Source organism: Pinus tabuliformis, chromosome 4_2 (assembly GCF_031772625.1).
Source record: "Pinus tabuliformis cultivar Carrire ecotype Pingquan chromosome 4_2, CPIR1, whole genome shotgun sequence".
NCBI classification, from domain to species: domain Eukaryota; kingdom Viridiplantae; phylum Streptophyta; class Pinopsida; order Pinales; family Pinaceae; genus Pinus; species Pinus tabuliformis.
In genome coordinates this window covers 161,725,417-161,797,505 of record NC_142304.1, presented here as the reverse complement: position 1 = coordinate 161,797,505, position 72,089 = coordinate 161,725,417, and the positions used below count along the sequence as shown (strand labels likewise).

The 72,089-nt window shown below is 39.6% G+C and overlaps 1 pseudogene; it reads left to right on the top strand.

The window, feature by feature from the left end:
* Positions 1 to 30,935: 30,935 nt before the first annotated feature.
* LOC149168686 (proteasome subunit alpha type-1-A-like) lies at positions 30,936 to 39,305 on the top strand (annotated as a pseudogene).
* Positions 39,306 to 72,089: the final 32,784 nt, after the last annotated feature.

Here is a 72,089-nt window from a genome sequence, read left to right as displayed (position 1 = left end):
TCCCAAAGCTATGAAAAACGAAAAATAACCCTGGATCTACAAACTCTACCCAATTTTACACACAACAAGCCAAAAACAGAAACAAAAATACAGTTTCTCAGGTCAAAGTAAAAACAAGGAAAACAATCAAGTCCCCAGTGGAGTCGCCATTTTGTCACACGGAATAAGTCGATCTTGCGGACAAGATAGACCTTCCTAGAATCTAAAGAAGACCTAATGACAAGCAAACCAACCAGACACTATCTTTCTCTAAATATGCTTTGATTAACAATAGCAAACAAGTGTTTTTAGGGCCTACCTTAGGTCCAACACAAGCTTGTGGATGCCCTCGCTCCTTTGATCCAAATGAGCTCCTTTTCGCGAATCTGCAAACACAAACAAGGCAAACAAATTAAATAGCACCTGAAAAGCCAATTGCATAAAACATATTTAACATGAAAGTCAAGGAGTCCATGAAACAAATAACATGAGATACTTGTTGAGAAAAATGAGTTTGATTGTATTAATTCAAAAGAAGAAGAACTTTACAACCTTTGCCTTGACGCTGTACAAGCTCCTCCCAGGGTCCAACAAGAAGTCTCCTCTACTTTGACAAGTTTCACTCAATCCCCAAAGAAGCCAAAAAGATGTGTGATCTCTCCTCTTAAGCTGAACTAGGAAGTCTTGATTTCACCAGCATTTACCCTAAAAAATGTTCAGCTTCTAACCTCCTCAGCAACCAGCACAATGCCTGTATTTATAGTGCAATGGAGGGAGGTTACTAGGTCCTCCTTCAAAGGGATAAAGCCCTCCTTCAAAGGGATAACTCCTCTCATCAAGGGATTAGCTCCTTCTCTTTTGGGATGCATGAACCACCTCAGAGCAAACAATCCACGTCAAAATTCCTTCTAGAAACCTCTAGAATTAACCCAAAGTGAGTTTTTTAAGATAAAACTTGCGCCTTTTGACTTTCACAGGGGTCCGCACCTACATCGTTAGGGACAGAGCAGGCAGGTCCGCAGTTTTTGTACACAGAAGGTACGGGACCGCAGGTGACCATGAGAGAAAGTGCGGAACCAGAGTTACATTGATTTTTAATGTCTTTCTCTCATTTCCAAAGCTTGATTTGAAGAGCTGAGGTCTGAGACTTGCTTAGGAGGACAGTACAAGTGATGATAGACCCATACTGACTGCAAATAATCATGGTGACGATATTTTTGTGTAAAAATTTCACCCCCACATACTTACTACTAATTTCTCCATTATCCCATCATTTCTTATAAAATACCCTTTTACCTCTTATTCTGACCCTTACCCCTTGGTTTCACACATTCCCCTAGGAATTACCCTGCAAAAATCACCCCCTACCCAAAACCCCTTTTCCCTAGTGTGAAACCCATTCCCCATTGCAAATATTACCTCCCCCCCTTATTAATTTCCCTATTTCACTTCAAAACCCATAAAAACCCCCTTATCGTAAGTTTTTATTCCCTCGCATTATTTAATTAGCTCCCCAATCATATTTCCCCGACAAACCCTTTTAACCCACCAATCCTCGGTGCAGTTGAAAAACCCCGCCACAATAACCCTTGGTCCCACTTTAATAAACCCGCGACTTATATTAAACCCTGACTTTATGTATTAATTAATTACAATTATTTGTAATTAAAGCCCGGGCCCCGTAAATCCTAGTCTTGATTCCCTCTATGCATCTTAACCAGGCGACAACTGTTTGATTTCCCGCCTCAGAGCCGGTGGTGCACATCCATATCGTGCAGGTTCATCGCCCGAACGATTGCAGCCTGAGAGCACGCGAGATTCGCTGTTTTTCCTGGGCATTGTTCTGCTACATGGCAACCCTACGCTAGATCGCGTGCTTGCGAAAAATACCACATGCCCTACAAAAGCGGTGCGATGGCCCAAAAAACTGCCTCCCCACCCAAACCAAAAACCACCCACTATTCATTTATAGTTTTCGCGCTAAAATTTAACCGTTACCTGTTAAAAGGTCGGAAAAGCCCCATTCACTCTTTTCACTCGTCTTCACTGTAACTACTACTTAAGCCATTCCGCAACACCTTGAACCTCTGTGACCAAAATTGACCACCATCTGCCACCTAAAAAAGCTCCGAACACCCAATTCGAGCAGCCAGTTCATAGCTGAAGCCATTGTACCCTCTGCATTCACCATTGAACTCAGTTTGCAGGCCATACCACCAAATTCCAGGTATTCTTGGGAAAACCAGAATGATCCTTTAAATTGAAAGCATACAGTCCAATTGAAAGATTAATTAGTTGAAATTAATTAATATATTTGCCTAAATTGAAGAGTAATTTACTTGTATACCCCAAAGCCTTCTTTTACATACTGTAACTACCAACCCACCATTCCAGGGCTTCCAAACCTTACTTCTACAGCCACTACAAGCCTAATTGATCCAGATTTGAACAGGAATGCAACAAATTACAGAGATAACCACAAACACAGAGATGCAGTGGAAATAATACTTCATTTCATTAATGTAGAATACTAAAATATGCTTACAAACAGAAATGGAAATAAACCAGCTAGGGTGATGGTAGCTTATCTCTGAGAAGAGATGTGGTGGCTACATGCCTCTGAATTGTGTTACAATGAGGCTCGAAGACCTATTTATTATTGAGAAACAATGGAAAACCATTAACATCCCAAAACCTAACCCTAGAAGATGAAATGCCAAATTGTGGGCCTTATTTTGGGTAAGTTGGTACATCAACTTCCCGGGGTCATAACTTTGGCACCCAATCTTCGTTTGACGTGTACAATAGCTCGTTAGAAAGATCTATTCGAGCACTACAACTATGTGAAGAGAAACATTGGTCTATGGCCCCATGTTGCTCCCAGATTTCCCAAAAAACATCATTTAGGGCCTCAAAACGGCTCTGGAAGTTCAGGACCCGAAAAACTACTAAAAATAGTAAATTGTGCTACAATTACGGAAACTGAAAAATTGAAAAAGAGAGTTGTGGGGGTCCAAATGGGATAGGTGGGTGGCCACCAACATCCACCTGGATCACTAATTCATACCTCTACTCCTAAATATGGCTTCCCAGACCTCTCTAGACATGAGACCTCTGTCAACCCGTCACTTAGACATCGACCACCTAGCATTAGTAGACAAGGATTTTCAAATAAAAGATACTTCTTCACCAGCTTACCTTCCAAAGCTCCATTGCTAGAGTAAGGACAAATTACTAAACCAGAATGATGACATCCACCTTTGGGAATCTAATTTACCGAAGTGCACCCTTTCCCAGATATCATCCATTTCTATCATGCTTGCTATATTCCTAGCCAAAGAGCTATTGTTGCCCCTAACCAATAGCTGTTATTTACCATCACTGCAGAGTTTATTAACCAAATGTTGCAGGTCCAACCAAGCCCTAATGAAACCCCATTATCTATTGGTGACTTGCTAGACCTATATGTCAAACTAGACCTGGCTAAAATAGCACAAATTTTCTAGACTTTCATCATAGAAGACTGCCATACTCCCATAGATAGTCCACCTTATGTTGCCACCATTTTTTCACAAAGAGGTAGACATATAATTACCATGCTCTCTTTCATCCTAGGATATACGTCAGATGAGCATGTGGATGAGGTTATCTCGGCCTTCCTTCCATCTTCAGCCCATGCAAGCCTCCTGCTATCATGTACAACTATGCTCAGTTCATTGCAAACAGGATGCACGAATAGTTCACCAGACTGCGAACTGAGAGAGTCTTCAAATACTCCTCTGTGTTATTTCATATGTTTTTATATTATCAATCAGATAAATTCCCTGTCAGCATCCAAAATTTGGATACCAAGGGAAACCAAAGATCAATTGTTTATTGGACACCCTTGATCCAGAAATACTCCACTTCATTCACCTATAAGGACTTCATTGATTCATTTTTCCATCCAGTCATGAACATGCTGACTAGTAGCCCTCAACCCAGAATCAACCAAGAAATCAAAAGAGTGTTACAGTTGGCAAGAAAAAAAAGGTGGGAGACTGGTATCTGTACCAGAACCACACATAAATTAGAGTTTATGGATGCCAACTTGCCCCTTATAAATTGCCCAAATACCTCCCTATGAGGATATTTTCACTGGAATATTTTAGGCAGATCATCAATTCAAATGAAGTCAACTTCCTAGCAGCTAGGAAGAAAACCCAATTTAAAATGAAAAACCAATTGGGCCCCTTCATTTGCAATAACAGAGAGGTTGGACCAGAGGCTGACAAGATGTTGCAACAAATGAAATTCAGGAACAACTTTATGTGGCAGTATGACCCTCATGGGGTCATAAATAAGTTGAGAATCAAGGTCAAATTGGGACCTTTCATCCACCATAATAAACCTGATATTGAGAGGTTTTCCAACCAATCAGAATGGTTGGAAAATACATTAATTGACATGGATATCACAGTAGTGGATGTAGAAAATACACTAATTGATGTTGAGAAACAAATTGATCAAAGTTCTTTTCTGCAAGTTCCATAACTAGGGGAACCCATGAATATTCCTCCTATCTTACAGACCCCAAAAATGAGGAGAGAAATCCAAAGAGAAACAGGGAGAAGGGTTCCATTTCTGCTATGGAGACCACAGATGAGCATTTTGAGCTCAAAAAAAGGCCCAAGCTGAATCCTGTGACTGAACAGGAGGAAACCATTGAATTAGTGGAAATCACTGACACTGAAACAATGGTGGAAAGAAGCAAAGGCACAACTGCTTCAGGAGAAACACAAAAACCATCAACCTCTAACACTCAACTGATTGAGAGATAGCTCAGTGTTGAGGTTTCTTCTTTCACCAGGTCAGAAGATAAGGAAAAGATATTAACGACAAGTACAAGGAGATCAAGATGAGAAATGAGAAGTTGAAGGCTAAAACATATGCCCAATACTTCAAGCACACACCAGCCAATCAAAGCAAATTGATGTCAGCTTTTGACATTAAAGTAGGAAAAATGCAGTTTTCCTTTATGCAGCCTACTATTCAGCAGCCAAAAGCATCTGTTGACTACAAAAAAACTGATTTTGAAGTGTTGGCCAGGGATGTTCATCCCATTGACCAGATAGAATTTCACAAACATGCTGGAAAGATGATCTACTCCACCCTGACAGGAAAGGCCATGGCTATACATAAGTTGCAGGGTTCACTAGACAACATTACAACCCAATATAAATTGGAAAAGGCCTCCTCACAGGCCAAATACAACAGGATCAAGTTATTGGAGGACTTGGAAATTGAGCTGGGCCATGATCCAAATGACATCAAAGCTACTGAAAAGTTGATCAAGAAGAAGAATGAGAATATAACAGCTCTCAAAAAACAACTAAAGCTGCCTCATTGAGACCACCCACAGACAAAAGAGGTCCTGGAGAGCCAAACAAATCACGAGGAGATGATGGACTTGGTTCTACAATTGAATGATCAGTTGAAGGAAATGGAAAAGGAGTTGGATAGCTTGATACAGTTAAAACAAGCTAGTCTTGAGACTACCCCTGCCACTGTTATCCCAACAGTTACTACTGCAGTACCTTCCACTTTGGCAACAACCTTGGCTCCTACAGCTCCAATGGCTACAACACTGCCAACTTCTACACCGTCTACATCAACAACAGAGTCAACAACAATAGCGTCAACAGGTGATGAGGCAAAGAAGTTGGTTAAAGAAATGGAAGACATGTCCATTTAAACCACGGAAATGAACAAGCTTAAGGAAAAGGTGACCAACCTGGAAACTGACTACAAGCTTGCCTAGATTATGCACAAGGAAGAAGTGCAGAAATCAACTAGGATAAAAGAAAGAATAAAATGCTTGGAGAAGGAATGGAAATTGAAGGAGCCTCTAGGTCAGGCTAAGGAACAATTGTGGGCCAATATCATTGACTCTGTCAATTATATTTGGCAATCCATCCAAGTAATTTTTGAGCAGATTGACTCAATAAAAGAGGCTACAGAAGCCATACAGAGAGTAAAAGTAGAATTACGAGACATGCCGAGGAAGCTGCAAGGATCATTCACTTCCTCAACTCTAAAAACAAGTATGAATTGTAGGAATTAGAGATACTTGACAGAACAGGTACAATATTGGAAGTAAAAAGGGTCCTCACCAAGAGGAATTTAATGTTAATCTTGAAGATAACTGCCAAACCATGCAATTGGCCATAGAGAGGTTCATGGTTAAGTTTGAAATTTTGAGGCAAAAGGGTTTACCAAATCCCTTAGCAATAAACGATAAGTTAATGTCACGGGAGGACTACAATAGAAAAATTAGAGAAGTGGCCAGAGATCAAGTAAATACTTCATCCATGAATGGGATGCCTATTGGCAAGGTCTTATACCAAACTTTTGAGAATTTGTTTTACCTCCAGCATGAGGTAAAACACATTTTTGTGAATAAGCATACTTTTACCAAGTATACATAGGTAGATGAGATTTACAGGAAGATGATAAATATCCAATTACTAGATGTTGAAACATGGGAGAAATTAAATGACTTACTGTAGAAATACACAGCCAAAAGTTAAAAATATACAATAAGATTGAAAAATCACAGTAAAAGATTAATGACAGGTCAGCAGGGTAAACGTCTATAAGGTGAAAGTGCATCAGTTGAAAGGTAAGATTGAATAGAACATCCAATGTCAATACCAAACAACAAAGTAGAGATTAAAAGGCAAAAGATCAAATATTAAAGACATGACAACCTAATAAACAAGGACATGAAACAAATAGTTCAATATATGTCTCTATCTTCTTGCATGAAGATATTTCTTTCTCCTAGATTAATTCCCAAGATAGTTTGGGATATTTTGTAAATTATTTTTGTATAAATACTTCATAATTAGAAGTATTGGGGTGGATTGCTATATATTTGTAAAGTTATTATGATTATAAACCTAAGGGTTATTGTACCACTTTTCAAGTCAGCAGACTGGAGCAAGTAATAAAGAGATTACGTTACAGGATTCATGTGTTGAGCTATTGCAGTGAAGTATTTTCTTTGTTAGATTTTGTTATTTTCTCATGTATTTCACAAACTTAAATGTTATCTAAAGTTGAATGAATTAATTGGAAATTTATCTCAGAATTTGTTTAAGTACACTTTGTTTTGAACAGTTGATCATTTCTATGTTTTCCTCTGATATCCGGATTTGAGAATTCTTAATTGCTCTCCCATCCCGGTTGACCTCTTTCACTTTCTTCATAATCCGGCCTAAGGAACCCTTAATTTCTCCCTGGATCCGATTGGAAACCACTTCACCATCCAACCTTTGAGATCTGTAGTAACTCAATTATCTTGCCCTATAGACACTGTTTTTAGAACTTGATCCAGTCCTGTTTGTTTGACATTTGACCCCATAGCCCAATGGTAAAATACACCACACTATTCATATAAGTAAGTGATCCCACCACCAAATCCAAATAAAAACCCAATTACAATCATAACTAGCCTAAAACCAATTAACTAAAACAATGTTAAATCATAAAGAGAGAGACCTCTCTGAGTATTAGGAAGGCTAGATCCTAATCTCCAAAGTAGGTTTGTGGTTACCTCTAATAATTTCTTTCTATAACAACTTCTAAAGAAAATTTTGGAGTGATAACACTTCCCTCAACAACAAAAGAAGTTTCATTTCATTTCCTATGCTTATGATGATGCAATTCTAGCTTCTTAATGACACTACTAATGCAATATTTTTGCTTAAGTATACTAGAATGATGTTCTTCTTTCCATAAAATGCAAAATGAATCTTTCACATAAAGCACTTTAAATGAAAATTTCCACAATTCCGAACAAACAAGCATCAATCAAATCCAAAGCATTATAAATGAAACTAGAGACAACTTCTTCCCTGAATCAAACAAACCAAACCCATAGATGCTTCATTCGAGAAACCAAGAAATATAATCTATGCTTTGAAAGAGAAAATAGGCACTCGAAATAATAGAACAAATGAGACTCTTTCACTCATTCAATTGAAAACAAAGCATCCTAGTCACTTATGGGAGGAAGAAGAGAGTCTGAGGGTCAAGACACATTGGCACTAAAATGGGAGAAATTCTGATTTTTTCTTACCCCTGAGACTGGAGCAACTTTTGGGCCAAAAGTAGCGCCAATCGGCATGGTTGACACGACTGACCAGTAATACAACTAGCACCGATTTAGGGATTCAAAGAAAAAATAAAAAATAACTTCACACAGGGTCAGACTTAACACATTAGAGGGTGGGCTTAACCAAGCAAGCACACAAACCAAGCTAAATGAAGCTCTCTAGTCATGGAGAAGATGGTCTAAAAGGCTTACAAGGTCGAAATCATGAGAGAAAAACACATTGGCCAAGATTTGGGGAAAACCATAATCTTCACTTACAGGCATCGGTGCGACTGCCTAACTCGCAATAGGCGCCATTGTTTCTTAGAAAATTGCACTGATCAGCACGACTGTCAGTGGATTAAGCGCATTGGTCGAGGAAGCTAAGAAAAAAATAAAAAAAAATTAAAACAGAGACCAGATCTGCTACTATGAATTTCAAACTCAGGCCAGTAAGCAGGAGAAAAGAAACAGAACCAAAGGGAAAAAGTGGAACTAGAAAAGTTCTCATGAAATCATGAAATCCAAGACAAACAAAAGGATTGGATCCCCAGTGGAGTCGCCAATTTGTGGTGAAGTAAAATTATAAGTGTGGACACAAATGAATTCCTCTAGCCCAATAATGGGTCTAGCCACAACTGATACATTCTATGGAAGATTTCCTTAGGTTAGAATCAATCAAGAGGGCCTACCTCTTGGTTGATTATCCTGCTTGATGATGTCCTCACTTGCTCACTCCAGCTATCTCTCGTTTCCTTCTTCAAGCTCTTGAAACAAGTAAACCACAACAACACACAAACATAATAATAGAAAAATTGCAATTCAACCTACATAACAAGTCAAGAAACATTAAAACATGAATATGTAATATTACAAAACATGTAGGAAATCAATCGATAGTTTCATATATTAATATCAAAGAGAGATTACAACCATTCGTCTTGACGTTGCAGTCTTCCTCTGACAAGACTAAGTTCCCACACACTTTTGCTATAATTCCACGATGGCTTCAAACAACAATAGTTTTAAATCTATTCCCTTTAGGCTTCACTCCAAACCAAACACACTTCTCCCTCACACAACTAGATAGCTACAACTAGTAATAGCTTGCTTGTCTACTCCAAACCAAAATGGCATCAACACTCAACCAAAACTCTGCAACTATAACACTCACACTAGCTTGTGCTTGGGAAGAAGGGAAGTTTAAATAGGAAATATGGATGGGAGATGGATCCTCTTCTCATGGGAGAAGGACTTATCCCTTGAGGTAGTTCCATCATTATAAGGGGAAAGGAGCCCAAACTGTCATCCTCGACCCCACCCGGCCAAACCATTTACCAAACTTCCGTTACGGAGCTTCTAGAGCTGGAAGCTTCAGCTCTAATTTAAAAAACTTTCAATAATAGGACTAGCACGACTGAAACACAACTTAGTTGCTCCGGTCGGCATGAGGAGTAGTGCTAATCTCTACACATCGGCACAGGGGAGACAAAGGGCATTAGCACCGGTCTTGTAAACTAGGCAAAACAAAAGTTTCAGTGGAAATGGTGCAAAATGGAAATGATCCGCTCATGAAGAGGGACACAATGGGAGTTTCTTCATGAAGGAAAAGCATGCGGGGTTCACTGTAGACTTCCTCTAGGATCAAGGAACGAGGAGTACAGGGATAGTGAAAAATGTTGTGTAACAACTATGTGAATTTCGCTCTAACTTGCCCAGCGTAGGTCAAAGAGGGCCTAAGTGCTCTATAGAGCACCCTCGCATGGACTTAATTGCTCTGCAACGCACCCCTGCATGGGCCTATCAGCGTTGGTCCCTCTAGAGGTCATTTCAGGATGTCTCCAGTCCATGAAATTGTCTAGGAAGGAGGCATTCAAAAGGTTGACTTGTTTAGGGCATGTAGCAACCGAAATTAGGGTTTGATGAGCCCTAAAACACTAATCTAGATGATGGGAGTGATGTGCCCAAATGGATCTGTAACAACTACCCCCTAAAGCATGAAGTCAAAAAATGTTAATGTCAAGTGAAATGCTTTATGATGTGATGAGGAGGTTCCGAAGTGGTTGGTGACCTGCATCGATTACAATACATAATATCATGATATTTTGATTTTTTCTCATGAATTGCTAAGGGAAGGCATACCCATTCTTAGCATATAAACTTTCATTACAAGTACATAGATAGTTGTCTACAGATATAGACCCATGATCAGAATGACCAACAATGTAAAGCCATTGTACAGATGATTTGGTACATTTCTTGAAATAGCAGCCTGGATGGATGAAACTAGATCTAGGGTATTCTATCTCATTCAATCGTTCGCTCAAGTATGAGTCTAACCATGTGAATATGTGATCTGAAGTCGAACATGGGAAGACACTGTCTGATTACTAGCCAATGATGTAAGCCATTAACAGACGCGAGAGAAATCACCGATAATGATAAAGATCCTCAAGGTACTGCAGTACATTTTTCATGGTGTGAATAGATGTTTTGATATCGAACACCATACAAAGTCTTTCGATCGAAGGCCAGTGATGTCAACCTATCCCTGAAAGCGAGAAACTTGCCATTGATGTATGAAAGCCTCAAGGTACTAGAAGGGTGTTTCTAAGTCAACTTCTTGGGTAATGAGATGATGTCGACAAGAAGTGACTTGTCGCAGGAGGGCCTTGTTGTATCCCACATCAACAACGTGAAACCAGTGTAATGACTTTTGGAGACGGAATTTGACTGATGACACAAGTTTCAGGAATGGTGGTCATGAAAATGAAGGTTTATGGTATTGCAAAGGATGAATTTTGACTGAATGATTTCTCTTGAACATGTCGATGACACTGAAATGAATTGGTGGCATTGACCCAAAACAAAGTGATGGATGGTATGATAGACCAAAGGTATGATAACCATCAAGCTAATAACCCAACCCAAATAGTCACGGTGATGAAGTGAAAGTTTCATGTTCAAGAGCGACCTACTACCAAAAGTGGTTTACCCCTTTTTCCATTTTCCCCAGTCATTGCTGACAAGTACCTCTTTATTTTTTTATCAATATTGAGGAGGATAGAATATGCTTGTTGTATAATTCCACCCTTTGGGTGAATCCATCACTATGTGATGTATTAACGAGCCTAGCGAAGGTGAAACTTGATCTTGTCATGATTGACAAGTTTGTCGCTATTTGATGTTTTAACGAGTTTAATGACAATTATAACTCGGTCCTTTTCATGTTTAGAGAGTTTTAAAATGGATGAAAAAAAAACTTCACAAGTTCTTTTTCATAGATTTGTCTCTTAAGCCCAAAAAATGTAAAACAATACGAGAGAGAACCTATTGACCATTTTCGATCAACGTATTCCTTTTTCATAAATAATCTATCTCAACCCGAAAAGGGTTAAACTTATACTAAGTAGATGTCATTTCCAATCCGTTAATGATTTGAAAAGGACAAGCGCTTGGCAATCTTTTCATATTTCGAGAGTTTGAAAAGAGCTTAAAGAGGACTCCACTTAGAGGAACGAGTGGTGTCTAGGATAACAGCTGGTTCCGGTGATGTTGGAACTTCTCAAAACATGTAATGGTCAAGAGGACGGATAATAAGACCACTCATTGCAACTGTTCCTCAAAAAGGGTAAAACAACCAAGTGAAAGCGTATGATCGGCCAAGTAGATAGTGGCGATGGAAGGAGAAAAACCAAGGCTCATCTGATGGGAGAGGTTGATAGAATGGAAATCACGAGGGTCAAAATGGATATGGGTTCATTTTTACACAAGCTTGAACCATTCGGAGCTATGATTGGATTCAATTTCATGTTTACACAAGCTTGAAATGAAAAACTATGCTTGGATTTAGTTTCATATTTACGCAAGCTTGAAACGAAAAACTATGCTTGGATTCAATTTCATTTTTACACAAGCTTGAAATGAAAAACTATGCTTGAGATTGGTTTACATGCCCCTAGCATGATGACTCGATTCTAGGTGCATTCCCCCAAGCTTCATTACATTCACCTAAGTAGACTACTCGTGGCTATCAGGTGGATGGAATGAAGGTTCATTTACAAGAGAACTTTGCTCCAGGGGACCTTGTTTCATTTTTTAATGAGCTTGACACAAGACAAGGAACTCTGCTCAGGGACCTGTTTCATTTTTTAATGAGGTTGACACAGTAAAAGAACTATCCTCATACCCTTGTTTCATTTCTTAACGAGCTTGACACAAGACAAGGAACTATGCTCATACTCTTTGTTTCATTTTTTAATGAGGTTGACACAAAACCAGGAACTATCCTCATATTCCTTGTTTCATTTTTTAACGAGGTTGGCACAAGACAAGGAACTATCCTCATGGGAGCTATTTCATTTTTTAATGAGGTTGACATAGTAAAAGAACTATCCTCATATCCTTGGTTTCATTTTTTAACGAGGTTGACACAAGACAAGGAACTATCCTTATGTGACCTATTTAATTTTTTAATGAGGTTGACACAGTGAAAGAACTATCCTCATATTCCTTTGTTCACGACCCATAAGAGGTCATGACTTTCGAGAGGTCCTCATTAGATGGGAGAACAATGCTCTGGAAGGGATAATTATCGTACAACATCATGGAATTGATCGTCTGTTGATGTAGGCACGGAACAGGTTGCCACATAATTGACCCGTGGCAGGGAAGATACCATTGGGACAAAAGGACCACTTAGGGAAGATGGTTGAATGGAAGTGATATTTGAACCAGGAAATGAAAGCTAGTCAACAGTGACAATTCTGCCTTCATGAGAGAAACACATCACTCGAAAGAGCGTTGAAACAATAGCTCCCATGTCATAAACATAGTTGCGCCCAAGAAGTAAATTGTAATCTAAATGGCCTGGGACTACCATCACATTGAGATAAACAATTTTTCCTCCCAAAGTAATGGGCAATTGAGGAAGGATTCCTAATGGTTGACTGGTTCCTCTGTTAAAAGCCAACAGATTCTGGGTAACAGGCACAAGTGGCGGTGAACCGAGCGCTTTCCAAGTAGTGGAGGAAAGGATAATCACAGATGCACCTTCAAATTCTATAATAGTGCTAGGTACAATCATATTACAAACTTGTACTATGATATGGAAAGGCACATAAGAAGGAAGACAATATCCTACCAGTCGATTCCAATCAAAGGAAGTGACCAGATTACTTGGAGGAGGTACCATAGGACCAAGAGAATTACCCCCTTGAGTTACAAGAATAGGAGGACTTTCCTCCTATTTTGATGGAACAAGAGGGTTGCCCCCAAGCTCATTGGAATCTGAAGAAACGAAAAGAACCTGAGTGGTATCATATTCACTCTCTTCGAGAAAGGTACAAATAACTGAAGGTGAAATCAGGTCAACTTTTTCCTCAACTTGTGATTGGTCAGGTATAGACTCATGGGATTCACATTGAGAGAGAGTGGGTTTGACCGATGGTTGATTTGGGTCAGTCACTTTATCAACTAGTGAAGGATTAAGGGATAGTCTCCTGTAACTAGATGGAAGTCGTTGTGGTGAATTAGGATGATTATCCAACACCTTTTTGGCTTCATCCAAATAGGGACAAAGGTGAATGAGGTGATTCCCTTCACATAACCTACAGGGAAACTTAACTTCACCCTTCTTTCCATGAACTTTACTACCACTAGTTGATGGTGTGTCACCAACATGATCTCCAAAAGTTGATGGCACAGGACGATGTGAACGAGAAGACCATTCTTCTAAGATATCAGGAATATCAGGACAATTTCAAAGAAGATGGTCTCCTGTACAAAGTTTGCATAGATATCAAACTTTGTGAGGCTTATTGGATGATTTCTCATCAGAAGTTGCATTCAAAGAAATGGTTGCTTGGTTGCCCCCTGCTGAATTTTCTTCTTCTTCTTCTTCTTAGCCACCTGGTTAATAGTGTCAATACTTTAACTAGGAGAAGAGGAAGAAGGGGAGGAAGGAAAAACCTAGGAAGAAGGCAAAGGGTCAACTTTAGGATCAACTGGAGGTTGATTTTGTCCAGTTGGAGGACTCGATTGTGGAGAAATCATTACATTTTGAACCAAGGAGGTTGAAAACAACCACACTGGCAAGCCAATGGAAAATCCCAGAAAGGACAATGTAGCCATATAAGGAGCACCGATATTTCCGAAAGGAGGAAAAGGATTAGGATTCCCATCAAAAGGAATTCCTTGATCGGTGGAATCCAGAGTTGTTGCCATATTTCTCAACCTAAGATAAACGAAGGAGTGAGCATGGAGGATGTTATCCGTGGTCAATTAATTTTATTTTAATCAAATTAACATAACAAAACAAAAGAAGGATAATCTAGGCAAAAGGATTACCAAGAAATTGTGAACTGCAGAATACCTGCCGGCGAACCGAGAAGTACAGGCGAGCAATCTACCAGAATGTTGTGTTTGATGTATCACAGTGTACAAGGTGGGTGACTCGGTTACCTAAGGATGGATAGAAACCTAATGTATTCCTCCAATATATACCCGAAAGTACGTGGAGGCCCAATCCGTGTTAGCGTTGTCTAATGCGAAACCGCACAGTGACAACATTCCTTTATACTTTAGATACTGTAGCACTGCCCTATATACCCAAAGGTACGTGGATGAGTTATGATATACTTACGTACGTGGAATGAGGTATCACACTCAGAATGTATCGCAGACAAGTTAGTGAAAGCTACTATGTTTTACGGCGTCGGAACACGTCTCTAGCATAGAACCTCTTAATGTTTTGTGTTAAGTTACAATGCTCCATTAGGTTAATTCAGATAAATTTTAAGTTGATCTTCTTAAGAATTTGCCTTTCAAGGTTCACCACGTGATGTATCTTTGCAATCCTAGAATGCAACTAACATGAGAAACATTCTTTCATTCAATTAACAATGAAAACCATAGCTAGTAAGGGATAGAGAAATTAGATCTTTGACAAAGAGCAAAGAGCACACCTAATGAAATTTCCCAAGCTATTCCTATCAAGCATTCACAAACTTTTTCAATGCACGATGCAAGTTTTTCTTTTCAATTCCCTTAATGTTGTGGTGAACATAAAAGGAAACTAATTCACATAAATAATCAATCTTTTTATAAGAATTAAGACTTTACGACAGTTCAGTTTTGAAGGAAAAGAAGACTTTTACGACACTTTCTTTCAAACAAAGATTAATTGACTATAATCTAACTTTGACGATGAATCGATAATGACAAAGAAATCATTTATGAAACATCAATCAATCAAGTCAAAGTAGGGCTAGCTAAGGAGATACAATCTTGATTTCAGAGACAACACTCATTGATCGTTTAGCAAGCAATCAAACATAAGAAATTTGGTGAAAAACCATATACAAAGGTGGAAAACTGACCCAAGGAGGATTAGCGTAGCCCTGAATGGGAGACAATGTGCTTTAGAGCACTATCCCTAAGACAAGGGTACTCTGCAACACACTGTGTCCCTTACAAGCCTGCATTGGTGACAGTAGGCCATTTCAAGAGGAAAATAAACACAGTTTTTGACCAAAATTCACTTCAACAAGGCTGAAATACAATCAATGAAAGGTGGTAAGGGCTGCTACAGTGTCCTAGGATGTGCTAAGCTACTTGGAATGAGGATCATTCCCCAGTGGAGTCAACAATTTGTTATGAAGAATTTGGTATCTACTGATAGATACTAATTCCCTAGATAAGTAGCCATATCTAGAACAATAGTTTAAAGCACTTTAACCTTTTTCTATAAACAATAGATAAGACAAAGAGAATGAGAGGACCTACTTGTACTTTCTCTTTCCTCTTGTCTCCTTTGTATCGGTCCCATCGCTCCTTCCTGTACTTAACACGCTTGAGAAGTACCTGTAAACATCAACATAAGACAAAGAACCAATCAAAGCAAAAGATCTATTGATTACAAGTAAGTGGAATCAGATACATTCACACATATAAGCATTCATATATTAAGATAAGCATATGGAAAAAGGTGTAAATACTTTATTGAATAGCGGGAAGAATTACAACCATGAAGCCTGATTCGAAGTCACTCTTCCAGCTTTGTTTCCATCCACATCACGTAATAAGCATGACATTCCAGAAGCATAACGACAATTACAATAGTCTCAAATCTCAAACTAAAATTATCTCCTTACAATTCATCAAAGTCCAACCCTTGATCACTTAGCTGAGTGCTCAATTTATAGGAAGATGGAGGAGGTTTTGTCATCAATGAGAGTATTGAATGGCCTTCCAAACTTAGAATTAGTTCCATGGAGGAAGGGATGAGAGGATAGGATGTATCTTAACTCATTCTCATCCATTTTTGAGCTCATAGGAGATGATAAGTGTGGGAATCTTCTAGAAGGCTCTAGAAGATAAGAATATTCCCCAAAACCTATGTGAATTTCGCTCAATATCGCCCAACATAGGTCAAAGAGGGTCTAAGTGCTCTATAGAGCACCCTAGCATGGACTTAACTACTCTGTAGTGCACCCTTGCATGGGCCTACCTGCGATGGTCCCTCTAGAGGTCATTTTAAGATGTCTTCAGGCCATGAAACTATCTGGGAAGGAGGCATTCAAAAGGTTGAATTGTTTAGGGCATGTAGCAACTAAAATTAGGGTTTGATGAGCCCTAAAACATTGATCTAGATGATGGGAGTGATGTGCCCAAATGGATCTATAACACCGAGGTGTCCATCTTGTTTTTGCATTTGAAATTGTAGCTTCTGGAAATCTTGTTTGTAACTGGGAAAGTCTTGTAAAACTGTCGCCATGCTCACTGAAATTTTCTCCATGGCCTTTCCCAGGAGACTTTTCATCATCCAATACAAGTACAGGGTCTGCTTGAACTATGTCACTCACCCTCGGGTATGCCTAGGGTTCGGCATGAGAATGCAGCAATCCTCCATCTCTATCTCTGTCATGCTAGCTTGGTGATTGAGGTCGGGTTCCCATTCCTCAATCAACCTTTTGATCTCTTCACTGGTCCCCTCCTTGTATGCTATAGCTGCTTCATTAATGAGGCTGATGACTGGTTTTCTACCTCCTCTCCTGCTTGAGGAGCTAGGCTCTCTGCTTGCTTAAGAACCTAAGGTCTCTTGCCTCAACCCTTAGCCTTACCCCTCGGGCCCATTTTCATAAGAACCAGAAACAAATATCTCAAGCACCTTATGACCAGCTCCCACACCATTATGAAAATTCCCTTTCCCCAGATGACACACCACCACTACAACGACCTCACGGATGCTTCGACACAGACCATGGTTGCGGAGCCCCAAAATATAACAAGCCACATGCCCCTTTGCATAGAAACCCAAAACAAAAGTTCCCAACCCCTCATAACCAATTCCAGCGCCATTATAACAATTCCCATGCCTTGGGTAACACAACACCTCCTCAATGACCTTGCAGATGCTAGGGTGAGACAACACTTTGACCGTAACCTCACAGACACTTCGACACAAGCTTTGGGTGCAAGGCCTCGAAAGCGGGCCAACCACAAGTCCATTTGCATAATCCCCAGAAACTAGTATTTTGAGCCTTGCATTGCCAACTCTAGTATCATCATGAAAATTCCCAGACCTTGGTTGACACTACCCTGCAAAAACAACCTCGCAGCTACTTCAACACAGGCCATGGGTGTGCAGCCCCATAAGCCAGCCAACCAAGTCACCCCCATAATCCACAGTAAAGTAGGATCTGAAAGTAAAACTAGAATTGATAACACCCCAACCCCTGACCCCTTGGTCTTCATACCAAGCTAAATAAAAGCACTCCCCATGGTTAACACCCCTGTCACAAAGCCCAATTAACCCCATGCTGGAGAGGAGGATCTCATAGCAAATCGACACCAAAGTGGTTCCGGTAAGGATAAAATCCTTTTGCCAAACAACCGATGCCATACATTTCCCCATCCCAATTGACCCCCTCTCGTCGACCAATTTCCCCCATGTAGAACACAAATACAAAACCAAACACTTAGATGCATGATGGAGGGGGGAAACAAGTTACATACCCGATTTCCCTCGCTTGGAGTTGAAGGATCCACTGACGCTTCTAGAGACGATGCACTTCACTGTTCACATAGTCCCTTCACCGGAATTGCTGTACTACCCTCGTTTGGGTGCGAAAATAGCCTACAAACCTCCCACTACACTTGTTGCTGGACTGAAAACTTAACCAAATACCTCTACCACCTTCCACTGCATTGATAACCATATACATGCATAGAGCCACCACACCCATCGCCTTGAGTGTGTGGGGGGCGGTAGTGGTGTACCTCGATGTACTTATCATTTAAAATGCCTTGATGGGGTCGCCCTCTGGCTCGCACCTTGATCGGGGGTTTGGTTTGATGTTTGGAGGCATTGGGAGTTTTGTTTGCTATTGTGCTCTAGGATCTCCTCCGAGGGCTGGAAGGTCTCGTCCCTAGGTTGAATTGGCCAAATTTTCTCAAGAAGGTCATTTGGATGGGCACACCCCTAGTTGGATAGGAAGTCTGCTGCTCTATTTCCTTCCCTCCTTACATGACTGGTAATTATATAGTCAAAGTTACGAAGAAGGTTTCCTATCTCTTGGACTAATCTGGTAGTTCTCCAGTTGTGGCTGAGCTTATCCCATTTGGTTCCCCGACTCATTTTTTTCACTGCGTTGACTACTAACCTCAAGTCGCCTTCAACTACAATATTTCTATAGCCTATTTGATAGATTTTTGGAGGCCTTATCTAACAACAACAAATTCGGCTTCATTGTTACTAGCATAACCACAATGATCTACATAAATAAGGCCATTTAGGTCTCGAGGTCTCAAAGAGGCCCCCCAGTCCTGCTAGACCTGGGTTACCCTTCGATGCTCCATCAAAACTCAGCTTGATAAATCCCTCAGAGGGGTCAATGAAGTAATTGGGTGAGTCCATTCCCCGTGAGATGACCTTCCAAGAGGATGGGGTGAACATCGCCGGTGATAGGTTCAATTGATGCATAATTATAACCTCGTTGTTGGGCACTTGTCACTCCTCAGGGTGCCATTTTTTCGCCAATATTATTTCCCAGATGTTTTGGATGGTCCCTTACCAAACAACCTCCTAGGGAAGAAGGTGGTTCTTGAATATTCTGTGATTGTGCTCTTTCCAAATGGCCCATAAAGTTAACCCAAAATCAAGCCCCCAGGCTCTGTTGAGGAGGTTGGAAACAATACTAAGAGGGGGGGGGGGTGAGTCAGTATTATCAAATCAATATAATTTTTTCATTTCCATATTCAAATTCATATACACTACTTCAGTTAAGGCAAACCGCATGTACACGCAACTGTGTTTAAAGCAACAAGCGTATATCCAGTAAACTTATGATTCAGTTAGTTGATCCTTAATGAGTGCATCAGAACATTATTAACCATATGAATAGTAAACAGGAGTAGTAAAACAGAACAAATCATCACACACTAGAAGTAGACATGAACACCATGATATAAGGTGGAAACCTAATGTGGGTGAAAACCACCTGCTGCAAGTTGTCTCTACCTTCTTTTAATAAGAAACTTCTTTTTACAATATTTCTATATTGGTGCAGCCTTATACCAGTACACAGGCTTCTACTTGCAGAAGGCTACAACCTTCTCTCGTTCTCCAGTTTCTCCTGGAAGGGAGCTACAACCCCCTTAGCTCTTGTACTAGTTGATGTACTAGTACGTAGGTGCCAGCCTACTGAATGCTCCAACCTTCACTCATTTTCTAGCTGCTACTGGAAGGGAGTTACCACCCCCTTAGCTCTTGTACTAGCTAATGTACTAGTACGTAGGTGCCAACCTACAGAAGGCTACAACCTTCTCTTTCATCCTCCAGGTACCACGTTTCATCAATTTTCAACTGGATACTCCTGAAGCACAACACCATAATCTGAAAGGCCACATTTCATCCAATTTTCATACTGGACCCATCAATATCATTGAAGCACAAAATCAATCAACACTAGCATCATCAATCTTTGAATCACTGAATCAATGAAACCCTGTCAACAAACTGCAATCACCAGAACACAGAGCAGAACACAGAACTCTGCAACAATGTTCAGATCTAACTGTATCATCATGTATCAGAGTGCATACGCTACTTGGAAGAGCCGAACCAACGTGTATACGCAACTTCACCAAAGCTAACCAACATATATTTCATTAATTACTTATTTATGTCTTCACTGCACTTCCTGACTTCACACATAACCAGATCATTACATATACAAGGATAACACGCATGTTAGCAACCAGATCTAGTCCATCAGATCACATAAAGATAAATCATTATGATCCTAATCCATTATAGATCTCATCCATCAATCACTGAAGCTAAACATAGTCAACCAATCTAAATACTGACACCAGTAAACAATCACCAGAACTCAGACTTTGCATCAACTACCAGAACCACCTGTAACTTAAAATATCATAATGTATATGGTATATGCTACTTAGATGTATATAACCTGTGTATGTACGTGCTTTTATCAAAGTCAGCCAGTGTATACATCTGTAAATATTCATTCATGAGTTGTAGCTATTTCAAACTTAAGTTATACTTAGATCAGAACATTACATGCGTCAGTATACAGATCTAGAATAAGCATAATCAAACCATAGATATGATTCATTTCAAACCATTTGATCCCGATCTATCCTTAGATCTTGTTCTCCATCAACCGGCGAGATTCCTCCTTAGCTCAGATCAAGCAAAGCATCATGAACCCATAACCTGCATACTGGATCTCATTCTTCATCAGATATTCAAGACTTTTTCAGTACCTTTGCCTAATGATCTTCTCCTCCTTTTATAGTCTCAGGCCTTACTCAATACCATGGTCCAAATCCATAAATAATCAATACCTTGGACCAAATACCTTGGATCAACACTTCAGACGTGTAAATATTCATTCATGAGTTGTAGCTATTTCAAACTTAAGTTATACTTAGATCAGAACATTACATGCGTCAGTATACAGATCTAGAATAAGCATAATCAAACCATAGATATGATTCATTTCAAACCATTTGATCCCGATCTATCCTTAGATCTTGTTCTCCATCAACCGGCGAGATTCCTCCTTAGCTCAGATCAAGCAAAGCATCATGAACCCATAACCTGCATACTGGATCTCATTCTTCATCAGATATTCAAGACTTTTTCAGTACCTTTGCCTAATGATCTTCTCCTCCTTTTATAGTCTCAGGCCTTACTCAATACCATGGTCCAAATCCATAAATAATCAATACCTTGGACCAAATACATCAACACTTCAGACGAGATACCATGGTCCAAAACCATAGGTCCAAATACCAAGGACTAAATACCATGGACCAAAAACCAATGTACGCACCTTCCCTTGCATGAAAGTGCGTGTATACGTATACACACCTTTTGGTCGGCTAACCCGCGTGTATACGCGGCTTTATCAAGTGTAACCTGCGTATATCTCCTTTTCTTCATTCTGTGATCTGTCATCTTAGTATGTTTCCATCAAGGACAACACCTGTATCATAATGCCAACAATCTCCCCCTTTGGACTTGATGGCAAAGCTAACTTGTCATACTGAGAACTATCATCTTAATGAGTTGTCATTGTTCATTATATCTGAACTGATTCCTTTGAGCTATCCTGCATCCCATGTATTCTGTCACATCTGATATCTCTTCTGTAGATTCATCTAGTTATATATAAATGATTTTTTCTTCTACGAGTGAGTTGCCATCAAGTACAACATATGCATCATAATGCCAACAGAGGACATAACTAGAAAAGATGTCTATCTGCTAGAGGAGGGTGGTTTCTCAAATTCTTTGGTTATCTTGATCCATTCTTCTGAGGAGATCCTCCATCTGTTTCCACTTTTGTTCAACAAAGGGGCAAGAGTTGAGCATGTGTTCCAGGTCTTCATTATGTTGTTTACATAGCATGAAAAATGATGGACCATAGATACCCCGTCATTGAAGTTGATCCCAGGTTAGAATGCGACCATTGCACACTAGCCATAGGAAGTAGGCCACCTTCGGCCACCAACCTCCTTCCCAAATCTTCTTTCATATGGGATTTTGATAGCCCGATTCACGACCTCTCCTTAGATCATAGGCCTCCTTGATAGTAAAAGTTCCTTTTGTGGTATAACCCCATTTGAGGATGTTTGGTCCATTTTTGATAGAAAGATTTCTAGATTCTAATTCCCTATCTAGCTGACTCCATTGTTCTGACTCAGGGTCCTGCGTTCAATCTGAGTGCTCCTTCCATTTCCTCCATCCTTCACTAGACTATTCTTCTTTCCAATATTGATCTAGTGTGTGAAAGTTCCTACCATTTGTGTATAGAAAGAGGGCACTTAAGTCCTATCTTCCATGAAGTTTCTCTCGCTGCTTCTAAGAGTCTTGCCAAAACAAGGCCATTTTCCATTTTTGATTTCCTAGTAGACATATTGTTGTATGAGGTCTCTATTTTATATTGCCATGTTCCAAATGGACGATCCTTTAGGGGGTCACGATATCTAAGAATATATTCTATTTGAGCTAGCATGTTGTATTTTCGAGTCCATATTTTTTTTCAAAGAGCAGGGCCACCTCCTATTCAACACCACCATAGTTTATCTCCCATTACTTGATTTAGGATATAGGGATCCTGAAGGCCCAAACATCTGTCCATATTAAGCTTGGTTAAGTTAGGCCATGATACCAAAGCTCATTTCTTTACTTGCAGAGCTCCTCCCCATAAAAAATTCTTAAAAGTTTTCACCATATTTGAGCATGAGGTTTTTGGCACTACCATCCCTGAGAGCTAATATATCCGAATAGATTGGAGGACTGATTTGAGAAGAACCATACAAACTGCCAAGTTAAAAATTTTGAAGGCCCAACTACTGAGTTTCCCACTGAGTTTTTGGAGCAGAGATTATCAGCAAGAGGTTTTCAGGGAGTTCACCGATAGGGGTATTCCCATATATTTGGATGGTAGAGAGAATTTTTCGAACCCAAGAACCCATTCAAGGTATGACTAGATGGTCCCCGGGGTGTTGAAGAAGAAAATACAATATTTTTCATTGTTTATCATGGTCCCATAAGCCTCCATAAAGGCTAGGAGAACCTCTTTTATGCGGTGAAATTATCTCAATGATACATGACAAAAGAGCATGATATCATCCACAAACTGCTGATGGGTGATAGGAAGGTCATTTCCCCATAGCTTCAGGCCCTTGAGCTACGAGTTTCTGGCTTCAACTTTCAGATATTGGTCCAGACCTTCCTCAACAATGATAAAAAGGAACATGGATATGGGGTCACCTTGGCGGAGGCCACGCGAGGGGTTAAAGGTATGGGAAGGAGATCCATTAAGGAGAATGGAGAACATAGGGGAAGAAACCATAACATAGATCCAATTGGTCCATCTCTGATCAAACCCAAACACTGTTGAGGTAATCCCAACTTAATCGGTCATAAGCTTTAGAGATGTCCAACTTTATCATCATGTGTGGGAGTTTGCGATGCTTTAGGGAGTGCACAATCTCCTGAGAGGTGACAAATCCATCTAGGATTTTCTGCTCTTCCACAAATCCAGTTTGTTCTGGAGATATAAGGTTAGGGAGAAATGTCATGAGACATTTGATAATCAACATGGCTATGATATTGTAGATGAGATTACAAAGAGAAATGGGTCTAAAACCCTGAGAATCTTCAGATTTAGAATATTTAGGAATTAAATAAATAAACATAGAATTTAGGCTAGGACATACCTTTTGGTTACAACGTGATTCTTCCACCACCTCTAGGATACCATGCCCTGTAAAGTTCCAAGCAGCCTGGAAAAATTCCACCATAAATCCTTCTATTCCTGGGGCCTTATTTTTCGCCATTCCTTTGACTACCTCATCAACTTCTTCCAACGTTAATGCTCTCAAGAGGGCTAGGTTCTGGTCCCTTGAAATAAGTTGAGGAATGTTACTCGTAATCCTTTGTATAGCCTCTAAGTTGTCTTGGGACGGTTCTGATAGGAGGGATTTCAAATGATCCACAAGTAGATCCTCCATTTCCTCATGCTAGGTTAGTCAATTCCCTATTGAATCCTTTAAAGAGTAGATCCGGTTATGTTGTTGATGCTGAATCATATCTTTATGGAAGTACCAGGTATTCCTTTCTCCTTCATGTAGCCATCTAACCCTTGATTTCTTTTTCCATAATATCTCTTGTTACTTTTCATCCTTCTAGATGATTGATTAATCTCCCTTCCTCTTCCACAATAATTTCAGATCTACCGTATTGGATGATCTGATGTTGGAGATCTTTGATTTTATTAGATAGATGGTGTTGGTATTTCATGATATGACCAAACTCTTCCTGGTTCCATTTCTTTATCTTGTGTTTGATCTACTTTAACTTCAGTTGAAAGGTGTGCATGTGGTTTCTTCCTTTGTCTTCCACCATGTTTTTCCACCATCCTTCTATTTTTTTCATTAATTTGGGGTTCCTTAACCAGAAGGCTTCGAATCTAAATGGACGATTCTTGGGTCCTATTTTTAAATCTATCTCTAGGCGTATTGGATAGTGATCAGATCTTATGCAAGGGAGGATCTTGGTCTCAAAGAAGATATCCATGCGAATGACTTGCTTCGAGATCAAAAACTGATACAACCAGGAAGCGATTTGATGGGCTCCTCCCCATCTGTTGTTCCAGGTATAGACTCTGTTATTCGTCTATAGATCCACAAGGTGTAGTTCCACTATTAGATCCCCAAATGGTTCCATGTTTTCCTCTGTTCGACGGATCCCTACCTTGTTTTCTTCTAGTGATGTTATCATGCTAAAATATCCACCTACTATCCCGAGATATTCTGGATACATGTGTCGTAATTTTGTGAGGTTCTGGAGGAAAACCCCCTTTTTTCTTGGAATGTGAGGCCCATAAATCCTTATCAAGAGGACCTAGTCTCTGGATCGAATATGGAAATTTTTTCCTAAGAGTATCCTCGGGAGACTAACCCAGTCCTCAAATATTATTTCCGTCGGGTTCCAAATGATAGCTAGGCATCTAGCACTACCTCTAGCATCCTGATCCACTACTTCATAATGGGGTTTGTAAATCTTCAGGATTTCCTTAAGTTTTAATTGAATAATATTGGTTTCTTGGATCACCATGATGCTCGACTTATCTCTTCTAAGTCTATCCTTCAAATACCTTTGTTTTCCCCTGTTGTTGAGGCCTCGTACATTCCAAGATGTAATTATCATTTCAAGGGTTTATTAAGTTGGTGGAAAACCACTGACAGCGGCACCACCCTTCCAGAGTTTACCAGCTTTTCTCTTACCATATGGATGGTTTCACTCAAGTTTTTCCTTCCTCGATTCTTCCCTCCTTTCCCTTGAGGCCCTTGTTCCAAAACTCGGCTTGCTTGGGAGCCCAGATGCTCTGGTTGGTTAGTAGCTGTCATTGCTTGCTTGGCTTTTTATTATTGAAAACTGTCTTTTTATAGATACTTCTGATCCTCCAGGACAAATCACTCATTTATATGTTGCCATTCATTCAATAGTCTTTTCATCACTTGTTCTTCTGTGCTGAGATCCTCCTTCTGGCTATCGATCTCCATGTTAGCTTGGTCCACCATTTGCATGGTGACTTATTTTTCCCGGGGTTCGTCTTCCACTTTTCTTTTAGTAGTATTCCCTCCCTTCTGAGGGTTAGGTGATTTTCCAAGCCCTTGTTTATATTTAGGATTTCCACTCCCTCCTCTTCCTCTCGAAGAATGTTGTAGCGATTATGGTTTCATAGGATTTTTCCACTTGGAGGTTGGTTGGAATTTGGCTGGTTCCTTTGGTTTCTTTTATTTATTTGAACTTCCTGGAACCCCTTTGCATATTATTTTTCTTTGGTCTAGCCATTTGCATTGGTTTCTTCTTGCGATTTGACTTGGTTCATAGGGCATTCACGAAACAGGTGCCCATACTCCTGGCATCTATGACATTTGAAAGGTATGTGCTCCTAGTCCAAGGGTTGTTGCTAAACCTCATCATGGCATTCCAACTCTATGAAGTTAGTATTGGCTCCGTTATATTCTTGTAGACACAGATATGGGCGTAAGAGGTGTACCTTCCCTTCCGCGTGGAATCTGTGACCTTGACGAAGTTTTCGATGGAGTTACCAATCCCTTCTAAAATCTATGGATCCCAAAGTTGATCAGTAGGGAAAATAATCGGACCCATATTGGTGCTGCTAAGAGTTTCTCCTGATCAGGGTTATAAAATTCTTCCCAGTGTCTGTTATGAAACCAACTCAAGAAAAGATAGAAAAGATAGATCAACGCCTTAGAATTCAGCCTCTTCGAGGGGGCAACCTCCTTTACATTACATAAATGAACAATTCTTGGATGATACAAATGAAAAGACCTCCTTTCTATATATAGGAGTCTAAGGGGTCATAACATAATCAGAGCCGACATAGCAATAATAATGTAAGGGCACAATAATAATTATAGTGGGCTTCTATGGGGCACAATAGTAACAATATGGGCACTACATGGGTACATCAATATAATAAGTGGGTTATACTAATAACAATAAGGGGTTACACTAGTAGTATAGGGGCCTAACATGCCCCTCTCCTTCAAAGAGCGTTGTCCTCAATGCTTGAGTAGTTCTTGATGCTTCTGTATAAAATTCCTGTCCTCCCATGTGGAATATTCATCGGGTAAGTTCTTCCACTTGATGAGATACTCTGAAATTGATCGATTTTGTAGCTGTCGGGTTCTTATTTCTGTGATTGCTCTAGGTTCCAATATGATTTTTCCTTCCACTTCAATTTTTGGCAATATTGTTTGAATTGGGATCATTTGCAACATTTGAATAAGTGGCCATATTTCTTCGTCCTTCTTCCATTCATCCCTTGCTTCGTTTATCCAATCTATTTGGATAATATAAATAGCACAAAAAAATGCTTCCACATCCTCATCCTTGAAGAGCTTTCCCATTCGGTAAGGTCGCCATTTTTTAAGTGCATGTAGTATTGCCAACATTTCCTTCCCATAAATAGCTTGCTTGAGATGTAGCAGTAAAAATACCCAATCACCTACATCAAAACATTTTTCACTACGATGTTGATCTCCCTATTGTTTCGTTTGATTTTTCACTGAAGTGGCGTTATCCTTTAAAAGTTGGAGAACTTGTTGTTGATGCTCGATGTGATCTTTCACTACTTGAACCTTTTTCTTCTTGATATGTCCTTCTATCTCTAGAGTTTGAGGAGTGGTAATTTCTTCCAATCCTTTACAAGATATGGTTGGATTCATTTCTTGATGCTTGATGTGATCTTTCACTTCTTGAACATTTTTCTTCTTGATATGTCCTTCTATCTTGATAGTTTGAGGAGTGGTAATTTCGAACAATGAATTACAAGATATGGTTGGATTCATTTCTTCTTTCTCGATGTGATCTTTCACTTCTTGCACCTTTTTCTTCTTGATATGTCCTTCTATCTTGAGAGTTTGAGGAGTGGTAATTCTTGCCAATGCTTTACAAGATATGGTCCGATTCATTTCTTCTTTCTCTGGGGTGGGGTCCTGGCGTATATCTTCTTCTTTTGATGTTTCTTGATCCTTTTCTTCCTCCTCTTCATATTCTATGTAAAATAACTTCTTCTCAGCACACTTATGACCTTTAGTGCATTAGCTATCAAAATTGTAACAAAGCCCTTTTTCTCTTTTTTCTTCCAATTGTTGTGGTGTAACCCTTGTAGGTTGTGGAAGGCTAGGAGAAACAACACTTCCATCTTTATAGTTGTGAGGGGTACGCTTCCTGGTTTCCATAATTTTGCTTTCCACTATGTCACAAAGCCCTTTTACTCTTTCCAATTGTTGTGATGTTGCTCTAAAGAAGGTGTTGCTCTTTGTATCCTCATAATGTGCTATCATTTCCTCCATGAAAATTGACCACGTAACAAGTTGTTTACGAGAACAAAGCCCTTTGTACCATAAAAATTGATCTGGTTCTAAATATGAAGATGCAATACATACCTTTTGTAACAATTGTACACCATGTAGAACAAAATATTGCTCCATCTGAAGTATCCAATTTACTGGATCATTGCCATCAAACTTCCTCATCTTGCTTTTTCTTGATTTTAGGAGCTCGACCTTGAAACGACTGTAACTCTATACTTTCAGATCTTTAACTTCTAAAATTACGACCTATAGTAGCCCTATGTGTCCTCTTTCCAATGCCACAAGTCTGATCCAAATTGGATTCTCTAAGGAAGAGTTAGGCACAATCTCCCAAGATGACCTGATTATAGACCTTTCCAGAAGATTGAACTTGTATGAAGTGCCACGTGTCACTGTTTCGACCTTTGGATCTGAAAAATGCATACAAGAAACTACAGTCCGTCCTCTTTCTATACCTTCTTGCGAAATTTCAATCCGATCCCCAGAGAGAAAGTTATGACAATTTTCCCAAGCTCACCTGTTTTTAATGTAATTTAGTTGTCTGCAAAAAGACCAACTTCCTCAGATCATATCTCCGCAAATATCGTGCGAAAAGCTCTGAAATTTGGACCCAAGGTTCAATGCGATTTCTTCTCAAATGGGTTTTTTTTTGCGACTTTTTAAACGTCACAGAAACCCCACGATGGCCTGTTTGGAGAATCCAAAGCTCTGATACCAAATGTTATGAAACCAGCTCAAGAAAAGATAGAAAAGATAGATCAACGCCTTAGAATTTAGCCCCTTCGAGGGGGCAACCTCCTTTACATTACATAAATGAACAATTCTTGGATGATACAAATGAAAAGACCTCCTTTCTATATATAGGAGTCTAAGGGGTCATAACATAATCAGAGCCGACATAACAATAATAATGTAAGGGCACAATAATAATAATAGTGGGCTTCTATGGGGCACAATAGTAACAATATGGGAACTACATGGGTACATCAATATAATAAGTGGGTTATACTAATAACAATAAGGGGTTACACTAGTAGTATAGGGGCCTAACAGTGTCTCATAAAGAGACTCGCATTGTTAAAAAAGTATGGACCATCTTCAAAAACACTTTCCTTATTTTCCAAATTAGTGAAAATCACTGTAAAAAAGCCTTTAGCTCATAGCTTTAGTTGAATATGGCCTTTTGGCTACATTTTTTTCCGATCCATTTGACCAAGTTCCTTTTTGTCGACTAGACCCCAATAAATTTACATATTAGGGCATGGTCCTTCAGGTACTTCCTGTATGTCTCTAGTTTGTTGTTCGGTATGGCAAATCTCGGTTTTTTAGCAACACTTGGAAGACACTGATCTCGCAAGCATGCTTTCCATTGGGCTCCTAGAACCAGAGGTCCTTTTTTGGTGTTACTGTGATTGAGTACCGTCGCTTCTCCTTGACTACTTGTTTCTCCAGCTGCTACATTTTGGTAGGAGGGGATCTCTCCCCCAGTTGATGTACTCATGTCGTTGTTAGAAGGCCTAAGTGAGGTAGGTATAGATTATGGATTCACTGCCACCGAGGGTTTTTGTAGAGGCGTCAGGGTTTTCATACTGAAACCATAGCTGATCACATGATTAGCTTTCTCTCTCTAACATAAAAAGGAAACAGATATACGCATTAAGTTGTATTAAACTCCAGAATGAGATGTGTTTTTTGAAGAGCTATCATTATGGACATAAAGTTATTGATTTCAAATGACATATAAATATAAATAGAAATGCATATATGAATAATAGCATAAGGAGACACAAACCATTTCCTTCGTTTCTTGGTCACACAAGATGTTATTTATGTGAAAAACTTGGCCACCTAGCCAAATATTGTACATTGCCTTATACCTTAAAGAAATATAGACAAAAGAAAGTGGTTAACCAAAACAGATCGAACAATAAGATGGAAGGAAATGTAGACACCATAATGAAGCTCACTAAAGTGTGGAAAAGGAAGAAATAAGAACATGTGACTTTAATGAAAATATGAAGTCAACATGGTCTTAGGGGGAGTTGCTCAACAAAGCAATGAAGAACCTAGAAAATGTTAGAGAAAAAATCATGAAATGTGAAGTATCTTAGAGGGAGAACAAACCTAATAGTTGGAAGTATTATAGGAATGAAAGAAGAGAATCCCTATGTGAAATGAAAAAATTTGATTTAATGAGAACAATGTCAGCAACAATGAGAAATTCTATTGGTAGAATTAACTACCGTCCTCCAATAGTCAAAGAATGTTTAGTATGTAGTAATAATCGTTCCAGTAATGGTGTTACACTGACTGAAAAGTGAGAACCTGATAATTATGAATATGGTGCAATTCATTTTATCTTGAATTATATTGAAAACCTATTATTAAAGCAATAATGTCTAGGCTAGAAGCAAAGCATGAATGACAAATAAACTTTCTAGACCTTAATTATGAAATATTCCTCATGAATCTATATTATGATATGGTATAAAATCAACATTGAATGTTGAATGGTTAATGGTTAATGGTTATTTAATACCGGTGTCCAATATTTTGTATGGAAAATGCAGTATACAAATTTGTCAGAAATTTTCTTAATACTTGACCTTTCTTCCGAAGGCTCGGAGTGATGGCGATAACTAATATTCTATGATTCGTTTTGAGGCTTTGAATATGTGAACAAAGCAAATGAAGTGGTGAGAAATTAAATTAATTGTTTAATATCAACCTCTGAAAATGGTAGGGAATGTTTATTTTCAGAGGGTAAAAGAGAAAGAAACTAATAGAGAAACTTAGAGAAGTATCTACAACATTTGATATTCCAGTTAGTTTGTAGGATAGTTCAAGATACATATAAGAGAAGATGTTTAGGAACTAGTATGATAACGATTTGACCACATGGAGCCTTTGCAAGGAGGTTTCTCTAGGTGGAATATGCTATCGAGGCAATGAAGCAGGGAAATACTGCAGTTGGGATGAGATCCAAAACTCGTGTTGGTGGGCGTGGACAAGGCTAATTTTGAGTCCTTGTCCTACCGAAAAAATATTTTTAAGGTGGATGATCACATATGGGTGGCCACTGTAGGAATCATTGCAGATGGGTACGTACTATCACTTAACATGAGGCCCAAGTGCATCCATTACAAATTCTTGCATGATTCACCCCTTCCCGTTGGTCAACTGGTGGTGCAACTTGTAGACAAGGTATTGGTATGTACACATCGGTCTTGGACCTGACCATATAGTGTGGGTCTAGTTGTGGTTGGATTAGAAGAAATAGGAACCCATCTTTATTAGAATTTTCCTTTTGGAAATTATTTCAAGTATCAAGCATATGCCATTGGTGCTCGCTGCAAAGTAAGAAAAAATTACTTGAAAAGGAAGTTTGAGACATTTCTAGATTGCTCACGTGATGTACTTATTAGCAAAAGTAAAATTAAATGGTTCTAATTGCAATGTAGCTATTCTTGGAATTTGAACACTATTGACTCCAAAACAATACATCAAATTAATGACTCACTGGAAGATAGGAAATAAGAACCTCCAACAGATGTGGCTCCAGTTGAAGGTGAACAAGGTGTTCTGCAAGATGATAGAAGACTAGAATAAACTTGGGAGTCCTGAAGGAGACAAATTGTATTTGTGATAAAAATTCATGCAAAGGTATTTCATCAATAGATCTGGAGCTATTTTCATTGAAACTCGATGGTGGTAAACTTGGAATTGGGAGGTCATTGGAACACTTTCTTTGCTGATAGGTGGTGGCAACTGAATGAATCTCTGGGAATAGTTTCATAATGGTGATGCATTACATAAACACCATAATGGTTGCAAAAATGTCAAAGAAGATATATGTATGCTATATCAAAGGGTGATAGAGGTATGCAAGTATATTGAAGGAAACAAACCTATAGTTAGATAGACATAGAATCTAATGTGTAACACCTACGTGGCCAAGTCAGAGAGAAACAAAATTGGGCACATAGGTTTGATGAGTATCGACAGAGAGGAGTTACAAATTAGATTGGGTATGTGTTACACCTATAGAAAATCAGACCCGTGATGCATTAGACCCAAAGAGGGCCTCGATCGCATGCTAATGGACCCGAGTTGAACAAGGAAAGATTCATTGGCATAAAATAAGACAAGTATCAACATACGTTATATATGGATATGAAAAGCCAATGTTCCTAAAGTGATCAACATGACAACAAGATTTCCTTATATTTTTTAGGACAAAGGACAACAAAGCATTAGAGGATAGAAAGGATTGGTATGTGCTCAGGTATTGAGACTGCCATAATGTATATATTAAGGGTGCCAAAAGAGGTTGACACACAAAAATTACCAAGGATGTGCACTGAGTGTGCCAAAAGTATGCAAATGTATGAACGAACAATGTATGTGTCATATGCCAAAGAGGATGTGTTTACATGATGCCAGAAATATGTTACAGGATGTGTTATATCAATGATGATTGTATTTGAAATTGAGGCCAAATTACTCTTGTTTTATTCTCACAAGTGTTCAAAAATTTGTTATTGGTGGACTCTGTTCATAGCTTTTGGAAATCATTTTGACTTTACCAAAGTTTTTGTTTTTTACTCTTAGAGAGATTAGAATGCAAGTTTGTTGGGTGTTATTGAGGCCTTGAATTGTATTAACAAAACCTGATTGTATATTCTACTCTCTAGATGTGGCTATGGATTTTTCCCCTCAAAGCGCAAAAAGTATTGGCACAAATATTATTATTGGAGAGAATTTTTCAAAAGAAACAAATGGTGAAGAATAAAAAATTTTAGGCGTTGCCATATGTCTTGGCACTACATGCAATTTGTACAATGGAGCTCACATTATCTGCTCCTACATCTCACTCATCACAATTTGTGATCACTCTTCAGCCATATCTAAAGACCCAAATTGATAGTTGTGATGTTGCACATAAATCAATGATATTCCCATGTTTTAATGCTACCCATTTAGTTTTGGAATTTTTCATTACATAAAAGAGGATTTGTATATGTTACATTTTCAATTGTTACAACCATAGTTAGTCCAAGAATTGAACAAAATTCAACACTATTCATCTTAGGTTTGAATTTATTATGACAAAGATTAGATGATAAATATATAATTAATACATGTATAAATTTTTAAGCCCAACAATGGTGATTGGCGCTTTTACAACCTACTTAAGAATACAATATGTGTTGTAATTCTACAATTAATGAATGGGTCTTCAACATATAATAATATGACATTTGGATAGATCAATGTGAAGGATGTAATTAAGGCACTTATTCCAGCATTTGAAGCTCCAGTGGCAAGTGGAAGCGTTAAAATCCTTAACTAAATGGAGAGCTAGAGGGAGAACGTGACTGATATTTAGTATAGAGAATTGGATACTATTGATGTGTCCTATTCTTACAAGGTCCGGAGACTGGGAATTCATGTGGAAGTGTTTGTTTTGCAACAAAATTTAATGTTTCTTCCACAGGAACACTTATGAGATATAGAGGAGTACTTCCCAACACTACCATGAATAATTCCTACATGAACAAAGGTCTAAATGAATGTAAAAAGCCTTAAAAAAATGCTAAAAATACTAGAAGAGCAATGTACAAAGGAAATTTGTATGGAGATGGTCATTTAGACTATATAATGCTTATTCTACATGGAGGAGATTGCTTTGATATCTTTGGGGCTAAACATGAAATGTTGTTTCAACCATGGGTCCTCTAAGTTTGTCTTTAGCCAATTATTGGATATCCTTTTTGAACTCTATTGCATTGAGATCATAATTGAACTCCCTCAGTGGAAGATTTGGTCTTCATTCAATCCAACATTGAAAGTTGATGATGAACTTGGTATATTGAATGTGGCCATTGACAAAAATTAGGATAGAGACCATACATTGACAACAATAAGGATAAAGACAATGAAATCTGAAGCATAAATTTAACAGTGTCCTATGGTGTGATGGATTTGATGGTGGGTTTGTTCTTTGACAATGCATGAGAACCTCAATGAATTCGGTATATTTTTTTAATTTCTTTACTACTAAAGGACCGCTCATATGCTTAAAGGAACGACTTTGTTAGCAAGATTTTTTTCTCACGTGAAATTTTTAGAAGTGATCCTAGTACCATAGTCTATTGTGATGTTGAGTTGGTGAGGAAAGTGTGCATGAGATGAAACCTAAAACAAATACAAATGATTCTTTTTACAAATAATGAAGAGTTTGATCTTAATAATTTTCATTCTTACCCTTACCATTGATGTCAAAGGGGAGGTAAGTATAAGTTTGGAGCAATGAAAAAGGAGAAATGCTTCTTAGGAAAAAGGGGGGAGGATTACAATGTTTCCATCAATGCCAAAAGGGGATATTGTTGGCATAGTTGTCATTGATGGCAAAGGATTTTAGTGGCTGATTGGTGCTTTTATGTTGCTGAGTATGTGTTGCTTGTTATTGGTCGACTGCATATGTTGTGATGCTATGGTCGTTATGCTTGTTATGGAGGTGTTGTCTGTTGAAGTTGATGGCATGCTTGTTATGCTTATGTTGATGCACTGTGTTATGAGATGTTGTTGAGCTAGTGACAGAGATATGTTGCAGAGGTACTTGAAGAAGTTGTGATGCAAGGCAATGAAAAATGGATTGAGGACTAATGAATGAAGCACTAGTGTGATTTTCTTGACAACAAAACATAGGTGTTGTAAATATTCATGAATATGTTGTGATGCAAGAGGTTGTAAAACTAGATGGGGAATTTTTTATTTTTCCTTATGTTGTCACTCACTGCTTCACAAGTTATCAATTGCCTCAAGTGCCAAACAGTAGTGAAGTTGATGCCAATTTTTGAGCCATAGAAGCTATCATAGCTTAATCAGTCCCTCTCCATAGCGTAGTGCTCAGAAAGAGATTTCTAACGACAGATGGAAGTTCAAAAATGGATTCCTGGAGCAGAAGTTAAGGCATTTTAAAGTATACCTTGGAAAAGCCCAACAAACCAAGAAAATGACTAAGTATCGAGGTAAATCGCAATCGAGACCCCGGAGACTTATGACAATCACAAATCAGGCTTTCAAGCAGGCAAGGAACATGGGCAGAATTAAAAATAGTAATCTGCTGATCACCGATATTGCATATCGGTAGTCGGCGGGTCTGGGGGCTCACACTTAAGGATTATTGACTGTTCCCAGTGCCAAAGGCTAATATCACAGTCCCGTGATATAGGTGATTGGTGGATCAGCATGGTCCATAGTTCAAAAGAATCGCAAACCGCTAATCATGCGATAAAGAGGTGCATCACCAGGGGGTTGTGAAAGCCAAATATAAAGGAAATGGCAGACAAAACAAGGGTCAGGCCTCCCCTTTCTCTCTCATGCATGTGGCAAGTTCCCACATCTCAGCGACCCCGCATCCCACAAGATAGTCATATCAGTGGAGTTCCAAACTTGATAGACCATGTGAGGGCCAATATTGCGATATAGTGTTAAATGGTTGGGAGAGGGCCAAAAAGTTTAACATAGGAAAGGCTTACGAAATAGGGTCAAGCAGGCCCTTTTCTCTCTCCTTTAGGGGGCCATGTGGCAGCCTCTAATTGGTCCTTTACACTGATAGGGAAGCTGACATCATCAGTGATGTGGTAGTACAGTGGATGACGTGGAAGAGGAAACATGTCACCCGGTTTCAGTGTTTTCAGGGGTGACATGGGGCCATTTCTGGGTGCCACTTGTCACCACTCACAAGGTGACATGTGGTAGTGATGATGTCACCCTGCAAACTGACGATTGTAGTGGCTAAGGGGAAAAATCTTAATACATTGGTGTTGAGCAATTGCGATATGCGGGACTTCCCTTCCGAACGCGATAAAGTATTATGGTAGGGTCTATAAGGACCTAGCGTTTGGACTATCGGCCCACTCCAAAGAAAAGGGTAAGGGGCCTTCTCCTCTAGCAGGCGATTGTGATATGCGGGCATTCCCCTAGATGCAATAGAGTATTACGCCGTGGTCTATATGGACCTCGCATCCTGATTGTCGTCCTGCCCCAAGGAAAAGGGTAAAGAAAGGTTTAAAGCGTCGATATGCGAAAGGAAGAGGCCCCAGATGCAATATTTCATAAGACACATTTTATAAAGTTTTCATGTCCAGGAGATCATCTAATGCGGTGTAAGAGGAAAATAGAGACAAATTTTAATTAGAAAGGAAAAGCCCCCCCGCATTGCTGCTCAAAGCCTTGGCGCTCAAAAGAATAAACCCCTGGTCCCAGCCCCTGGTTATATTGAGGAATGTCACACAAGGGCCTATGATAAAGGGGGCCAAAGGGGAATTAAAAATGCCCACCTGTTTGTCTATTTTTAAAGTTAAAGGCCCGCAACCATGTTGCGTAGAGAGTGTTGTCACAAATATTTAAATGGGTGGATGGGACAACAACTAAGGACTTTAATGGAAAATGAAGTAGCTGCAGAGCAGTATGGGGGGAACTTAGGAAGACTTAATGGCATGATAGGGTGCTCCACTCCCTCTACATAGAAAAGGAACATTTGGACACACGCCTTTCCCACTCCGCTTCATGTTCCACCGAACAGGTCACTCAGGCAGTTAAGGAAGAATTGATGGAAACCGGCAGAGCAACAGTGAACCACCCGAAAAGAAGCCTGATGATAGTAGGGATGTGGCTCTATCCAAGGCCTCCAATGAAGTAGAAAGGGGACATATCCTCTTTCCTCTCTTGATTTTGTTTGTTTATGTATTTATTTTTCATTTTTTCCAAGAAAGGGATTCAATCCTTGTTGTAATCTTTAGGTAGGTGGTAGCAGGGTCTTACATAGCCGAGACAGCTAGTCTAGCATGATAGCTAGGGCTCGAGCTCAAATATTTTGATTGTAACTCAAAGCTCTCCACCTCTTATTATAAATAGGGGGATGAAATCTATAATAGAGGTTCTGAAATTTCTCACCTGCGAGGGCTGGAATCTGTGATACCATTCTTGGCTCATAAATCTGTAAGTGCATGACTTGTATTTCCGACCGTGTTACTTCACATAGATAGATCTTTCAAACATAACAAATAAATGGTGGTGATTCCACCTTCTAAGTATTACAATATGTTATCCTCCTGTTAATTCCATTATGTTCATATTCTTCTCTACATTCATGATAACTTACTACTTTTAGAAATATTTCAAGACCTCTTCATAGATTCGCTGGTATCAACATGTTATGTATTTGCCCCTAAGTTCCTCACAGATTCATTTGCATCGACGTTGTTAATGATGGTGCATGTATGGATTATTGAAATTATATCTTTAACAGTTTCTCTCCATGAATCATAACACACAACCTCTCTTCCTCTCATTATATCTCTTTCTGACTCAGATAAGTATAGGAATTCTTAAAGATGCAAGCTCTATGTGTTATGCATGTAATTCTTGATGCCACAAGCTCCATATGATGAGTTACTCCTCATCATCCTCTATCATTTACTCAACAAAGCCTATTAGGTTGTAATCACCTTTGAAGTAATCGACCTCCACTGTTCTATGTGATACTTCTGGGAACTATGTGTGTGAGGGAATACCTGAAATACATAGCTTATACCTTTGGAGGAATGAACCAAGCCCCCTTATTATCTTTTCATTACGTGAAAATTGGAGTGCTGCAACCCCTCACATATAACCTTACAAGCACTCATCTATTTAAGATGTCCTAGGCACTGGTCTACAATCAACCTAGAGGCTATCTCTAGCAGGCTTTCTATCTCCCCTGCAACAGTTGTGCCATAAGGTGCTAGATTTAGCCATAACATCTTTTTGGAGCAGTTTCCAAGGAACATATTAGAATATTTTTCCATGGGTACAACAAAGTTTTACATTTCCTCTGTTAGGTGAGCTAGGGAAGTGTGGGTTGAAGATCTCTCACATTGGCGACTCCACTGTCAATTCTATGCTAAACATCCTGCCGAATCCACTATCCATATCTCTATTTTGATGATACTGGCTTTTAAGCAACCCCATACTAACTTTGATGCTACAATAGTTGAAAACTCTCCCTGCTTTCGAAGCTGAAATCAATCACATAGGGAGGTTTTCAAGATGACCCTTCCTGCATTCCTAACCAACCAATTTTCCCCACTAGATTTCTCTTCCATTGCTGGTTATCCTAATTATGTTCCTTTGTTTCATGAGTGGGATAGATATTTTCCTAAATTCATGGGAACTCAGAGAGAAGACCCGACCAACACCTCAGAGAATTTCATGAATTCATGGAGCAACAAGGTATTCTTCTTGAAGATGTACTAATGAAGTTGTTCAAATTTTCTTTAGAGGGGGATCCTAGGGTTTGGTTTAAAACACTACCTCAGGGCATCATATATTCCTTGAAATGTTTCTATGTAATATTCCATCAATATTACAAGAAATTTTATTTACCGAATGTTATATTTCAAGATTGCTACAAATTTTTTAATGATGAAAATAGTCTCGAGGTTGATGAATCCGCAGAAGATGTTTGTGGAGCTCCTCTCCAAGAAAACATCTACTCTCATTAGGAAGCATCACCAAAGGTGCAAGAAGAGGAGGTTGATCAAGAGGTCAACAAAGAGGCACTAGTTCACAAATCACACGCTTGACACAGGGAACAAGACCACGACCCTCCTCCAATTTGTGATTCCGAGGAGGAGGAAATGGTCATGAAAGTATGGAAGGATCTGTTTACTAGTCAGTGGGGAGAAATCTCCCAACAATTTTTTTTTCAAGAAGGGCTCAAAGATGAGTTGCTGCAGAAAGATTTCTGCCAAGACTTATCAATAGACCCTCCAATTTATGACTCTTATAGTTCTGATAGTGAAGAGTCTGTTGTAGATTTCCAAGACAACAATCCCATTGAAAAATGTGTAGTTAAAGAGTAGCAGTCAATTTTTCTTCGAAATACTGAAGTTGAGGGGATGAAGGGTGTTTGTAGATGCCATAACCAAAAAGACATCATGCAGCAAATTTTATGTAAAGAAGAGGCTGCTACAAACATTCGTTTGTCTATTTCATGACCTTGTGGCTGAGTACATGAGCCTGTTCTCAAGTCAGCACCAAAGGTCATTTCAAGAGCATGTATCAAGTTCCTTGTTTGAAATTTTTTCATGGTGTATGCTCATTTTAATTTTTTTTTTTTTCAGCAATTTGAAGGCATAAGGTCCAATACTCTAATGATGGCATGGCTCCATTGGAGAGTTGAACTCACTTAGGTGAATTGAGCCTTGTGCATAAGTAGAGGTGTATATAAATAAGCTCACCAACTGAGAAATTACTTTCCAGTTGTTAGAGTTTTTTTATTTTCTGCATTTTAGATTGAGGAGGAAAGTCCCATGGAGATTTTACTAATTCATTTATTGCTGAATCCATGCTGAATAGTGAAGGATATTGGTCTGCAAGTTCTCATCTCCTTGCCAGCAAGGCATTGTCCCAAGTAGGACCCAATGTTGTCACTCATTGCTTCAAAAGTTATCAGTTGCCTCAAGTGCCAAACAACAATGAATTTGATGCCATTTTTTGAGCAAAAAAATATACAGAGCTTAATCGATCCCTCTCCATTGCATAGTTCTCAGAAAGAGATTTCCAACGGTATATGGAAGTCCAAAAATGGACTCCTGTAGTAGAAGTTAAGGAATTTTGAAATCTACCTTGGAAAAGCCCAACAAACCAAGAAAATGACTAAGTGTCGAGGTAAATGGCAATCGGGACCCGAGAGGCTTATCGCAATCATTAATTGGGCTTTCCGTAGGGAAAGGAACACAATTGGAATGAAAAATAGTGATCTGCCGATTGCCGATATCGCATATCGGTAGTTGGAAGGTTCGGGCACAACATATATTGCAAATCAGCTATCGACGGAGTCCTGGGGTTCACACTTAAGGATTGTCAGTGGTTCCTAGCGCCGAAGGCTAATATCGTAGTCCCATGATATCGACGATTGGTGGATCGGCATGGTTCATAGTTTAAAGGAATCGCAAACCACTGATCACGTGATAAAGTGGTGTGTCGCCGGGGGGAAAAACCGAATACAAAGGAAATGGCCGACAAAACAAGGGCCGGGCCTCCCCTTTCTCTCTCCTCCACATGGCAGGTTCCTACATCCCAGCAACCCCACATCCCGCAAGATAGTCATATTAGTGGAGTTCCAAACTTGATAGACCATGCGAGGGCTGATATTGAGATATAGTGTTAAATTGTCGAGAGAGGGCCGAAACATTTTAACACAGGAAAAGCTGACGAAATAGGGTCGTGCAGGCCCTTTTATCTCTCCTTCAGGGGGCCATGTGGTGGCCTCTAATTGGTCCTCTGAGCTGACAGGGAAGCTGATGTCATCAATGATGTGGTAGTATGGTTGATGACATGGAAGAGGACACGTGTCACCACTCACAGGGTGAAAGGTGGCAGTGATGAAATCACCCCGTGGACCAGCGATTGCAACAACTAAGGGGAACATAATTAATACATTGGTCTTGAGTGATTTCGATATTCAGGACTTCCCTTTCAGATGTGATAAATTATTATGGTAGGGTCTATAAGGACCTAACATCCAGACTATCGGCCTATTGATCTAAAGATGATTTGAGGTTGTCATTGATGTTAACACAAGCAACATAAAGCATGACCCTGAACTTCCATGGCACATTGGGAATCATAATTCATGGTTTCTCGTCTCATAACCATTATAGGAATACTCTACTCAAAAATATCTTTCTATCGGTATATAGCTCTCCTCGTAATTCCTCACAGTTTGTAAGTTATTCAAGATTGAAGTTAGTAACCCCAATTAGTGGGCTAAAACCCAATGGGGTTGTGGGATGGCATTTATCATTGATTTTGGTCATTGAATAGTCAATAATTAGTAATTTTTTAAGCTCCTAAAATTCCCCCAACATTCTCTATAGAAGCCCCTCTCAACTCTATGAAAAGAAATCTCATAAATCCTCCAAAAGTAGTGATCGTGGAATTTTCGCTATAACTTTATTTATACGAAGTCTTAGATTCTAAAATTAAAACCCATTTGAACCGAAATCTGGATGAACGTTGTGACCAAATTTCAGATCTTGGTTCGCTATATATTCGGAGATATGATCTGTGGAAGTTAGGTTTTTTTTGCAGATTCTCGAATTGCATCTCAAAGAGGTGACCCTGGGAAAATCGTCATAACTCTCTCTCTGAGAAGAGGATTGGAATTCTATAAAAGGTAGGGGATAGTGCACAGAATTTAGTTTTCTATGTATCAATTTCAGAGCCGAAGGAGGAAATAGTGACACGTGGTACGCCATACAAGTTCACTCTACTGAACTAATCAATAATTAGGTCATTGTGAGAGATTGGGCATAACTTTTCCTTGAAGAATCCAAATTGGGTCAGACCTATGACATTGGAAAGAAGGCTCAGAAGGCTACTACAGGACTAAATATCACATATTAGGGATCTGAAATCACAGAGATACATCAGATTCAATATCACGCTCCTAGAAGGAAAGAAAAATAAAATTAGATCAAGTGATGTCAAGGGGTGCAAAGGACCAAACTTTCTAGGGAAGCAAAGAGCAAGGTGCAGCGAAATGATATAGAAGAGCTAAGTTCCAGGTAAGTATATTCTGTATATGCATGCTCATCTCCTAATTTCATTAGGTTCTTTGTATTCTAATTTTTTTTTCATTTAACACTGACATATGCTCTACAGGATGAGGTAATGTTTCCTATTATCACGTCATCGGTATTTCCTTGAAGAATTTTTGCAGGTATTATATATTCATCAAGAGAAGAATCAATGCATAATCTAATGTTTCAAAGAGTGAGAAAGGGTAACATGACAATAACAACAATCAAGGTGTAGAACAACAACAATAAGTTGACCACATGAAGTCTTCAAGTGGGCAGTACTGCATACAATCATTGTAAAAGTATCATTGTGCAGAGTCATTGTAAAAGCATCATTGTAAAAGTTGTACAAGTTTCTATCTACCAAGAGTTGAAGAAGCAGTGTCGGGAGGTCTAGGATCATCATCAGGTGGTTGTGTCAAAGTTGGGGTTATGGTCTAGTGTGTCTTCTTCTTCTACATCATTCTATATCATTATAAAGTTGACCATTTTACCTGGTACGAGAGTCCATTCTTTATTCTTCTATAGGGTGGTAGGGTAGTGCTAGGCTGGTGCATGAAGTCACCAACAGGTTCAAGCCTGTGAAAAATTCAGGGTGGTAGGGTGGTGCTAGGGTGAATTGTAGCTCATTGGGTGATGGGGCATTTGTTTAGTTGAATACTGAATAATCTCGAGCATTGGAGCACCCATCCAGTGGGAGCTAGAGAAGAATGATTTTATAGATTCTAGGAAGTTGGAGCTTTATTTTCAATTGGAGTTGAATAATAAAGAATTATTAGAAAAACATTCAGGTGGTTTTTTCCCCGGAGGGGGTTTCCACCTTAAGGTTGTGTGCATTTGTGTTCCTTTTATTTACTGCTATCATTGTACAAACACTGATAATAATTGAAGATTAACTAATGCTCTGAAAGATTAATAATAATACTAATTGAAAGGAATACTGATCCACCCCGCCCTTTCAGTATTTCCAACATGACCCACTCCAAAGAAAAGGGTAAGGGGCCTTCTCCTCCAGCAGGTGATTGTGATATGTGGGCACTCCCCCCCATATGCGATAGAGTATTACACCGTGGTCTATATGGACCTTGTGTCCTTACTATTGGCCCACCCCAAGGAAATGGGTAAAGAAAGGTTTAAAGAACCGATATGCGAGATTTTAATTAACAAAGGAAAATACCATAGATGTGATATTTCATAAGCCACATTTCATAAAGTTTTCACATCCGGGTGATCGACTGCTGTGGTGTAAGAGGCAAATTCAAACTATAAAGGAAAAGGCCCCCTGCATGACTGCTCAAAGCCTTGGCACTCAAAAGACTAAACCCCTGGTCCCAACCCTTGGTTATATTGAGGAATGTCACACAAGGGGCTATAATAAAGGGGGCCAAAGGGGAAATTAAAAATGCTAGCATGTTTGTCTATTTTTAATGTTAAAGGCCCGCGACTGTGTTGCGCGAAGAGCATTGTCACAAAGATTTAAATGGGTGGATGGGTCAAGAGCTAAGGACTTTAATGGAGCATGGCGCAACTACAGAGAAATATGGGGGGAACTCAAGAATACTTAATGGCACACCATGGTGCTCCATTCCCTCTACACATAAAAGGACTGCTTGGACACATGCCTTTCCCACTCCACTCCCTATTCCATCGAACAGGTCACTCAGACAGTTAAGGAAGAATTGACAGAAACCAGCCGAGCAACAGTGAACTGCCTAAAGCAACCGAAAAGAAGCCTAATGATATTAGGGACGTGGCTCTATCCAAGGCCTCCAATGAATTAGCAAGCAGACACCTCCGCTTTCCTCTCTTGATTTTCTCCCTCTATGCATTTATTTATGCATTTTTTCCAAGAAATGGATTCGATCCTCGTTGTAATCTTTAGGTAGGTGGTATGAGAGCCTTACATAGTCGAGACAACTAGTCTAGCATGACAGCTGGGGTTCGAGCTCAGATATTTTGATTGTAATGAAAGCTCTCCACCTCTTCTTATAAACAAGGGGATGAAATCTATAACAGAGGTTCCAAAATTTCTCACTTGCGAGGGCTTGGCTCTATGATACCATTTTTGGCTCATAAATCTGTAAGTGCATGAATTGTATTTCAGACCGTGTTACTTCACACAAACAGATCTTTTAGAAATAGCAAACAAATGGTGGTGATTCCCCCTTCTAAGTATTACAGTATGTTATCCTCCTATTAATTCCATTATGTTCATATTATTCTATGCATTCATGATAAATTACCGCTGTTAGAAATATTTCAAGACAACCTCATAGATTCACTGGTGTCAATATGTTATGCATGTGCCTGTAACTTCCTCACAAATTCATTTGCATCGACGTTGTTAATGCTAGTACCTGTATGGATTATTGAAATATATATTTAACAATTTCTCTTCATGAACCGTAACACACAACCTCTCTTCCTCTCATTATATCTCTTTCTGACTCAGATAAGTATATGAATTCTTAAAGATGAAAGATCTGTGTTATGCGTGGAATTCTTGATACCGCAAGATCCATGTGATGTGTTACTCCTCGTCCTCCTCCTCTATCATTTACTCAACAAATCCTATTAGGCTATAATCCCCTGTGAAGTAATTGGTCTCTGCTATTCTATGTGATACTTCCGAGAACTATTTTTGTGAGGGAATACCTGAAATACATAGCTTATATCTTTTGAGGAATGAACCAAGCCCCCTTATTATATTTTCATTACGTGACAATTGGAGTGCTGCAACCCCTCACATATAACCTTACAAGCACTCCTTTATTTAAGGTGTCATAGGCACTGGTCTACAATCAACCCAAAGGCTGTCTATAGGAGGCTTTCTATCTCCCCTGCAACACTTGTGCCACAGGGTGCTAGATTTAGCCACAACATCTTTCTGGCACCGTTGTCAAGGAACGAATTAGAATATTTTTCCTTGGGTACGACAAAGTTTTACATTTCTCCTATTAGGTGAGCTAGAAAATTGTGGGTTGAAGATCTCTCACCTTGGCGACTCCATTGTCAATTCTATGGTAAACATCTCGATGACTCCATCGTCCATATCTCTATTTTGATCATCTCGACTTTTAAGCAGCCCCTAGTCACTCTGATGCTACAACAATTGAAAACTCTCCTGATTTTGAAGCTGAAATCAATCACATAGGGAGGTTTTCAAGATGGACCTTCCTTCATTCCTGGACAACCAATATTCCCCATTGGATTTCTCTTCCATTTCTTATTATCCTAACCATGTTCCTTCATTTCATGAGTGGGATAGCTATTTTCCTAAATTCAGTCTAAGCTCATAGAGAAGACCTAACCATTACCTCAAAGACTTTCATGAATGCTTCGAGAAACAAGGTATTCTTCTTAAAGATGTACTAATGAAGTTGTTCAAATTATCTTTAGAGGGGGATGTTAGGGTTTGGTTTAAAACACTACCTTAGGTCAACATATCTTCCTTGAAATGTTTCCATACAAAATTCCATCAATATTACAAGACATTTTATTTAACAAATGTTATGTGTGAAGACTGTTGCAAATTTTGTAATGATGAAAACAGTCCTGAGGTTGATGAATTTTCTAAAGATGTTTGTGGAGCTCCTCTTCGAGAAAAAATCTACTCTCATCAGGAAGCATCACCAAAGACATAAGAAGAGGAGGTTGATCAGGAGGTCAGCAAAGAGGCTCGAGTTCACAATGCACACCCTTCACATGGGGAACAAGACCAAGACCCTCCTCCAATTTGTGATTCTGAGGAGGAGGAAATGGTCATGAAAGTATGGAAGGAGTTGTTTACTAGTCAGTGGGGAGAAAGCTCCCAACAACAAGTTTTTCAAGAAGAGACCAAAGATGAGTTGCTAAAGAAGGATTTCTGCCAAGACTTCTCAATAGACCATCCAATTTATGACTCTTATAGTTCTGATGGTGAAGAGTATGTTGTAGATTTCCAAGACAACAGTCCCATTGAAAAATGTGTAGTTAAAGAGAAGTAGTTAGTTTTTCTTGGAAATACTAAAGTTGAGGGGATGAAGGGTGTCTATAGTTGCCATAACCAAAAAGACTTCAGGCAATAGACTGTATGTAAAGAAGAGGCTGCAACAAACATTCTTTGTCTATTCCATGACCCTGTGGCTGAGTATATGAGCCTATTCTTAAGTTAGCACCAAAGGTCATTTCAAGAGCATGTATTAGGTTCCTTGTTTGAAAATTTTTCATGGTGCGTGCTCATTTTAATTTTTGTTTTTCAGCAATGTGAAGGCATAAGGCCTAGTACTATAATGCTGGCTTGGCCCTATTGGAGGGGGGATCTCACATAGGTGAATTGAGCCGTGTGCATTGGTAGGAGTGTATATAAATAAGCTCACCAACTGAGCATTTACTTTCCAGTTGTTAGAGTTTTTTGTTTCTGCATTTTAGATTGAGGAGGAAGGTCCCATGGAGATTTTACTGATTCATTTATTACTGACTCCATGCTCAATGGTGAAGGATAATGGTTTGCAGGTTCTCAACACCTTGCCAACAGGGCACTGTCTCGAGTAGAAGCCAATGTTGTCACTCACTGCTTCACAAGTTATCAGTTGCCTCAAGTGCCAAGAAATAGTGAAGTTGATGCCAATTTTTGAACCAGAGAAGCTATCAGAGTTTAATTGGTCCCTCTACAGTGCGTAGTGCTCAGAAAGATCTTTCCAATGGTATATGGAGTTCCAAAAATGGACTCTTGGAGTAGAAGTTAAGGAATTTTGAATTCTACCTTGGAAAAGCCCAACAAACAAAAAAAATGACTAAGTGTCAAGGTAAATCGCAATCAGGACTTGGGAGGCTTATCGCAATCGCAATTCGGGCTTTCTGACAAGCAAGGAACATGAAAAATAATGATCCTTTGATTGCCGATATCGCATATGGGCAATCGATAGGTCCGAGCACATCATATATCTTAGATCAGTTATTGGCAGAGTCCTGGGGCTCACACTTAAGGATTATCGGTAGTTCCCAACATTGAAGGCCGATATCGCAGTCCTGGAGTCCTACCATATCAGCGATCAGCGGATCAACATGTTTCATAGTTCAAAAGACTCGCAAACCACTGATCATGTGATAAAGTGGTGCGTTGCCAGGGGGCCGAGAAAACCAAATACAAAGGAAATGGCCGAAAAAGCAAGGGTCCAGCCTCCCCTTTCTCTCACCTCTATGTGGCAGGTTCTGCATCCTGGTGACCCCGCATCCTGCAAGAGAGTCATATCGGCAGAGTTTCAAACTTGATAGACCATGCGAGGGCTGATATTGTGATATAGTGTTGTATTGTTGGGAGAGGGCTAAAAAGTTTAACATAGGAAAGGCTTATGAAACAAGGTCGGGCAGGTCCTTTTCTCTCTCCTCTAGGGGGCCACGTGGCAGCCTCTGATTGGTCCTCTGAGCTGACAGGGTAGTTGATGTCATTAGTGATGTGGCAGTACAGTTGATGATGTGGTAAGGGACACGTGTCACCTGGTTTTAGTGTTCATGGGTGACATGGGGCCATTTCTAGGTGCCACATGTCACCACTCATAGGGTGACATGTGGTAGTGATGACGTCACCCCGTGAACCGACGATCGCAATGACTAAGGGGAAAAAGCTTAATACATTGGTGTGGGACTTCCCTTTCAAGCACAATAAAGTATTATGGCAGGGTCTATAAGGACCTATCATCCAAAATATCGACCCGCTCCAAAGAAAAGAGTAAGGGGCCTTCTCCTCTAGTAGGCGATTGTGATATGCAGGCACCCCCCCAGATGCGATAGATTATTACGTCGTGGTTTATATGGACCTTGTGTCGGGACCGTCGGAATGCCCCAATGAAAAGGGTAAAGCAAGGTTTAAATTTTCGAAAAGGATTTCTTGGACACACACCTTTCCCACTCCGCTCCCTATTCCATCAAACAAGTCACTCGGGTAGTTAAGGCATAATTGACAGAAATTGGCTGAGTAGTAGTGAACTGCCTCAAGCAGTCGAAAACAAGCCTAATGACAACAAGGATGTGGCTCTATCGAAGGCCTCCATTGAAGCAACAATGGGACACTCCTCTTTCCTCTCTTGATTTTCTTTCTCTGTGCATTTATTTCTACATTTTTTCCAAGAAAGGGATTCGATCCCTATTGTAATATTTAGGTAGGTGGTAGTAGAGCCGAGACAACTAGTCTAGCATGACAATTGATTGTAACTCAAAGATCTCCCCCTCTTCTTATAAATAGGGGGATGAAATCTATAACAGAGGTTCCAAAATTTCTCACCCGCAAGGGCTGGACTCTGTGATACCATTTTTGGCTCATAAATCTGTAAGTGCATGACTTGTATTTCAGACCATGTTACTTCACATAGGAAGATCTTTTAGAAATAGCAAAGAAATGGTGGTGATTTCCCCTTCTAAGTATTATAGTATGTTATCCTCCTGTTAATTCCATTATCTTCATATTCTTCTTTGCATTCATGATAATTACCGTTGTTAGAAATATTTCAAGATCTCCTCACAGATTCGTTGGTATCAATATGTTATGCATGTGCCTATAAGCTCCTCACAGATTCAACAACGTTGTTAATGCTAGCACCTGTATGAATTATTGAAATTATATCTTTAAAAGTTTCTCTTCATGAACCATAACACACAACCTCTCTTCCTCTCATTATATCTCTTTTGACCCAGATAAGTATAGGAATTCTTAAAGCTACAAGCTCTATGTGTTATGCATGGAATTCTTTATGCCGCAAGGTCCATATGATGAGTTACTCCTCCTCTTAATCCTCTATCATTTACTCAACAAAGCCAATTAGGCCGTAATCACCTTTGAAGTAATCAACCTCTGTTGTTCTATGTGATACTTCTGGGAACTGTGTGTGTGAAGGAATACCTAAAATACATAGCTTATACCTTTGGAGGAATGAACCAAGCCCCCTTATTATCTTTTCATTACATGAAAATTGGAGTGCTACAATCCCTCACATATAACCTTACAAGCACTCTTCTATTTAAGATGTCTTAGGCACTAGTCTACAATCAACCCAGAGGCTATCTCTAGGAGGATTTTTATCTCCCCTGCAACACTTGTGCCATAGGGTGCTAGATTTAGCCACAATGCCTTAGTTTAGGGGATATATATAGATTTGAATCAAGCTACCAGTGTCCTCAACCCAAATTGATAGTGCAATACCAGTGTCCGCATCCCAGATTTGTAGTGGGTAACCAACGTCCATGTTCTGTTGTATATATTAAATAAAAATTTGGGGTTTGACTACTGTAATCATTAAAGATGGCTTATATTAATGCATTCTAATTGAATATTTAAAAATTTATCTTATGTTTTTTTAATATTCAAAATTTGAAAGAGTTTGGAAACAAAGAGACAACCTTGGAATGCAAAGAGGCAATATTGTTCACATCATATTCTTGTGTGGAATACTAACAACAAAAAAATTTAGTTTATAAAATATGTGATTTTGGAAGGTGTTGTGCTCTACAACAACCCCCCATTTCATATCATTTTTTTTCTCAAAAATATAATATGAAATGGGTCCCTTTTTATTTTAATTGGTATCAACTTTGTATTATTCAAAAAGGTTCGAAAACAAAATGAAAACATTACAAAACCTTTTTGATAAACCAATTATTTGGTCTTATAATATAAATGATTAATCTTTTATCATTGCGATAAAACAATCGCAAGATCGCATGTCGCAATGACAAAGGAGGCATAACTTAAAAACCCATTGGTTTTCTCCGACGCGACAACACTTAATAGGCTATCGGATATCGGCAATAATAAGTTACCATAACAAAAGTGCCTTTCGCTCCGATGCGATGCGATAAAGTCCCTTTCGCTCCGATGCGATGCGATATCGCTATCGGCGATCGGGGATGTACCATGCATGCTTTTCAAAGTGCTCAGTTAATACTCCCGATGCGACGGGGATTCCAAAAGGAACCAATATAATGATTCAAGTTTTCCCCCGACGCCTGATTACGATAAAGCCAAAAGTGCGAATTTCAAAGAATTCTTAAAGCAGGGATATTACGATTAATTCATATTAAAGGCCTTATCTTCCAAACAATGATTCACCTGCGCTCAACCGCCAAAACATCCAAGGCACGCTTAAACAAATCATTCGGCCAATAAACGATATGATGGGCATTTAAAGGATTGGCAGGTTTTAACGGCCATTTAATGAAATAGTAAGCCTAAAAATATTTTCACAGATTCTATCCGCAGCCACTTTAAGTTAATCCTTGATTGTGCATTGATCAATATATCTCACTCATATTTGGTTTGCGCTACCAATTCTCTGTATTACATTCATTTTCACTCCTGTGCAGAACTCTTCCGAAGTAATAGATTCAAGCAAAATGGGGAAGAAGTCTAAGAAAACTGCAATCGCTTCCACTTCGCCAGCCACAGGACAACTCATTGCTGATCCAGGAACTAAAAGAAAAGGATTGATATCCGATACTACATGTCTAGGACTCGGCAGAACTACTTGGCAAAGTACCTATAATTTGATTGAGGCCGAAGAACCAGAGGTGACAGCAGTACAAGCCACAGTAGATACCAATCGAAAATCTGATGCTACTTTAAAGGACTTAGCCGACTCTTTCCTTCATCGGATAGCAGCTCGGGAACAAATTCTCCCATATACGGATGTAGTGAGGTGGGAAATTGAGGAAATCCCAATCACAGACAGAACCTTCTGCACCAGAGATGGGAGAATCTTCGGTTCATTTCAGTCTAATGATTTGAGGCAAATGTATCATTTGCCTGTGCCAGAGAAGAAGTACAACAAGGCATTTCTGGAGAAATTCCGAAATGAGAACGAAATTGAATCCGAACCCATTCGGGATTGGAGGCAAAATCCGACAAAACACAAGCATGAATCTTTGGGTAAGTACTCTGTTGATTCTCTATGTTCTCCTTATTGTTATGCTGGGATAATGATGTGTAGATTGTGGGGGTTGCACGATTCCGCTAATTTCACTATAGAAATGGTTCCCTTGATGGAAGCGGCATGTAATAGTGAAATAATGGATTGGGCAACTATGCTGTCAGATAAGCTAGCAACAACAGTTCTTGATTTTAGAAGCAAAACCCACGTCACTGAAAGGCTTATTCCCCCATTCTACTACAGTGCTTATATACTAGACACCCTGTGTATTAATTCTGAATTTCCCGTGCTCGGCTGGAGGTGGACTTCACAAGACCCCATGCCCATTCACATATACCATCAGAAATTGTGGAAAACTTCCTATAAGCACCATTTATACCAAGTCTGCAATGGCTTTATGTTACCCATTCATTACTCTATTTTTGATAAACCTGCTCCCAAGATTTCCTACCAAGCAGGAATTGATTTGACATCAATAGGAAGATGGTTCGGAGAGGAAAAATTTACTTATATAAGAATTTTCGGCAGCCAAGCCAAACCTCATGTCCTTCCTTTGTACATACCTGATAAACTGCTGGCGAGGGAGATAGCCTATTAGATTATCTCCGAAGGAGTTACACAAACTCTAAAGAAAAATAAGAAGCAGGTCTGGCCCTCTTTTCCTCTGAGATGTGGTGTCTACACTTTGCATGATTTCAAACATGCAGAGAAAGAATCTAAAAAGATGAAGTCATTAACTCTAGCAACTCTCCCTAATAGGCGATTTGATCCAAACAAAGTCGCCTATAATGCACTTGAACAAGCCAAATTGACAAAGTTTGATCATAAAGAAGATAAGTTTGATGACCTGTTCTCCTCAGCTGAGTCGATGTCCCAAGTTAAATCGCTGGCCAGAATGGAATACAAAGATGAAGGGTTAGTTGAATTCAACAGACTTAGAGAACAGAGGTTGCAAACTCTACCTCTAGATCTGTTAGCAACAACCCCAACAATAGAATCAAGCGAGCCTGAACAACGACTTACTAAGGAACCTCCTGTTACATCAAAAGAACAGGAGGAAGTGCATATGAAAAGACAAGAGGAAACCCAAACGAAAGACCAAGAACAAAGCAGCATAGAGGTGAATGTAGATACTCAAATTGACTCAAAATTGCTCCAGGAATGGCAGCAATTCGATTCAATTATCAGTAATCTTGAATGCTCTAAAGATGCCGAGACATCAAAAGCGGCAGACACACATGAGACCACTTCAAAACAGGTTCCAAGTGGAACCAGCGGCCTACCCAGTTCGAAAGAAGTAGAGATAATCCCAAAGGATCCCTCCGATCAGATTATTTTGCAAATAGAAGAAATTCCTCCCTTAGATGTCTTCTATAGCCCAAGACACAAAGCTGTGATAAAACGACAGAGGAAGAGGAGAAGGAATGATCAACCTTCTATGTTCCTAGAACAAACAGTGACGGGCAACGTGGTTTGGAAGGAGGAATTTGACCCCTCTGATGACCTAACAAAACTATCACAATATGCTGGAGCTTATTTGGCAGCAACAATAGATAAGGCATCAGAGGTTAGTATTTTATTAAAAACAAAAGACCAGGAGATCTTTTCACTGCAAGCACAACTATCAGAAGCACAGCAGAAGGCGGAGCAAGCAGAACGACAATTGTTAACACAACAGCAAATAAATAATCAATTAACTAAACAATTGCAGGAAGAGAAACAAAGGATTGATCACAGTGCAGTCCAAAAGCAGAAAGAGCTGTCTGAGGCATTGGCACAACTGAAAGCAACAAATGAACAAATACTGAAGTCAAAAGATGAGCAGATTGCTCAACTATCAGCCCAGCTAGAGAAAACAAAGAATCTTCCACAGATAGCTGAATTCAAAGTAGAGGCATTACAGATAAACAAGGCATTGATAACACAGATAAAGCTTTTATGTCAACAAATCGCCCAGGCGGAACCGTTATGCGATTTGACGACATCAATAAGTGAAAAATTGGAAAAAGCTAGAACAGACTTGGATCAAGCCGATGAAACATTAACTAATTTTCTTGAGTGGCAAGATACCGATCAGGGACAGGCGGCTAATTTACCAAAGATTTTAGAATCACATAAGGAGATATTATTTACAGAATGGCAGTCCCAGTTAATGAAAGCAGAGAGAGCAATTTCAAGATGCAAATCAACCACAAGTAATTTGGTTGAATTGGTTAATAATACTCTCTACTTGTCTAACATGATTTCCCAATGTATTCCAGGTAAATTGACAGCGGCGAAAACATTGGAGCAGTCATGTTATCAGAACTAGAGAAAAATGGGAGATTAATCGCAGGAATTAACAGTTTGACATGGGACACCTATTGGTTCTTCTTAGTCAAACCACACAGCCAGAGAGCCGCCCTCAAATGCCTTACAGATGCAATCGGGTATATCATTCCCGATATTCAGGATGCCACCTATGCTGCCCAACTCAATTCTCGCCTCAACAGACCGCCCGAAGTGGAGCCAATGCTTGCGATATGTCAGCTCAGGTTTAAAGGCAAACAACCTAAATGATGATTCATGCCGCCGACTGCCAGATTGCTGTGAAGGAGATATTCAAGATCAATTGATACCAATTAAGTAGGATTTCAGTTTCATAGATAGTTAGCTTAATTAAGTATTTATAGACCCTTTCATTGTATTTGGAAAGGGTCGTAAGTTTTGTATATGACTCAAAACCTGAAGTTGCACTATTGTACTTCAGGTATATTCTTTTATAAAACTGGACCAATTATTCTGATTTTGACAAAGAAGCTTTTATGCGAATGTGCACTACTGTCTTTGTTTGAAAGTATTTCTGCGTTGGAAGAAGAATTTCAAATAGCGATTGATATTGGGAGTGATTAGCAGCTCATATGGTACTATTATCTATGTCTGAATTCATTCTTTTTATATGAATTGTCATTTGATCGCTTTTGCTATTATCGGATATATGTATGTGTTTTAACAACATTCTTTATTCCTTCCACTATTGGATGTTTACAATATGCTTTTCTTCTGATCATATATGTATCGATGATATAAATGATAAGTGTAGCAATATTGTGTTAATCACTTTGTTTAACTATTTAAACAAAGTAATCCTTGAATGAATGAATGTCCATGTTTATTAGATAGAGTCATCTATATGCCTGTCAATAGACATAGATCATCAAGCGCTACATTTCAAAGTACAATAGTTCCCGGGATTAGTAGTAGTTCTTTTATTTTGCTGATAGATTAAGTTATTCGCCTATCGTTAGATTAGATAATCAATCATTCATCCACCCCTTTTATTCATTATTGGGAAACTGGTCCCATTATACCCAGTCGGAGCCACCATTCCAAACGGAAAAGGAGCTGTATTAAGGTCCGGACCGGGTGGTTATCCCCCAATGTTGATACAACGATTTTCGGGGCATCAACATTTTTGGCGCTAGAAGGAGGGCCATCAACTGTGAATGGCAAGCAAACCCAAATCTACAGACCATTCTAAGAGTAATTCTCCCTCCGCATCACCTCGTACTTCCCAATTGCATGCTGGTTCTCCAGTATCCAAACAAGAAGAAGAGGAATCAACTACCACTGCTCAAATCCACCATACTCCAGAACAATTAAGTCTTGAATCTCCTGAAGTTCAGTCTCTCATCCATAAACTTCAGAGTTTCTCGATATCACCATAGAAATCTGAGGTATCTCAAAGCAGTGTGACTTCGCAGTTCAATTTACCTCACCCTCTCACCAGACTTCAGAGTGGAAAGCTCGGTATTGAACCTACTGAGTTCCCTTTACCCAAAAGGAAAAAGGCGAAGAAAAACACTGAAGGATCTGATAGTGAAGAACTTTCATCCACATCCTCCATCTCACCTTCCCCAGTGCGAAGTCAACCATCCACTCCCTCATCACACATTGTTGTTCATCAGGGATTAGCAACTTCAACATCCCAACCTGCGCAATCCTTAATATCAACTCCTTCCCAGACTTCTGGAAGTTCAACAGTAATATCATCCACTACTGCGGTTACAATGGCAGATCCATGGACCAGGCCTGGTGCAGTCAACATGCCTGCTCCATTGCATGCATTACCTGATGCACCTGAGAAATGGCTACCCAAGTTTAATCCAGATGATGGAACACAAGCTGAGGAACATATTAATAACTTCATGTTGGCAGTTAATTTGAAGGGAGTAACGGAGCAAGATGTTGTCGTTAGGCTTTTCCCTTATACTTTGCAAGGATCAGCAGGATCCTGGTATTTTTCCTTACCTTCTGGTTCCATTACTAGTTGGACGACTTGCCAAGAACAATTTCTTACTAAGTATGGTGATGATAGGTCTTTGGCTACACTAATAAATGATCTCTCCAATCTTAGGATAGAGCATAGGGAACCAATTAAAGAATTTAATGCACGATTCAATAAACTCTTGAATAAAATCCCAATGGCCTCCAAACCAAGTGAGCAAATCCGAAGCGAGTGGTATATAACTGCCCTACCTGCCAATATAGCTATTTTTGTAGACAGAGCTGGAAAACCAACTTTAGCTGAAAACATGAAAGAAGCACTTGCTGTGGAGAAACGTATTAATGCTCTAGAGAAGAAAGCTGCTCTTGAAGATAGAAAAAACAAAAAAGTTTCTTTTAAAGATGATTCAAAGAAGAAAACCCCTAAAGATCCATATGACATGGAGGGTCTACAAAAGGTCCTCAAGACTATGTCAAATGAAATGGTTGAAATCAAAAAACAGGTAGCTGAAACCTCAACCAAAAGACCCTTTAGGAATTACAAGAAAACTGAATCAAAACCACCGAATGTTATATCTAATGCAGATTCAGATCTTGAAGAAGGAGAAGAAGAAACAGCTTCACCAACTGATGAAGAAGAGGAAGTTGTTGAATGTCATGGAATGTGGGATTTTATATTGCCTAACTCCGATACAGAAAATGAAGAAGAAGCGTTTCCTGTCACTACCAGGAGTAAAGGTACCTCCGAACCTGTTCAGACAACTTCGAAGAAAAGGAGTGCAGGTGCTACTACAACAAAGGAAAAGGTACCCCCAAAGAAGCCACCTGTAACAGTTCCACAAAACCAACCTTCAACCTCAAATATCCCATCAACATCTAAGACATTGGTAGTGTCCGATTCAATGGATTACAATATTGTTGATGACATGAAAAGGACTAAGGCAAACATTACCATGTTTGAACTTAGTAAATTGAAACATCAGCAAAAATTGCTTCTCAAAGAATTAAATGTTGTTCCTACTTCACCCCTTCCCAGTGCTAAAGCTGCAAATGATACAGGTCAACCACCTTCTGGTATGGTCGAAGCTACTGATGTAGTTCTGATAAGAGATAGATCAAATTCTCATACTCCACCTTTCCTTCTAACCTACGAGATCTACAATAGAAACCTGCACAACTGTTTGATTGACTCAGGGGCATCCTCTAATATAATGCCAGCTTCAGTTTGTTCCAAACTGAACATTGAACCCCAAAAGTCCGCTATTCATATTGTGCAGTTGGACAGGACTAAAGTATAGGTTTTAGGGGAAATCAACTCAGTAACTATCAGGCTATCAGCTGATCCTAGAGTAGTTCAAAGAATTGATATCTTAATCGCTGATATACCTGAATTTTATGGTTTGATTTTGAGTAGGGATTGGTCTGAAAAACTCCATGGGTATATTTCTACCGATTGGTCCCATATGTGGCTTCCCTATAAGGGTAAGCCAAATCAAATAAAAATCGATCGGGAGAAACACATGACCCATACAGTTACAGAATTTGAGCAAGAAAACCAACCAATAGCATTTAATAACAACATTTTGGGGAATTATTCATCAGAGTCATTCTTTGGCAACTTCACTGCCCAACCATCTCCTTTCTCAGTAAACAATTCCACATCTCAGATCGAAAATTATTCACAAACAGATAGGTCAAGATGTTTTAATGATACTGAGGAAACTGTAAATAAAATTGTTAATACTTCTTTATTTTGGTCATTATATTTCGATGGGTCCAAGTCTAGCGAGGGCTCAGGAGCAGGATGTATTTTGATTAGCCCACAGGGAGAAAAAACAATGTTGTCCTGTAGGCTAGAGTTTGAATGCACGAATAATACAGCTGAGTACGAAGCCTTAGTCCAAGGACTATATAAAGCGATTGGCCTCAAGGTCCAATATTTGAAAGTGTTTGGAGATTCTGAAATTATTATTAAACAGGTAAGGAATACAATTCATTGTCTTTCTAGCCATCTCAAACATTATCAGTCGCTGGTACAGGAACTCACCTCCCACTTTTCGGCATTCAATATTTCTTCCATTCCCAGGTCTCAAAATTCAGCAGCCGACCTGCTAGCCAATGTTGCTTCCAAGCTCCTACCTTCCGAAGATTATAGCCCAGATAGATTTTCAGTAGAATTACTTTTTAGGCCATCGATTCCTGACAATATCACTAATTGGAGAGTATTCAACCACGATGAAGACATTTTACAGTTTTTAACTTCCGAAAAGTCCTATGATGATCAAATCATTGAGGAAAACGAGCATGACCTTCAAATGAGAGGTAAACACGAGGAAAATTCAATCCCAAAGCCTGTGGTGAAGCTTGAGGATCTTTATGATATTAAAGACAGGTTTAAACCTGTGACCAATACAAAGCTCCAAAGTTCTACCTTAAGGTTTGAATTGATAAACCTTGGCACTGAGCAAACTCCTCAAAACATTAATTTAGGATTAGGACTTTCCGTGGAAGAGAAGGAAGCATTCATTAGACTGTTACGGAAAAATAAACATGTTTTTGCTTGGAAATATGACGATTTAAAGACATATGATACATCCATCATCCAGCATACCATTCCAATGCTTCCCGAACAGAAACCAATTCAGTAGAAGTTGAGAAAAATACATCCGAACTTAGAGAGTCAAATAAAATCAGAACTCAATAAACTCTTGAAAGCTAAGATTATTTTTCCCGTTCGGCACTCAAACTGGGTCTCCAATATGGTGCCAGTCAGAAAGAAAAATGGTGACATCAGGATTTGTATAGATTTCAGAAATTTGAATAAGGCGAGCCTAAAAGATAATTTCCCATTACCTACTATGGAGCAGATACTCCAATCAGTGGCAGGCTCTGAGTTAATGTCCTTTTTAGACGGTTTTTCAGGATATAACCAAGTTTTGGTCCATCCTGATGACCGACTCAAAACCACATTCAGAACAAAATGGGGAACATATGCGTATCAGAAAATGCCTTTCGGACTTATTAATGCAGGAGCCACGTTCCAAAGAGCGATGGATATAGCTTTTAAAGGGTTGATTAACAAAACAGTAGTCGTCTACTTAGACGATATTACTGTATTTTCTAAAGAGAAATCCAATCATTTGCATGATTTAAATCAAATCTTTCAACGCTGCAAAAGGTACGGTATTTCACTTAACCCTAAAAAATCCTTCTTCGCTCTTGACCAAGGAAAGCTCTTAGGCTTTATTGTTTCTAAAGATGGCATTTATATTGATCCGGACAGGATCAAAGAAATCTCTGAAATCCCTTTCCCTCATAATAAAAAATCCATGCAGTCATTTTTAGGCCAAATCAATTTTGTCAAAAGATTCGTTCCAGACTTTTCTCAAATCATTTTGCCACTTCAAACTATGATTAAGAAAAATTCAGTCTTTAGATGGGGATCAGCAGAAAAGGAAGCGTTTGATTTAATCAAACAATCAATAATCAATGCCCCCGCTTTAAATACTCCTAATTTTTCTAATCATTTCACATTGTATACTATCGCATCCGATTTGTCTTATGCAGCAGTACTCACACAGATTAACAATCACAATTTGGAAGCACCCATTTCATTCTATAGTTCAAATCTTCAGGGTGCTGAATTGAATTACTCCGAAGTAGAAAAACAAGCCTTTGCTGTATATAAAGCTGTCAAACATTACAGACCCTTCCTTTTAAAAGCCCATACAAAAGTTATAGTTCCTTTCCCTGCAGTAAGGCAACTATTAATCCAAAGGGAATTAGGTGAAAAAAGGGCAAATTGGGTTACAACACTTCAAGAATATGACTTAGAAATTAAACCAGCAAAGATTGTTAGAGGCCAAGGTTTTTGCAGGTTATTGGCAGAAGCATCCAACATTCCAGAATCAGGTGATACAGATCAAACCGAAGAAATCAACCAGATAAGTATTACTGATTCTGAATCACAATATGCTGACTTAATCTTTTATTTGAAAAATGGATATGCACCTCCTAACCTGTCTTACAAAAACAAAAGGGCCATTAGATTAAAAGCAAAAAATTTCACAATTATTGATGATGTGCTTTTTAGGCAAAACTATGATTCAATCTTATTAAGATGCCTAGAAAAACCTGAAGCACAAAAGGTTTTGCAGGAATTACATGATGGACCAGCAGGAGGACATTTTGGAGCTGATACAACAGCCCACAAAATCATTCATGCTGGATATTATTGGCCCACTCTGTTTAGAGATGCTCATGAATATGTAAGGAAATGCCGAAATTGTCAAACTTCTAGTGGAAGACAAAGAAAACCAGCTTTCCCTTTGCAACCAGTCAACATTGAACAACCATTTGAGCAATGGGGATTGGACATCATTGGAGAAATTACTCCACATTCTTCCAAACAGCATAAGTATATCCTTACCGCTACTGATTATTTTACTAAGTGGGTTGAAGCAATTCCTTTAAAGACAACAAATTCTGAGGCAATTATTGAATTCATAGATCAATTCATCATTACTAGGTTTGGTGTCCCAAATGCTCTTGTTTTTGATAATGCATCTTATTTCTCAGGCAATGCTATGTTTGATTTCGCTATTAAAAGAGGATTTAAATTGAAATATTCTGCTAATTACTATCCTCAGGGTAATGGTTTAGCAGAGTCTACAAACAAAAATCTGATTAAAATTATTAAGCGAACTATCGAACAGAATCATAAAAAATGGCACAAATCCTTAATATTTGCACTATGGGCTGATAGGATAACGCAGAAGGCTTCCATAGGTTCTTCCCCGTTTAATCTTGTGTATGGAAAAGAAGCAGTGCTACCAACAAATCTTGTCCTTCCTTCTCTAGCCCTAGTTCAGTTTATTGAGGAAAGCCCTTCTTCTTCTATTCAACTTAGACATGATCAAATTCTAAAATTAGAAGAGGAGAGAGAAAAATCCTTTGATTCAGTTTCATCCGGTTCAAAATAATTTCAAGTCGGTGATTTAGTTCTGAAATGGGACAAAGCCCATGAAGACAAGGGAAAACACACCAAGTTCCAGAAGATGTGGCTTGGGCCATTTCAGATCTGTGAGAAGATAGGCCATTCGACCTTCATATTACAAGATTTATCAGGTTTGAGAGATTCTCTCCCTGTTAATGGCCTTATCTTAAAAAAATTCTTCAATTGAGGAGGTAACCCCTTCTCCTTTTTAATAGAATTTTGTAGTTTGTAGGACCATTAGAAAATAAAGTTTTGAGGTATCTTCCATTGACCTTTGCTGTACTTAAAAGTTGCTCAAAACAAGTAGGGTTGATATTTACTTTTTAAATAATAGAAGTCTTAAACAAAAGGGATAATTTCTAGGAAACTAGGTATAATTGCATTCTGAAACCACACTTCAATTTTTGTGAACGCTTCTCAAAGTTTAGAAATATTGTAAATCATTTTATGTTTTCAGATTGGTCACAAAAAAGGTTATCAATATCAAAATAGGAACTAATCCAAATTCAGCATCTTTAACTCTTACCTTGTCATCCATTTACTCTTAAGGAGAAAATTTTCCATCCCATTCACCAAAGCTTATGATTACTCAGAGTGTAATTCTAAAATATTTGATATAAAAGATAAGAGGTCTTATTACAAGCCTGCTTACCATGATCATAGGGAAATAGTTTAACCGACATTACCAATACTGCATACCAAAACAGGGTAATGGCTTAGAATTATAAGACAAGGGGTCTCATCACGAGCCAGCTTGTTCGGTTAAATTACTACCAGTGAATGGCATTGTCACTCAGCTGGTCACCAAACCAGGACAATGGCTTTTTATCTTACAAAATAACAGAAAAGTAGAAAAGAAATGCAAAATGTGAAAAGCATGTTTTGAATTCATTCTGTTAATCATACTCTGAAATGAATGGGACAATGGACAATAACATGGTTAAAAGGTATCCCTGTCGAAACTATGAACGTTTGCTGGCAGCAGAGGCTCTACCTATGACAAAGGAGTCAATTCTAAAAGCTGATTTGGAAAAGTTTTCTGTTTTATCATTATCAACCAATATAGGCCAATTTAAAACTTAGAATGTATCTAATTTTAAACAAGAGAGGAAATTAGCAAAGATAGTTTCATTTTATTTGGAATGCATATATACCTAGTTATATTAGAATTTTCCCCTTTGATGAGATTTCTATTTTGAAAAAGTTTAAGTATTTCCGTACTTTTCAGAGATAACTGTTTCTTCCAGCGAATCACCAATTGTTGTGCTCTACAACAACCCCCCATTTCATATCATTTTTGTTCTCAAAACTATAATATGAAATGGGTCCCTTTTTATTTTAATTGGTATCAACTTTGTATTATTCAAAAAGGTCCGAAAACAAAATGAAAACATTACAAAACCTTTTTGATAAACCAATTATTTGGTCTTATAATATAAATGATTAATCTTTTATCATTGCGATAAAGCGATCGCAAGATCGCATGTCGCAATGACAAAGGAGGCATAACTTAAAAACCCATTGGTTTTCTCCGACGCGACAACACTCAATAGGCTATTGGATATCGACAATAATAAGTTACCATAACAAAAGTGCCTTTTGCTCCGATGCGATGCGATAAAGTCCCTTTCGCTCCGATGCGATGCGATATCGCTATCGGCGATCGGGGATGTACCATGCATGCTTTTCAAAGTGCTCAGTTAATACTCCCGATGCGATGCGATATCGCTATCGGCAATCGGGGATTCCAAAAGGAACCAATATAACGATTCAAGTTTTCCCCCGACGCCCGATTGCGATAAAGCCAAAAGCGCGAATTTCAAAGAATTCTTAAAGCAGGGATATTACCATTAATTCGTATTAAAGGCCTTATCTTCCAAACAGTGATTCACCTTCGCTCAACCGCCAGAACATCCAAGGCACGCTTAAACAAATCATTCGGCCAATAAACGATATGATGGGCATTTAAAGGATTGGCAGGTTTTAACGGCCATTTAATGAAATAGTAAGCCTAAAAATCTTTTCACAGATTCTATCCGCGGCCACTTTAAGTTAATCCTTGATTGTGCATTGATCAATATATCTCACTCATATTTGGTTTGCGCTACCAATTCTCTGTATTACGTTCATTTTCACTCCTGTGCAGAACTCTTCTGAAGTAATAGATTCAAGCAGAATGGGGAAGAAGTCTAAGAAAACTGCAATCGCTTCCGCTTCGCCAGCCACAGGACAACTCATCGCTGATCCAGGAACTAAAAGAAAAGGATTGATATCCGATACTACATGTCTAGGACTCGGCAGAGCTACTTGGCAAAGTACCTATAATTTGATTGAGGCCGAAGAACCAGAGGTGAAAGCAGTACAAGCCACAGTAGATACCAATCGAAAATCTGATGCTACTTTAAAGGACTTAGCCGACTCTTTCCTTCATCGGATAGCAGCTCGGGAACAAATTCTCCCATATACAGATGTAAGGAAATCCCAATCACAGACAGAACCTTCTGCACCAGAGATGGGAGAATCTTCGGTTCATTTCAGTCTAATGATTTGAGGCAAATGTATCATTTGCCTGTGCCAGAGAAGAAGTACAACAAGGCATTTCTGGAGAAATTCCGAAATGAGAACGAAATTGAATCCGAACCCATTCGGGATTGGAGGCAAAATCCAGCAAAACACAAGCATGAATCTTCGGGTAAGTACTCTGTTGATTCTCTATGTTCTCCTTATTGTTATGCTGGGATAATGATGTGTAGATTGTGGGGGTTGCACGATTCCGCTAATTTCACTATAGAAATGGTTCCCTTGATGGAAGCGGCGTGTAATAGTGAAATAATGGATTGGGAAACTATACTGTCAGATAAGCTAGCAACAACAGTTCTTGATTTTAGAAGCAAAACCCGCATCACTGAAAGGCTTATTCCCCCATTCTACTACAGTGCTTATATATTAGACACCCTGTGTTTTAATTCTGAATTTCCCGCGCTCGGCTGGAGGTGGACTTCACAAGACCCCATGCCCATTCACATATACCATCAGAAATTGTGGAAAACTTCCTATAAGCACCATTTATACCAAGTCTGCAATGGCTTTATGTTACCCATTCATTACTCTATTTTTGATAAACCTGCTCCCAAGATTTCCTACCAAGCAGGAATTGATTTGACATCAATAGGAAGATGGTTCGGAGAGGAAAAATTTACTTATATAAGAATTTTCGGCAGCCAAGCCAAACCTCATGTCCTTCCTTTGTACATACCTGATAAACTGCTGGCGAGGGAGATAGCCTATCAGATTATCTCCGAAGGAGTTACACAAACTCTAAAGAAAAATAAGAAGCAGGTCTGGCCCTCTTTTCCTCTGAGATGTGGTGTCTACACTTTGCATGATTTCAAACATGCAGAGAAAGAATCTAAAAAGATGAAGTCATTAACTCTAGCAACTCTCCCTAATAGGCGATTTGATCCAAACAAAGTCGCCTATAATGCACTTGAACAAGCCAAATTGACAAAGTTTGATCATAAAGAAGATAAGTTTGATGACCTGTTCTCCTCAGCTGAGTCGATGTCCCAAGTTAAATCGCTGGCCAGAATGGAATACAAAGATGAAGGGTTAGTTGAATTCAACAGACTTAGAGAATAGAGGTTGCAAACTCTGCCTCTAGATCTGTTAGCAACAACCCCAACAACAGAATCAAGCGAGCCTGAACAACGACTTACTAAGGAACCTCCTGTTACATCAAAAGAACAGGAGGAAGTGCATATGAAAAGACAAGAGGAAACCCAGACGAAAGAGCAAGAACAAAGCAGCATAGAGGTGAATGTAGATACTCAAATTGACCCGAAATTGCTCCAGGAATGGCAGCAATTCGATTCAATTATCAGTAATATTGAATGCTCTAAAGATGCCGAGACATCAAAAGCGGCAGACACACAGGAGACCACTTCAAAACAGGTTCCAAGTGGAACCAGCGGCCTACCCAGTTCGAAAGAAGTAGAGATAATCCCAAAGGATCCCTCCGATCAGATTATTTTGCAAATAGAAGAAATTCCTCCCTTAGATGTCTTCTATAGCCCAAGACACAAAGTTGTGGTAAAACGACAGAGGAAGAGGAGAAGGACTGATCAACCTTCTCTGTTCCTAGAACAAACAGTGACGGGCAACGTGGTTTGGAAGGAGGAATTTGACCCCTCTGATGACCTAACAAAACTATCACAATATGCTGGAGCTTATTCGACAGCAACAATAGATAAGGCATCAGAGGTTAGTATTTTATTAAAAACAAAAGACCAGGAGATCTTTTCACTACAAGCACAACTATCAGAAGCACAGCAGAAGGCGGAGCAAGCAGAACGACAATTGTTAACACAACAACAAATAAATAATCAATTAAATAAACAATTGCAGGAAGAGAAACAGAGGATTGATCACAGTGCAGTCCAAAAGCAGAAAGAGCTGTCTGAGGCATTGGCACAACTCGAAGCAGCGAATGAACAAATACTGAAGTCAAAAGATGAGCATATTGCTCAACTATCAGCCCAGCTAGAGAAAACAAAGAATCTTCCACAGATAGCTGAATTCAAAGTAGAGGCATTACAGATAAACAAGGCATTAATAACATAGATAAAGCTTTTATGTCAACAAATCGCCCAGGCGGAACCGTTATGCGATTTGACGACATCAATAAGTGAAAAATTGAAAAAAGCTAGAACAGACTTGGATCAAGCCGATGAAACATTAACTAATTTTCTTGAGTGGCAAGATACCGATCAGGGACAGGCGACTAATTTACCAAATATTTTAGAATCACATAAGGAGATATTATTTACAGAATGGCAGTCCCAATTAATGAAAGCAGAGAGAGCAATTTCAAGATGCAAATCAACCACAAGTAATTTGGTTGAATTGGTTAATAATACTCTCTACTTGTCTAACATGATTTCCCAATGTACTCCAGGTAAATTGACAGCGGCGAAAACATTGGAGCAGTCATGTTATCCGGAACTAGAGAAAAATGGGAGATTAATCGCAGGAATTAATAGTTTGACATGGGACACCTATTGGTTCTTCTTAGTCAAACCACACAGCCAGAGAGCCACCCTCAAATGCCTTACAGATGCAATCGGGTATATCATTCCCGATATTCAGGATGCCACCTATGCCGCCCAACTCAATTCTCGCCTCAACAGACCGCCCGAAGTGGAGCCAATGCTTGCGATATGTCAGCTCAGGTTTAAAGGCAAACAACCTAAATGATGATTCATGCCGCCGACTGCCAGATTGCTGTGAAGGAGATATTCAAGATCAATTGATACCAATTAAGTAGGATTTCAGTTTTATAGATAGTTAGCTTAATTAAGTATTTATAGACCCTTTCATTGTATTTGGAAAGGGTCGTAAGTTTTGTATATGACTCAAAACCTGAAGTTGCACTATTGTACTTCAGGTATATTCTTTTATAAAACTGGACCAATTATTCTGATTTTGACAAAGAAGCTTTTATGCGAATGTGCACTACTGTCTTTGTTTGAAAGTATTTCTGCATTGGAAGAAGAATTTCAAATAGCGATTGATATTGGGAGTGATTAGCAGCTCATATGGTACTATTATCTATGTCTGAATTCATTATTTTTATATGAATTTTCATTTGATCACTTTTGCTATTATCGGATATATGTATGTGTTTTAACAACATTCTTTATTCCTTCCACTATTGGATGTTTACAGTATGCTTTTCTTCTGATCATATATGTATCGATGATATAAATGATAAGTGTAGCAATATTGTGTTAATCACTTTGTTTAACTATTTAAACAAAGTAATCCTTTAATGAATGAATGTCCGTGTTTATTAGATAGAGTCATCTATATGCCTGTCAATAGACATAGATCATCAAGCGCTACATTTCAAAGTACAATAGTTCCCAGGATTAGTAGTAGTTCTTTTATTTTGCTGATAGATTAAGTTATTCGCCTATCGTTAGATTAGATAATCAATCATTCATCCACCCCTTTTATTCATTATTGGGAAACTGGTCCCATTATACCCAGTCGGAGCCACCATTCCAAATGGAAAAGGAGCTGTATTAAGGTCCGGACTGGGTGGTTATCCCCCAATGTTGATACAACGATTTTCGGGGCATCAACAGAAGGCTAAAATGTAAGAGAGTGTGTGGGAGAGTTGATTAGGTTGTTGTGAGACCTTATTCATAAGTTACCTAGCACAAATAAACATAGGTAAGAGAGAATATTTGTGGAGGAGAAGAGGCAAAGACAAATATGGAGGTATCCAAAACTAAAGACTGGGTAAACCATAACATTGTTTCTTTTATGTATTAGGGGATTGTAGTATCCTTTAAGGTTGTATGTTAGGGTCCCACCCTAACCCCCTTATTTATGTAATGGGATCACGTCATAGTCAAGAGTCAATAAAGCCCATATTAATAATTGTAAGTGGTTAATCCGCAATTAATGACGGAACCACAGTTAGTTGCAAATGGGCCATAGTATTAGATAGATGGTATTAATAAAACCCACGGTATTGGCCCATGGTATTGCATGTATGAGTCATATATAAAGGATAGAGACTCCCTGCGAGGAGCATCGTGTCTTATTTTTGTAGTCGAGCTCTGCTCTATTGGAGGTTGCCCCCTCGAAGAGGCAAGTGAACATTACTCTCTAAATAATAAAATCATTGCTATTCTGTGTTCTAGGTATCTTTTCTTCTCATATTCTGTATTTGGGTATCATTTTGCAGGTTAAGAGCATAACAAGTGGTATCAGAGCACTTTCCAGGGCCGGTGGGATCTCCATATCTTAGCAATTTTTTTTTTTTTTTGGCTAGAGACGTGTTCCGACGTCTTTAAACCACAGGATTTGTCATTGAGCGCATAAACCTATGGATTTGGGGAGGCATGCACGCATGAAATACAAGAGGTGGTCACGTCTGTTGGACTCCCTTGTAACCCCTGTGGGTACCCCTTCGAGTAGTAGCACATTAGACAGAACCGCGCACGGATTGTCTTCCACGTACCCTCTGGGTATATTGGAAGCCCCCTAGGCTCCCTTGAAACCTCGCCATAGATAAACCGTCGGCCGTCTTGCGGCTACAGTACACCGAGAACAACACTCGGGGAGATTACTCGCCCGTACGATAGGGTAGTCGGGTTGTACACTAAGGGTACGATCGATCCTCCTTAGTTAGAGCCCTGAAACATTGGGCCGAGTACTACTGCCAGAATCTTATGTATATTGCGATATGTAGCACCTGACACTCCTCAAGACCATAGTTCCCTTTTTCTATCAGGGGATCACACAGCATCTCTTCCAGACCCGCTTGTGCAAAAGGGTGCAGCAGCAGCAGACATCAGTCCTGCAGTCTCGAGTTCGCAGATCAGCCATTCCGATCTATTAGATCCATCAGATCCGCAGAAGCAGTCTGTTCCACCATCAGATCCGCCATTCAGATCTCTCAGATCCACCAGATCGGAGTCGTTGTGAAGGGTTCCTATACCGGGGTATAATTCTCGCAGGACTTTTGGCCGCATTGACATTTTGAGGATTTGGCCACTGCAGTATTGATAAGGAAGGAGTAAAACTCCGTTAGGAGTTTTAAGAAAAAAAAAAGTCTGAGATCTTCTGGGGCGCTTATTGGTGATCTAGCCCATCAGAATCAGGATGACGAGCTGAGCACGGTGGTACCATTCAATTATTAGTGAAAATTTTTAGGCGGTCCCAAATTTTCATCAGGTTGGTGTATGGTAGAAACTAGAGCTCAAGCGATGGCCAATGAAAGGATCGACAAACTTGAAGAATCCATGCACTCCCTCACCCTTCAGCTTAATGGACTAAGTAGCCAGGTCGCGCAACTCATCCCGAAGGACAAGGAGCAAGCCCACGAGGAGGCGTATAATGGCAATGGATACAATGAGGGTGAGTCTAGCCACTCTCCTCACATCTGGCACACCCACCAACCACCCAGTCAGCAACCTCCCAAGTTGGATCTGCATAAATTTGATGGTTCTCACCTGTTGGCATGGATAGCACAAATGGACCAGTATTTCAAACTGAATCGTATCTTAGATGATGCGACTCAGCTTATGTTGGGGAGCATGTACTTGGACAATGAAAGGTGGCAATGGTGGGAATGGCATCAACGTTGCAATGGACCTTTTAGGAATTGGACCCAATTTACAAAAGCTCTTCAAAGCCGCTTTGAACAGGAGGACCCTTTTTTGGGTCGTCTTACTAAGCTCCGACAGACTGGTACAGTGGATGAATATATTACAGCTTTTGAAGCCTTAGCCTTCCGCACTTGGGGTCTCTCAGATGCGTTCTACACGGAATGTTTTATCAGTGGTCTTAAAGAAGCCACAAAGCTCAAGTCCTACTGCACCACCCTCCCACATGGATGGAGGCTTGCAAGGTAGCTCGTAATGTGGAACGTGCATTAGCAGCCCAATACAGTCGCCCAAATTTCTCCGCTAAAGGTCGCCCCCCACAGGCTCACAACACGACTCAAACACTTAAGGTCCAAAAGGTGTCACCTGTGGAAATGGCCGAAAGAAGAAAGCAAGGACTATGTTACTACTGTGATGAAAAATACTCCCCAGGTCATAAATGCAAGGAGCCCAAATTTTTTCAAATAGATGCCACTGACTACAGCTCAACAAAGGAAGATCCACCACTTGAGGGCCATGAGGCGCTAGAAGAAGACAACCAACAGGACAATGTCCCTGACGAACCAATTATTTCACTGCATGTGTTGGCAGGGATTTCTTCCCCTCAAACTCTCAAAATCAGAGGTTTTATTAAACATCGCCTAGTAGTAGTTTTGATTGATAGTGGAAGTACACATAATTTCATCCATCAAAAAGTCGTAGAAGCAGTGCATTGTTTTGTACACACAGTTTCTAACTTCCAAGTTCAAATTGCGGATGGAGGCATAATGAAATGTGAAGGCCGCTGTGAAAATGTCAAACTTCAAATGGGGGATTATCAGTTGAAAACCCACATGTTTGCCATACACATGGGGGGTTGTGACATTGTCCTCTGTGCTGAATGGCTCTGCACTCTTTGGCCAATCACAATGGATTTCCAGGAATTATATATGAGTTTTAAGCATAACAACTACACACATACCCTCCGTGGACTCCAGGCGGGAGCCCCCTCTATCATCAGCTCACATAGGATGGAAAAATTGTTAAAAAAGGGCAATCATGGAGTTGTAGCTCAATTTAATGCCATCCAGGTAGTCGAAACAAAGCCTCTGCCAATTCATCCTGAGATGCAACAGATTTTAAATAACCATCTGCTGGTCTTTGACAAGCCTCATGAGCTTCCACCCTCGCGAGGGGAACATGATCATAGCATCACCTTGGTTCCAGGGGCCCAACCCCCAAATGTGCGCCCATACAGATATCCGTTCACCCAAAAGAATGAAATAGAAAAAATCATCAAGGAACTTTTGGAAGCAGGTGTCATTCGTCCCAGCATTAGTCCTTATTCATCCCCAGTGGTCATGGTGCTCAAGAAAGATGGGGAGTGGCATATGTGTCCCGATTTCAGGGCCCTCAATAAGTTGACAGTCAAAGATAAATTTCCCATCCCGGTGGTTGATGATTTGCTGGATGAACCCAATGGGGCTCAATTCTTCACTAAGCTGGATCTTCGCTCAGGCTACCACCAAATTCGCATGAAGGAAGTCGACATCCCCAAGACTGCTTTCAGAACTCATGAAGGCCATTATGGATTCCTGGTCATGCCATTTGGTCTTTGTAATGCCCCCTCTACTTTTCAGAGCCTTATGAACCACATTCTCAAACCATATCTCAGGAAATTTGTCCTTGTCTTCTTCGATGACATCCTCATCTATAGTTGCACTTGGGCCGCACATCTTCAGCATGTAGATCTACTCTTGCAACTTCTCCGCAAGCATAAATTATTTGTCAAGATGTCCAAGTGTTCGTTTGGCATGGCAGAAGTAGAGTATTTGGGCCACATTGTGGGGCGTGAAGGTGTTAAGGTGGACCCCAAAAAGATCCAGGCAATGCAGGAATGACCTCAACCTAAGACCTTGAAGAGCTTGAGAGGATTTCTGGGTCTCACAGGCTATTATTGTAAATTTGTCGCAACTATGGTCGCATAGCGAAGCCCCTCACCCAACTCCTAAAGAAAAATTCATTCTTCTGGAATGAGGAAGCACAAAAAGCCTTTACAGCTCTAAAAAATGCCATGTGTTCCACTCCAGTCTTAGCACTCCCTGACTTCACCAAATCTTTTGTCATTGAATGTGATGCTTCAGGTACAGGTATTGGGGCGGTCTTAATGCAGGAAGGGCGACCGTTGGCCTTCACAAACAAACTACTCAGTGGGAGGAATCTGGGCCAATCTACCTACGAGAAGGAAATGATCGCCATCTTACATGCAGTCGAGACCTGGCGACCTTACTTATTGGGGCAACGTTTCCAAATCCGTACAGATCATCACAGTCTTAAATATTTTTTGGAGCAACGCCTATCCTCCCCACAACAAAATAAATGGCTAGCCAAAATGCTGGGATATGATTATGAGATCATTTACAAGAAAGGGAAAGACAATAGTGTAGCAGATGCATTATCTCGCCAATTTGAGGAGGAAAGTACTCTGCTAGCAATTTCCCTCCCCATTCCAGAATGGATTGAAGAGGCTCGCAGGGAATGGTTGTCACACCTCGGGCTCTCCCAACTCATTTCTCAATTGCAGGTAGATCCAAATTCCACCAAGGGCTACTCGTGGTAGGATGATATTCTTCGCTATAAGGACAGAGTCGTAATATCACCAACATCCACCCTCAAAAGTCGCATTTTGGCAGAATTGCACTCATCTCCCATTGTAGGACATTCGAGCTTTCAGAAGACGTATGCTCGCACCAGAAGATCATTTTTTTTGGACAGGCATGAAAAAGGACATCTTTACTTTCGTAGCAGAATGTGATGTCTGTCAACGCCACAAAGGGGAAACCGTCAACACACGAGGCACATTACAACCATTGCCCATTCCGGCATCAATTTGGACAGAGGTTTCTATGGATTTCATTACAGGTCTTCCAAAGTCAAGGAACAAGTCAGTCATCATGGTGGTTGTGGACCGACTGTTGAAGTATGCTCATTTCTGCGCCCTACCCCACCCGTTTACACCAACTTTGGTTGCTCAATCTTTCATGGATCAGATCTTCAAATTGCATGGCATGCCCACTTCTATTGTGTCTGACCGCGACCCGATCTTCACCAGTAATTTTTGGCAAGAACTCTTCAGAATACAAGGCACTCAACTCAAACTCAGTACTTCCTATCATCCGCAAACATATGGTCAAACCGAAGCCGTCAACAAATGTCTAGAAACCTACCTTAGGTATTTCACTTCAGAAAAGCAACACCTTTGGGTACAGTGGTTACCTCTGGCAGAATGGTGGTATAACACCAACTATCATGCCACCACCAAAATGACTCCCTATGAAGCAGTATATGGTCAACTCCCACCTTCACCTACTTCGTATCTTAAGGGATGCTCAAAAGTACAAGCAGTGGATCAACTCCTACAACACCGCGCAACCATGCTCGCCCATCTTCGAGAGAATCTCCATCAAGCTCAGAACCGCATGAAGCAACAGGTAGACCAACATCGCTCAGAGCGCCAATTTCAAGAAGGGGATCAGGTCTTTTTACGGCTACAACCATATAAGCAAACATCACTCAAGGACAAGGGGTGTCAGAAACTCTCTCCCAAATTCTACGGACCATATCAAGTACTTCAGCGCATTGGAGAAGTGGCCTACAAGTTGGCCTTGCCACCTACTGCAAAAATCCATCCAGTTTTCCATGTCTCATGCCTCAAGAAAGTGATTGGGAACAATTGTAGAATTCAGACCAGTCTACCTGAATTGGACAAAGAAGGGTCCATCTAGCTTCAATCCGAATAGGTCCTAGACACACGAGACAAGCAATTACGTGGCCGCATGATTAAGGAAGTCCTCGTCAAATGGAAAGACACCTCTCCGGAAGATGAAACTTGGGAACCAACCACTATTCTTCAACAGTTTCCGCAGCTTCAGCCTTGAGGACAAGGCTCGTCTTAAGGGGGAGGGCATGTTAGGGTCCCACCCTAACCCCCTTATTTATGTAATGGGATCATGTCATAGTCAAGAGTCAATAAAGCCCTACTAATAATTGTAAGTGGTTAAT